At 39.7% G+C, this 72,089-nt stretch overlaps 2 protein-coding genes and 1 long non-coding RNA gene across 5 annotated transcripts in view; all 3 read left to right on the top strand.

Annotated features, from left to right (window-relative positions):
* Positions 1–16,359: 16,359 nt before the first annotated feature.
* Positions 16,360–24,970, top strand: LOC142108154 (uncharacterized). The gene is made up of 3 exons (XR_012680109.1): positions 16,360–16,473; positions 21,867–22,178; positions 24,171–24,970. It is a non-coding gene; the product is annotated as an uncharacterized LOC142108154 (long non-coding RNA).
* A 4,359-nt stretch (positions 24,971–29,329) lies between these two features.
* LOC142109357 (SLAM family member 9-like) lies at positions 29,330–53,195 on the top strand. 2 transcript variants are annotated; one of them, XM_075193510.1, is made up of 4 exons: positions 29,330–29,473; positions 36,829–37,143; positions 37,805–38,062; positions 52,851–53,195. In XM_075193510.1, the coding sequence occupies exons 1-4, from the start codon at positions 29,374–29,376 to the stop codon at positions 53,132–53,134; spliced, it is 957 nt and encodes a 318-aa protein (XP_075049611.1). In that variant the 5' UTR covers positions 29,330–29,373; the 3' UTR covers positions 53,135–53,195. The 2 variants fall into 2 exon arrangements, with proteins under 2 accessions (XP_075049611.1, XP_075049612.1); XM_075193511.1 differs by lacking the exon at positions 52,851–53,195 and adding an exon at positions 39,762–41,766.
* A 7,667-nt stretch (positions 53,196–60,862) lies between these two features.
* The window catches only part of LOC142109086 (DNA damage-regulated autophagy modulator protein 1-like), a 16,390-nt gene continuing 5,163 nt past the window's right edge, over positions 60,863–72,089 (top strand). The window contains exons 1-3 of one of the 2 annotated variants that reach the window (XM_075193119.1): positions 60,863–61,091; positions 67,169–67,236; positions 68,719–68,861. In XM_075193119.1, the coding sequence (XP_075049220.1) occupies positions 67,173–67,236; positions 68,719–68,861 (207 nt within the window). In that variant the 5' untranslated portion in view covers positions 60,863–61,091; positions 67,169–67,172. Of the gene's footprint in view, positions 61,092–63,902; positions 65,298–67,168; positions 67,237–68,718; positions 68,862–72,089 lie in introns of those variants that run through there. The other variant, XM_075193118.1, reaches the window with a different exon arrangement.

Genomic DNA, 72,089 nt, shown 5'->3' with positions numbered 1-72,089 from the left:
ATTTCAAAGTTATGGACACCCTAGACGTAATATTTGGTAGCACATTCTGTGGTCAAAATAACTACAATCACCTGCTTCCTATAGCCGCGGATGAGCTTCCTGGACCTCTCCACTTGTGCAGATTGCTCAATTTGAATGGTGCCATCTCCTAACTATTGTTTTCAGATCTCTCCCCTGGTTTTTCATGGGACTCATTGCTGACCACTTCACAACAGTCTGGCGTCTTGTTTTAAACCATTCCTGGATGTGTTTGGGGTCATTGCCCTGTTAGAGACCCAGGTTTCTGACACTAGGTTCAATATTGCGCTCCAAAATGGCTTGGTAATCTCCAGATATCATGATGCAGTGCACACGTCCAAGACAACCAGTGCAAGATTCAGCAACCCTAAAACATCGCTAAACTGCCTCCATGTCTGGCTGTAGGGAAGCTGTACTTTTCATTTTGCTTTCAATAAACATAGGGATGAGGAGCTTCACCAAAAAGCTCTAATTTGGTCTCTTCTGTCAACGAGACATTCTCCCAAAAGGAATTTGGCTTGTTCAGGTGTGTTTTGGCAAACTCTAGTTAGGGTTTCTTATGTCTTTCTCAGAAGTGGGGCCGTGTAGGGCCTCTTATCACACAACCCCCTTTCATTGAGTTGCCGTTGGATGGTCCATGTTGAATCTGTTGTACCTCATGTCTAAAGCCAGCTTGCATCTGTCTGGCAGTTGACTGAGCCGCTTTCTCCACCATTTAAACAATCCTGCTCTACAATCCTTGATCGAGTTCTTTTTCCAGGAAGTCTGGCTACAGTGCCATTAGCTTTAAACGCCCTACAACATTACGTACAGTGGAAACAGGACCATCAAGGCTTTAATCTTCTGTCCAACATCCTCAGACAATTCTCTGGCTGTTTCTCTTTTCTCCATGGTCATTGCAGTACACACAGTCACAGTACTGTAGAATGAGTTTTTTTCTCTATTCAAACTGGTTCAATAAGCAAATATTATATTGCTGGCACCTGCTACTAACCACAGGTGAGTTCAGTTTCAAAGTGAAGGAGAATCACCTGCTTCAAATCTAATCATTTCTAACTACGTCAAAAAGGTGCCAATAACTTTGTCCTACCCCATGATTTCTGTGTGGAATAAGCCGTGTCTTGGTATTTTTTCTGCTTTTTGTGTTTTATTCCACTAAAAACCATAGAAATACAGATGTGGACACCAAAATATATTTAATTTCAACAATTTTCTGGAATAAATATAGCATCATTAGAAGAGACTACAAGGGTGCCATTATTTTTTCCACCACTGTATGTTATTGGCTATTTACATGCCTGTATGAAGTCAGCCATCATCTGGTCAACTACCAATATATCAATCAGTATTACCAGCCCATGTACTGGCAGGAGCATGCTCAGTGTGCGCCCAGAGGGACCCTGTGACATCAACAAGCTGCCAGCTTTCAGGGTATTTGCTCTGAATGGTCACATGAGCTCAGTCTCACCAGGAGACTTTGCCCCACACCAACATATTATTTAAATAATTTAGAACAGTTTTATACACACATGTATATATGTGGACATGCTCATCCGCAGCAGGGACTATGTGGACATGCTCGTCTGTATGTATATTTGGAAGAGGGTGAGAGGGTGTGATATCTTGAGGTAATTCCATAGGTGAGGTGCTGCTTACGAAATTCTTGTAGAGATGAGTGTGAGGAGGTCACCAACAATAAAGAGCAGCCGAAGATATCTGCATGGATGCAGGAGATGTCTTGTCGAATATTTAGAAATAGGAGTAGCTATAAGGTTGGGCAGTGTTGGAAAGAGCTCTGTGACGTGATCTTAATCATGTTATGTTATTCTAGGAGTACAGGGAATAAGAGCAGAGAATTATACAGAAAAGAAACACAGGGAGATTGGCAGTGGAGGGAGGTAAGTCTGGAAGCAACCTCACAGAATGGGTGGAAAGCAGGTAAATGGGGAGACTTGAAAAGAAGAAGAATGTAGGAAATTACTAGCAGGTGATACAGGGTAAGAAAACTGATACTTAAAGCTGCATATAGCAACACAAATAGTGGAGGTAAGACACGGCAACTGTTGCAAAAGCAACCAATCTTGAAAACCAGACAGTGATTCTAGGAATCAGAAGAGGATAGGTCTTGAATTTTTGGGTTTCTGTTGCATTGATTGTTCCATTCAGGTCATTCAGTGTTTGAAAGATTAGAACATTTTACATAGACCTTTAATTTGTCTCTAGAACTTGTATAAATGTTGTGCAGAACTTCATCAAGTGTGACACCAAGGCAGCAGGCTTGGCAGACTGACGAAATTGTGCCGCTGTTGATGTTGAGGGAGCATTGAGGGGTGGTGATGACTCTGATAGGAAGATAGATGATAGGCTCCATTTTGGACATGCTGAGCTTTACGTAGCATTGGGGCATCTATGTGGAGGTAGCAAAGAGACAGTTGGTGACACAAGATGTTACAGAAGGGTAGAGGTCATGAGAGATATAGATGTAGGTGTCAACACCGGGTCGTACTGGATGCCACATGAATGAATTAGTTCTCCGAGAAGAGGTGAACAGTGAAACAGCAGAGGACCGAGAACAAAGCTTTGTGGGACCCCAACAGATGGAGGGGAGGATGAGTCAGAGGTAGGGACACTAATGGAGCCGTTTGATGCGTAGGAAGAGGACCAGTCACCAATTCTGTCATGAAGGTCCAAGAAGTCACGGGTGTGCAGGAGAAGATTGTGATTAACAGTGACAGAAGCAGCAGAGAGGTGCAGGAGGGTGAGTATGGAGACGTGACCCATAGACTCTGCTGTTAGTAGATCATTGATCAGTTTTCTGAATGCAGTCTTAGTGGAATGTTGGGTACGGGAGCCCAATTGCAGAGAGTCAAGAGAGTGAGAGGAGGAAGTGAGATAGGGGGTAGTACACAGGGGCAATAGTTGGAGAGGTTAGGTCGAAATATGATGTCTTTAGGATTGATGAAATAAGGGTGTGTATAAAGGAAGATGGAATGGGCCAGTGGAGCGAGACAGGTTGAAGAAGGCAGCTAGAGGTAGGCATGCAGTTGAGAGGAGTAGACAAGTTGGCAAGGAATAGCGTTGAGGGGGTGGGTTGGAGAGAGATGATGCAACAAATGCAGATACTTTGTGCTTGGTTACTGGAGTGAATCAACTGAGGGTATATTGAGGAAAGTTAGAGAAGGTAGGTGAGGTGTGTGGGATTTGGCATTGAGCAAATTGCTTGTCAAATGGTGTGCATTTTGTTTTGGTCTGGCTCAGGTATGTCTTCTATCCCCGGAATGTCTCTTTATTACCTTTTCTGAAGGATTCCTCCAGGCTACCTCTGCTGAATGCTGGATTCCGTGTAACACAGGAGTAGTTCTTTGGGTCATACACCTCAGTTATATTACTGCTGCTTGTGTTACCACAGGTGACATCTGATCCATTTATCCTACCGGACACACTGCAGGGATCCGCAATGGAGGCTTCAGTGACTGCATTATTATCTGGTAACTTGGCTGCAAATAATAAAGAACACAGCGTGCATTAATAAAAGGTCCACAGCAAATAATTTCACTTGCCAATTGGTTAAATGATAATGGTTAATTATTAAATGCTATTAATGTTATGTGGGGTCTGTGGGAATAATACTAGTAAAACCTTCCTACAGTCTGCAATATACAAAATATCTCTCTCTCTCCCTGTCATTATCTGTGCTCCTCAAAGACCCTCTCTCTGTGGTAAAGGACATGAGGGGGCGTCTGAGGAGCATATGTGGGAGGTCGGAGGGGCACGTGAGGAGGTCTGAGGGGCATGTTTGGGAGATCCGGGTGGCATGGCTCCATGCTACACCTCTATGCCCACTGCACATAGAGGTATAGTCTGGGGTTCCAGCTTTAGGTCTATGTTGAGAGCCCTCAGGGTGATTGTGCCGTCTGTAATTCTATACAGAAAAGCTGAGAGCTCATTTCTGCCATGAAAACCCACCAGGCCCAGAGGTAGCGGAATCGGCTGAATTGATCGGTCGAGTCAACCTACAACATTCTGAATAACTTATTGGGTATGTCTGTCATAGTGTTGCAGTGTATATAGTGATTCCTAATAAAATGGGTAATAATCTCTCTAAATATTTATTTGAAGTTTCAAAAATGTATATTGTAACTTTGGATTGCAAGTTATATATATATATATAAATGTTTTATGTGACATTAATATTCCCTCTCTAATATACACATCAAGACGACTGATTTGTGAGGGCTCCCACGCAATGAGATTATCCCCAAACACAGGCAGAGCCCTTGACGTTCATTTAAATATTTTCTCCGGGAAAAAAAAAATTTGCATTTTACATTCATTACCAGAATCTGACACATAATTCCAGGTATTCCACATTCTCTCTGGAAGCCACTCTCTGTCGATACTAAGAAGCAAACATTTTCCTTGATGCAATCAACATACTAATGTTAATCCGTTCACATGTCTGCCATGTCAGGTAAAGTCCGACTCCCATGTCGCTGCCTACTTGTATGACAAATAAATGTAACCAGACACTAACACAACCCATCCACTTAATAGGCAGACTAACTAGAAATAGATTTCTATCTAATATGGTTAGTGAAGCCAATCACTATGGTTATATTTCTGAAACAGACAGAACTTTCTTTTGCAAGTATTATTTTCCTTTGTTTCTTCTATTTTAAAAATAGTAAGATGGAGGGAGATGAGAAAAAGACAAGTACAAAAGTATTTCAAATAATTTGTGGAAAAATGACAAAATGAATTCAGCCGCTTCTCCTGTTTAATGTTATACCCAATGCAGCAGGCTTGGCAGACTGATGAAATTGTGCTGCTGTTGATGTTGAGGGAGCTTTGAGGGGTGGTGGTGACTGATAGGAAGATAGATGATAGGCTCCGTTTTGGACATCTTTAGCTTTAGGTAGCATTAGGACATTTATGTGGAGGTAGCAAAGAGACAGCTGGTTACACAAGATATTACAGAAGGGTAAAGGTAATGAGAGGAGATGTAGATTTGGGTGTCTACACCGGGTGGTACTGGATGCCACATGAGTGAATTAGTTCTCCAAGAGAAGAGGTGTACAGTGATAACAGCAGAGGAGTGAGAACAAAGCTTTGTGGAATCCCAAAAGATGCTGGGAGTGGACGGGAGGATGTGTCAGAGGTAGGGACACTAGCGGAGCAGTTTGATGCATAGGAAGTGAAGTCTTAGTGGAATGTTGGGGACAGGAGTCCAATTGCAGAGAGTCAAGAGAGTGAGAGGAGGAAGTGAGATAGGGGGTAGTACACAGGGGCACTAGTTGGAGAGGTGAGGTCGAAAAATGGTTTCTTTAGGATTGATGAAATAAGCCTGTATAAAGGAGGATGGGAATCGGCCAGTGGAGCGAGACAGGTTGAAAAAGGCAGCTAGAGGTCGACATGCAGTTGAGAGGAGTAGACAAGTTGGCAAGGAATAGCGTTGAGGGGGTGGGTTGGAGAGAGATGATGCAAGGAATGCAGATACTTTGTGCTCGGTTACTGGAGTGAATCAACTGAGGGTAGATTGAGGAAAGTTAGAGAAGGTAGGTGAGGTGTGTGGGATTTGGCATTGAGCTCAGTTATATCATGGCTGCTTGTGTTACCACAGGTGACATCTGATCCATTTATCCTACCGGACACACTGTAGGGATCCGCAATGGAGGCTTCAGTGACTGCATTATTATCTGGTAACTTGGCTGCAAATAATAAAGAACACAGCTTGCATTAATAAAAGGTCCACAGCAAATAATTTTACTTGCCAATTTGTTAAATGATAATAGTTAATTATTAAATGCTATTAATGTTATGTGGGGTCAGGTGGGACTAATACTAGTAAAACCTTCCTACAGTCTGCAATATACAAAATATCTCTTTCCCTGTCATTATCTGTGATCATCTCTCTGTGGTAAAGGTCAAGTGGGGGAGGGGGTCTGAGTGGCATGTGTGGGAGGTCGGAGGGGCATGTGTGGGAGGTCGGAGGGTCATGTGTGGGAGGTCGGAGGGGCATGTGTGGGAGGTCGGAGGGGCATGTGTGGGAGGCCGGAGGGGCATGTGTGGCAGGCCGGAGGGGCATGTGTGGCAGGCCGGAGGGGCATGTGCGGGAGGTCGGAGGGGCATGTGTGGGAGGTCGAAGGGGCACGGCTCCATGCTACATCTCTATGTCCACTGCACATAGAGGTGTAGTCTGGGGGGCCAGCTTTAGTTCTATGTTGAGAGCCCCAGGGGTGATTGTGCCCTCTAATTTTATACAGAAAAGCTGAGAGCTCATTTCTGTCATGAAAACCCACCAGGCCCAGAGGTAGCGGAATCGGATGAATTGATCGGTCGAGTCACTTGATGCTCAACCTACCACATTCTGAATGACTTATCGGGTATATTTATCATAGTGCCACAGTGTATATAGAGAGTCCTAACTATATAGGTAATAATCTCTGTCTACATCTGGCTGTCACTGTCTGGTAGCACCTGACATATTCTACTAACCACAAAATATAATGTACTGTAACACAAGGACATGTAAATGGAATAAACTTCTAAAACAATGACCTAAAGGACATGACAATAAAGATGATAATTCTGTGTTAGTTATAAACCTATAACAACTCCACAGTTACTTTTCTTATAAGAGTGTAACCCAGCAGATGGAAATGGAAATATATTAAATGTGTCATTAAGGTATTCAACGCAAGTTTTGGGCATATAAATCATCATATACAACTTGGGTTCCTATGTCAGACACTAAAATCTATTGGTATAACCCAGCGTTCCTCAGACCACGACACCTCACTGCTAAGTCTTAGTGTTAGCAGGAGAACGTTCTTGTGTCACCGAACACTGCAATATCACTACAGTCTCGAAAAAAACTGCAGGATCCTCTAAAGTATTATCTTTTTACATAACATAGTAAAATTCAGGGGTCCATTCGGAGGGGGATATGGAGGTTATACTTCCTTTGAAATTCTGCTGCCCCGCAACCTCTTAACTGTTTAATTTCTCTTTTCAGAAATATTTTGCACTATATATTCTAGTGGACATAAAGTAATGATTTATAGTGTTTTTAGGTATAACAACTCACCTGTAATGCTGAGATTATACATTTGATGATAGGGATCTCCATCTGATAGTAATATGTTCGCTGTGTAGAGTCCTTGGTCTTCCAATGATACATTAATTATGGTTAATCTATTATTAAACCAATGTAGTCTTTCCTTATAACGAGTTTCACAAATTTTCACATTTCCATCCGGTGTTATTTTAGCAATTTGGTCCATACTACTATTGAACCATGAAATATCCTTAAATTGTCTCTCTTCTTGCACGGGTAGTGTAAAATTTCCTCCCTCTTTGGCATATACGTCTATTATCTTTTCAGAGGTTGATCCAGATAGGACACCTATCAATGGAAACATTTTATTACCGAAACAAAACAGTCCGTATCTTGCACTCTACATTTGGTCACAACACAAACATATTACATACAATGTCACGAAACAGAAGGTAACTATGACTCTGCCTACATGAGCTTACAATCTAATAGGTGCGGGGAAAACGTGATACAAAAGGGAGCTATATAACAATTGTAGCTGCCGGCAGAGATATTGTGGCGCTATTGTAAGGCAGCAACAGGAACCAAAACATGCCCAGTCCATATTTGTTAAAAAAACATTTGGTTATAAATATTAAAGAATGAAAGCAGCTATTTCCATATCAGAGATCTGCACTCCTCAATTCCTCATAGGATTTTAAGGTAGCAGCATTATCAGCCGCCAATAATAAAGTAACCATTGGTGACTTACATCTCTGTGTCATACCGGTGAGGTGATATGGTTGGAATGAGGAGAGGTTGCGAGGTGGAGATATGAAACATGGACCAGTCATTGTAAACAGTCAGCTAATATTGTCGAAGTAATAGTTAACAAAAACCCTATATTACCAATTAGTCCAATAGAATAAACTAATGAACTTGTATGTTATGTGTATGTGCTTTAAGAGAAAGGACAAAAACCATATTTCTCAATATAGTCAAAAAAACATTTATATAACGCAGATAGGAACCAGATCTTTAGTAAACTTCCAGGAACTTTTGGATGAAATAATTCCAACAATAAGGGCCAAAATTAATGGCCAACAGCCTATCAATTTATGGCAGATAAATGTTATAAAGCATTGACATAAATCTGGGAAGTTGTGATTTTGGCAAGGATAATTAGTGTTTCTGGCAATGATGAGTAACATTTTCTATAAAAGAGTGAGTTAACTAAACATACATTGTCAATTGCCATCGAGACCCTAAGCATGCTGTTTCGCTTAGTATTTTGAGCTGTTTATATTGTAAGTCTGCTCATCCCAATTATTATTTAAGAGAAGATTAGAGAAAGCTTACTCAACAATCATTGCCCTTCACTATTTATCACAACTGAGACTCCTTCCTCTTCTGGTTCTAGAGAGAGAGTTGAAACTCGCTGATGTATGAAGCGGAGATTTCATGTAAAATCACCAGAGATGTGTTTGTCAAAATCGCTATTTCCAAAATCGATAGAGATCAAAGTCCTGACTGTTTGCCACTCTAGATATACAAGTCTGAAATGTATGAAGCTGCGATTAAACAAACTCTCCTGAATTTGCTTGAAAAATCGCCAAATACAACACGCTGCATCCTAGCAGCGTGTTCAGTAAAAACATCACTGTTGCACTGTTCTGTCGTACAGCCGGAGGTCCCGGCAGCTGTCAAAAGTTTAAAAATAGAAAGAAGTAAAAATAAATAAGCGTGGGGTCCTCCCGCCTGGCCACTATTAACCCTAGTGCTGCCAGACTACTGCTGGTTACGTGAAAAATCGAGGGAAAAATTTGTGTGGGGTCCCCCCGATTTGTTGGGAATTGTGTTTTGGAAGAAAAGTACATTTACAGTAACACAGGAAGGGCGACTGGCTCCTGCACTCAATAGGCAAGGCCAGAACAGAACAGATCAGGACCACGTAGACGGATTCCCATCCCGGGCACACTCCTTCACGCCAGTAAACAACTTGGGATTTGTAGTTCCACAACAAGCTTAGACATTCACCTGTCAGCAAACCCAGGAAAGTGGATCTTTAATAAATCTAGTTAAGTATCACCGCACTAGTCCATGACTGACTCTACAACCCGTACAAGGTTAGAGCCCGGGGATTTGGGATTTGAACTAAGTAACTCACGTTGACGTATAAGAAGACAAACTATGACGATCCTGCAGTAAAGACTGTTCATCTTCGTCCAACATCCGCATCAGCTGACTGAAAAATAACACAGAAAACAGGGACAGTTATACAGACAGGAGGGTGAAATGATTTGTGGAAAGTGGAAAGAAATGCCAGACACCAGATGGGAAATATCAATGAAAATGCATCATTCTTCCAACACTAACCTAGCTGAACGCAAACAACACTTATGACTGACTACGATTTCAAGGAAGGAACGGGGAGGGGACTGTGCTTATGCAGGTAGTCAATGTATAGTAAGGGTGTGTCAAGGTTCAGCACATGCACATGCGTCCGATTCAAGACCGGGCATCTCTCATTTTCAGCTGTGTCACTTGCTCCAGGTACAGGTCTGGTGTAAGTGCCGACTGATAGTTATGACTGACACATATGCATGCTATAACATGTGTTTGTAATGACTGCCAATATTCATGCTATAACATGTGTTTGCAAGTAAGAGCAACTATAACAATGCATTTTATGTACAGTAGACATTAATAACATCCTGATAAATGTAACTCATGGAAAAAAATTAGATTAAAAAAATACATTTTTAAATTTAGTTTTATTAATGATTCTAGTATTAAAAGTTGTTAATTTATTTACTTTTTTTTTTTTAAACTTAAAAAGGTTTTTATTAAGTTTTTAGTAAAATAATATGTAACAAACATGGCAGTTACAACAGAGTACAGTGCATAATGTAGATCCAATAAATCAGTCACAACTGCCCAAAAACAAACAATCAAAAAAGTAACAAAAAACAATAACAAAAGAAACATTCAAATACACATAAGACAAAGACTTCAAGGGGGAGGGAGACAGACAGGGGGGCAACAGTCGGAGACTGGCCGTATTAAACCCAATCAACCATAAAAATACATTTTGAAAACAGGACATCTACAGAGCGGTATACAGCATGGGAGATTTAGGTGGCAGACACAGGTCTATACTCTGAAAAAAATTCGTACCATGTGAACCATTTAACCAGCGGTGAGGAAGCCCTTGAGGTGTAGTTAAAGCCTATGGTTTCCATCGCATAGCTATGTTGACCTTTGCTGATAATTTTGGAAAGAGATGGAACCAAGGGGGTTTTCCAGCTTTGAGCTATTGCGGCTCTGGCTGATATGAGTATGTACCCAGCCACATAGTGGTTATGATGCTGAAGATGAGGAGGATATAGGTGTAAAAGCGCTATACCCAGGGATGGGGATAAATCATCCTTAGTGACCTGGGTAATTAGATGGAAAATTTCAACTTAAAGTGGTTGTAGCTTAGGGCAATTCCAAAAAACGTGTATAAGCGTACCAATTTCCCCACAATTTCTCCAACAGTATTTGGTTTCGAACGGCCAGATTTTATGCAGTTCGTCTGGCGTGAGATACACCCTGCGAACCATTTTAATAAGCATTTCTGAATGGTTAGTATACTTTGACATTTTGTATATATTCTGATAGATTTTCGCCAAGACCTCTGGTGAAATATCTAAATCTAGGTCTCTCTCCCAGATCCCCCGCACTGAGAGATATCAGCTGTCCACAGGAACCATCAAGAGTCGATACTAAACCGAGATGCCTCCCATATGAGAAGTGGGAGAGAGAGATGACACAGGCTGGTGGGAATGAGGGGTGAGAGTGCACCCAATGTCTAATTTGGAGGTACTTGTAAAAGTCCCGGACTGGGACATCATATCTCTCCTGAATTTGGGAAAAAGAGAGAAGTGAACCTCCCTCCATAAGGTCCTGCACCCGGCTGGCTCCCTGCCTATCCCAAAAGCCAAGGCGCAGATCTGGAATCAATTGAGACAGTGCAATTGTAGAAAGGATAGAGGAGGGGAGATGAAATTCTGGCAGAAGAGTCAACATCTTATCCCAGACAGAGAGAGTCTCTAATACTTCTCAGGGCTTGGGAAGGGCTTGGTCTACTTGGCTTATCTAACCATAGCAGGTCTAGTAGTGGGAATGGGGAGAAGCTAATTTGCTCAATGTTAACCCAAGGCTTCCTTAGCTGGGGAGTGGCATGCCAATTTATTTTCTATTTTAGGACTTAATATTGTACATATGCAGGTCCGTATCCTGCAGTGTTATGTCTGTGTGCATACTGCAAGTACAGTGGAAATCAGCACTAGCCTATAAACACTATAACAGGGAAACTGCAGGTCCCGCTAACTCCAACACCACCAGAATGGTCAGAGATGAGTACCAGGAAATCTCTACGGGGATTTACACACTAACAGCTTGTGAGCAACAATTGAGCCTCCCAGTCAATTGCAGACATCGTCAATTAGCAGCTTCAGGTGTTCCTAGAAATCAGTGTTATTTGCATATTATGGTTTTTATTTTTTGGTCTACTAGAGTATTAAGAAAGAAGTGATGTTGTGTGGAGGAGTTTCATGGAATCCTATAATTGAAAAAAGTTTAGTTTAAAACAATGTGTGCACGTTTTATTTACTCATTTATTATATATTAGTATAATATGGGAAGGGGTCTTGGGGACCCGTTCACAAAATACAGGGTGCAGCTTTTTTTGAGCTGGTTGTCTTTTGGAGGGGGATCTGCTCGTTTCCTGCGAGCTCCTCTGCCCTACGGAGGCTCCTGTTGGCCGTCATTGTGACAGGAGGACCCCACTCAAATCACAAACTAAATTGTGTGTGTAGGAATATCATATATAAACCGATCACTGGCATTCCTGTTATGGCGCGGTGGGTGGTGTAGTGGATGATGTAACAGAACGGGTGTATCTATTAACTCCTGCGCTATATCACAGATGAAAAATATCTAAATATTTGTACTGTAAAACTCGTACCGTTAGTAACCAGGAAAGAAATGTGAATATAAATATATTGTATATTTGATACTGTGCTATTAATGTAACAGGTACAACAAGATATGTAAATAACACTATTGGCATATAAATAGAATAAAAGCAAGTGACAATCACTAACAGCATCATATATATCATATAGATCATTGTTAATGAAAGCTATTAACTCAACTTTGATTGCATCATATTGCATGCTGATGTTTGTACAATAGGCAGGTTTTTAAGGCCTTCAAAAGAACAACAACATAATATAATGCACTGCAGGAATAGACACTGTTTGATATGGACTGTCATGACGTGGCAGATACACCCAATCTTCCTCGCACTTTGCCTTCAGCACAGACATAAGAATTATTATTACCCCAAGAATAACTAAAGGTAATTAATTGTATGTACGTCCCATTGTAGTGATAGAAATGCAGAGGTGGTCGGTCACCCCATGACGTGACCTCGGCTCCATACATATATAAGACATAGGAAGCAGAGCACCAGGAAATCACATACCTTGTAGGTGACAATAGCATAAAAACACTCTTACATGGGGTCACCTTCCAAAAGGCATCAGGGTGGTATAAGGTAAAAATAACTTTATCAATGCATCCTATTCAAAGCAATTATCTACCAACTTAAACCATCACCTTATATTAGACTGGCACAGGAGCGGTTGTCCGCAGATATCTGGCAGATAGGTGGGTGCAATTGGTGTCCTTAGAATAAGCTAGGTGGTTGTAGACAGGATCCAGGTGTGAAGAGCTGGGGGAGAGGGAGTGCAAGAGCCAGTAAGGTGAGATCACTTTTAAGGACAGAAATGACAGTGTATGAAAAGCAAAGCTTGTGATACAAGGCAGATAGAGGTAAAAGTGGAGTGAGCAGAATAAAGTGGTTGAATGAGTGGAGAGATGGAGGATGAGAGGGAGAGTGAAGGGGACAGGTAAGGATGTGGAATCCAAAATATTTGGATTTATAATAGCAGACTTTGGGACAGTACAAATATAGATACACAGTAGATAGTAAAGAAGTGAATAAAAGCTGATACAAAGTAAATAAAGGGTAAACCTTACTTAGCCATGCAGGTGTTGTCCGAGCCGTCTGTATGGGTTCCTTTGCCAAGAAAGGTGACGTGTCCGGATGTCAGCTGCCTTTAGCGAAGTGGCTGGTGGGCGGTGTCTGTGGATTTGATTGACGTTGTTGATGTGCACGCACCTTCTATGTCCAGGGCCCGATTAAGGGTTCCAGCCGCCCTAGGCTAGTACAGCCGTAGCGCCCCGCCCCCCTACTACCTCCAATATAGGCGTATATGAATACTCCTGAATATGAATACTCAGGTGTATTCTCCAGCATTCAAATTTAGACAGATTGTGCATTCTCTGAAACCTGTTTGTGCTCTTCTCTCTTACCTGTTCTTGCAGCTTTGTTGTTGCCCTTTAGCTGGCTTGTGGAAAGTTGAGATCCTGTTTTGAAAATTTGCAGCAATTGTATTATGTATATGTATTGTATAATGCTAAAAGTTAACAAACCCTGAATGATTAGGCTCTTTAGTCCAAAACATAATAGTCAATTATGGTCAGATAGAACAACCCCATAGCACAGGCATATGTAGGCAATAAGACATATGAAAATTGTTGTCAAAGAGCTATAATCAAATACATACCTCTGTTATTCCCCACCTGACTAATATTTAACACTCTAGTGACCCTAAAGACCACAGAGAGCATCCTTATAACCGCCACATAATGAAAAGATCATGCTCTCCCAAAGCTGCTGTTTATTTTTTAACTACCCCCCTCAGCCATTTCATCTACCCTCTTTAGGCATTTCAGCTGCCTCCTTCAGCCATCCTCCTCAGCAATTTCATCAGCCCCTTTCTTCTACTCCCTTTAGCATTTTCACCTACCCCTTTAACATTTTCACATGTCCCCTTAGCGTTTTCAGCTACACAGCTCCCCCCCCTTACTTACCTGTGGGTGTTCTGGCGCAGCACTCTTCTCTTCAGTGAACTACATGACAGGCAGTCTGGCAGCGATCGCGTGGTCACGTGAGATGTGGAAGTCCTGATCTCACGTGACCACAGTAAGAAGTGCCCGCACTGACAGGCAGCTAGTAGCGATCTCTGCCAGACTGCCTGTCATGTAGTAATGTCAGTCAGGACCGCTACTTTAGACCAGGGGTGGTCCTGATGACTTCAGCCCAGCATCTCGGCTATGCTGCACCCCCCAGCCTCCTGCGCCCCAGGCTGCAGCCTGGTCAGCCTAGTGGTTGATCAGGCACTGCCTATGTCCCTCTGTTAATGGAGATGCACGCGGTCTATTTCCCAGGGAGCCAGCAGATGCGATGTTAGCGCAACAAACGCACGTAAACTGGGTCGGAGCACCTGGTGAGTGTTTTGCGCACGGCAGTCACAGCGGATATGGGAATCTACTGTGACTAGGAGGGCTGGTGTGTGAGTTTTAACTTCTCTAATTGTTATCAACTTTTTATTCACTTGTTACTCCTTTACTTTTAAAGTGGATCCCTTTCTACTACTATCTCAACTTCTAATATTATAATTTAAAATATTTCACTGTATTATATAATTGTATTCAGTTCACCTAATTGTACAATTTACACAATATTCCAATTTCCTTTTACCCTTATCTTTTACAATTGGATTTACTGTCACTCATTTAATGCCATCCGATTTTAGTTGTGACCATTTCTGCAGGGATGTACTAAAAGGATGCCAATTGACTACTATGATAGCAAAATTGAAATGTCATGTATATTTTAAAAAATGTTATACTTCTGAATTATATCTTCCACACACTTGTTGCTAAGATGCTTTGTCATGTTTTGCATGTGAAATGACGGCAGATTACTATGGAATGACAGCTGTTTTATCATCATCACCATTTATTTATATAGCGCCACTAATTCTGCAGCGTTGTACAGAGAACTCACTCACATCAGTCCCTGCCCCATTGGGGCTTACAGTCTAAATTTTCTAACATACACACACACAGAGAGAGACTAAGGTCAATTTGATAGCAGCCAATTAACCTACCAGTATGTTTTTGGTGTGTGGGAGGAAGCCGGTGCACCGGAAAGCTATAATGAACATCCAAAAAATTATACTGTGACAGGATGGACCGCCTATGCCACCCTGTCTGTTTTGCTGGGAACCGGCTGGGCTTACTTTGCCACTGTCCCCTTTCATTATCCCAAATGTGCCCTCTAACCGCAGTAGGAGGGGCTTACAAATGCTGCCACCACTGGACTCCTTAACGGCATCCTGTACCGGGTTTCTTAAGGGTAACTGATGCTGCGAGTGTACCCCGTTACTGGTGTACCTGGGCTGCTACTCCTGACCTCTTCCTATGGATCAGGGTTACTGTGGATGGATCCCCCCTGGCCTATCACACTGACCAGGGCTGCATGGGTAGCAGGCAGAGTGGTGGCACCTGATGCTGCATCCAAATCTCTGAAACAGCCGGGAACGGATTAGATTTTGGGTCTAATCTGTAGGTCACAGGGATAGAGAAGTTTCCAAGCAGGTCTATGAATCAAGTGATGTTTATTTGCTCACCATTTAAACACTCCAGTTATTTTATGGGTACTTTTAGTAATATAAAGTAATGTAAACTACTTTACTTGCTCATTAATACGGTATATTATGTTTTTATTTTTTATTACATATACCGTTTAGAATGTGAAGTTGTACAGTGACCACTCCAAAATCAGCTCCACTTTCTGCTTTTTGGTAGATGTTTAATTTGCCTCTGATTATACAGGTTAGATGTATCAAACTCTCTAAACAGGAAAAGGGGAGGAGTTGCCCTTAGCAACCAATCAGATTCCAGCGATCATTTACTTTGCACATTCTAGAGAATGTACCACTATGTCTCTTTGTTTGATCATGATATTGAAACACCTAATCTGTAGCTTCTCCGTTTCAGACAAAACGAAACGTATATTTTTATATAGTATTAAAATAATGTCATCATACATTATGCAGTAGCAAAATATTTTCACAACTTGCAGTATACAACAAAATAAAAAGCATATTGGACCAGGAGCCTTTAGAAAAGGAGAAGATCCCAGATACAGGAATAATGGAAGATATAGTTGATAAATAAAGAATTAAAAACCTTAGTCTGGGAAACTTTAAAAGGTTATCATTACACCCATCCGGCAGCTTCTCTCCTCTGTAGGATGCTGGTCAGTGGTCTCTGTTCTCAGAAAAAGATTTATGTGGAGGGAATTAGTACAGCATCACTTCCTAGCTGGTATAATGCAGTATAGAGTGATGTTAGTATTATGTTTTAGCCACTCATGCAAGTAGACGCCTCAACTTACAGACAGAACATGGACAATCTCTTCCTGTATGGATTAGTATTGCTTTATCTTCAGAACGGTAAGTCATATGCTCCAGTAATTACTGTGCTGTAGAAGATAGACGAACAATTACATCTGGGATGGTTTGGAAATATGAAACATTTTTACTAAATACAACGATGGACAGTTAAAAACCAATATGATTCTGACATCCTTCCAGCACACTTTCCAAAAATGAAATCGACTAACTGATCTATGGGTTACCCCACAGTTTTCCAATTACCGCTGCTCCAGTTATCATCAATGTCCCTTGTATGTTCAAACATCTTTCTTCTATGCACCCATTACTCATAGTTATCAGAGTGCAAATGTTGGGGTTCATTCAATTCTCTGCGATGTGGTGCGGCGTGCCCCCCGGAACAGTAGCAGAGGGCGTTCCGCAAGTGATGCAACATTGCTGATTTTGCTTCACAACCCAAAGAGGGGGTATCCTAGTACCTGGAAATGCCTGCACCCAAGCCAGAGGCGGAAATTAGTGAGTGCAGAGAGGCGCGGTGGAGGAAACCGGGTCCCAGACCCTCTGCATCTGCCATGCAGTGGGCCCCGGTTTGAATTGAATTTCCACCAACTTTCTATTACAAGAAAGGAACATAATCAAGTTGTCTTATCTATCACTCCATAATTAATAATTGAGTTTAACCTTGAAAGGTAATAATAAGTATTATTTGTTGTTATTGTTCTGTGCTTCCCTAGTGATGTGCCGAAGTCTTTGCACTGTCAGATAGGGTAGGAGGGGGGGTCAACACCTAAAAAGAATGTAGTTGGTTATGTCTAATGAGCAGAAGGGTTTATCGCTGTGACTAGGTTTGTGTTGTGTGACAGTATAGATAAGTAGCAAAGCAATGGGTCTTACCTTATAACATAATAGAATAAAAGAATGAGTTCAAAGTGATATTCTTTCAACGGTTCTCGCAGAACCTGACGGCATAAAAACATGTTCTCGAAAACAATGTCATCACATCTAAAGTTAAAATAACTTCTTGAAAAATTAGTTTGATATTTAATATTGTCAGTTTACATAAATTAAACAACAACAATAGTGGAACAGTATATATATTTATATTATATGTTTATTTGTTTTCCACGTAAGTTGTATTTTAGTTTCTTAAACAATACCATATCCTGTATGTAGGACAAGAATGGCGAAGCACACTTTAGAGACTAAAGAGAAACTAATCACAATAAGATACATTTGTGTGTTAGACTCTTAAATTTGTTATTTCATATTTTAATACAAACATAAGGTTCTAGAATGTTCTAGATAAACGATAGCTAGATTCTGATTGGTTGCTATGGGCAACACCTCCACTTTGCCTTTTTACAAGGTTTGATAAATCTACCCCTAAGACACAAGTCTTAAAGATTGAAAGATCATGCATATTTATTAAAAAACTTCAACCGGAACAGCCGTCACAAGAAACTGTTCCTGCGAGGAGCTGTCCTCTAGGGTCACTATCGGAAAGTGACCACCTTTACCAAAGTGACCGGAGAGGAGAGCAGTAAGATGCGGTGAGGGATCCAGAGATCCCTCTACCGCAATGCTGCAAAGAATTTTACATTATGTATACAATTATGTAGTGTTTGTAGGATAACATGAACCCTAAATCTTTGTCCTTTTTCCATAAAAGTTCAGGATCAACATCTCTTATTTCTTCCCAAAAAATTCCACCTCCTCCTCTATAAGCTCCATTTTCATAATGAATATGTAATGAAAAATGGCACACAAAGCAATTATGCCACATACAACATTTGGTGCATACATCGGACTGCTCAAGGCACAAAAAATGGCCTGTAGGAGCCAAATGTTTGTTCCGCGGCTGATCTGGAGGATGCACATGCCGAATTATATGTCAGTTGCTGCTCTGTGTTTGGAATTTATAGAGGTTAGAGGAAGCTATGGAGAATTGAGGAGCACAGAAGACCAAACACATTTTTTGCTGAAGAGATAACATTATATAATTTGCATCTTTAATTGCAGACTAAGATGTATAAAAGTGAACTGCATTCTAACTAAAAATAACCCCAGATATTAAGAGCAGCAAGAAAAAGTAAAATATTACAGTACTACACTTTGCCTTTGCACATCTGGCAGAGCTAAATTGATACAAAATAAAATAATTTTTTTCTTCTGTGTGGTGTGACTACTGATGACCCTGGTTCAGTTTTTGTTGTTTTGTTTCTTAATGTCAAAACCACTCCGAATGCTGCACCATTCTGATAGCGGGGCACCTGGATCCCACACATGGAGCAGTAGCAATAATGGGGCTCTATGTACACTAATACAAACAGGAAATAATTAAAGCACAAAACATATAAAAACAAATAGGTACTCCCATGAAATCTGGCAACCAGGCTATGGATAAGGAGGCTTGCATCTTATATAGCCTGTACATTGATGGAATGGTAATGTTTTTAGTTACAAAAATTTGATTTATTTAATACTAGTGGTACAAGGATACGTATTTAGCATCCATGACCATTATGACATGCAGACAGTTTGCAATGTTCTAAAATTTTGTTAGCAAATGGGAGTAATCATCCAGTGTGAAATGTATACATTTTCTGATGCACGTAAAGAATTCCCCTATGACCTGCTTCAATATTTGACTACAAGTAGGCTGAGACATACCTGCCACCACAGCTACTGTGGTCTGGAATGGCACAGATGCACACAAATGTAACACTGACAACAATTTAGTCAGCAGTGGTATTGCTGTATGGATGGTTATCAAGGTCACTCTGCACAATCTTCAGAGTTTCTAAGATTACCTGAGGTGGGAGACTGAACTGGGTTCTTAGTTTTGAGTTAGTCATCCCAAAGAGGTTTACATGTGACCTGTAGATGCAATATCTGTGACTTCGCTGCTGCTGTCAACATTGTAGTTAGGTGGCAGTTGACAAAAAATGAGTCTATATTAATGAAAGAACACAACAGATAAATTATGTGTGAATTCTTCAAGACAATTCTTATAAAAATAAACAATGATGGAGAAAATTTACATTCAACACAAACTCTATACTTTGTTCAGATAACGTATATGTAAGCAAATGTAACAGTTAAGAAATATATTGTATGTATAACATCCCTGCAACATATGATAAATGTGATTGAAAAAAATGCCTTCTGTTTCCAGTAGAGTAACTCTATACAGGAGTGAAAAAATATAAAATGTAATTTATAAGTAAAAAAGCAAAAATCATCCGTCATTTACTTCTTTATAAATTAAATGGGAAACTTTTTTCCTGCAGAAGTCCATATAGAAATGTCAATTAAGTAATGCAAATAGATGGCGGCAATATCATATAATACAACCACTAATGTTTTTAGTGCTGTTAACTGGAGGGGTAAATCTCCAATCAACCAATCAGAAGCAGCTAGATTGTGCTGCTGACAGAAATCATCATCAATGTTTATATTTGCACCAACTGTCCAGCCCCCGCAAGACAGCCTGAAAGGCGTGTCTGAATATGTGTCCACGTGTAACTGAGTCGAAAATTACATGCACACATCATTGCTATACTTGACCTATGCTAGTCCACCCCACCCATTTCCTGTTCCATTTCCCCAGGTGTAAGTACTCGTACGTCACAGATATGCAGAAATCTGATACAGATGTAAGTTGACTAGGATACGGTGGTATGTCATGCTTCCACTTCTGCTCTGCTTTGATTTCAAAACTATTGATAGCGATATTTTTGGAGTGGTCAGTGATCAGATAAGGTTTATCAGATTAATCGGCCAGCCGTAGAGACAAGAAACATGCAGATCTGTTGTTTGCAAGAACTCTGCATTACTGAGGTCAAAGACATCAGTTTTGAAGTTCACATTACATAGACATATCACAACGGGCAAGCGTATTAGATATTTAAAACATAAGGCATTATGACAACCAATAGAAAAATACATATCTCAAGGCTTAAGCAGACTAGACAAAGAAAACACATTAGATGTGTGTATAATATTTCAATGTATTTCTAGAAATCTTTAATATACAGATGTGTAATCATTGTACCTCATTAGACCTTTAACAAGCAACAAAAGACCTGTGTGTATCCTACCAGAGAACTCACATCAGTCCCTGCCCCATTGGAGCTTACAGTCTAAATTCCCTAACATTCACTCACAGACTAGGGTCAATTTTTGATAGCAGCCAATTAACCTACTAGTTTGTTTTCTGTGGAAACCGGAGCACCCAGAGGAAACCCACAAAAACATGGAGAGAACATGCAGACTCCACACAGATAAGGCCATGGTCGGGAATCGAACTCATGACCCCAGTGCTGTGAGGCAGAAGTGCTAACCACTGAGCCACTGTGCTAATTCAAATGTTTGATTGTGATATGCTTATATTGCAAAATTCTGTTAGGGCTAATCTGAGATTATCCCGAACAATGGCTGTCTTAACCGCACAGTCTATAAATACATAAATATGTGCACACTTGACATGGACTCATCATCAGCAACATTTATTTATATAGCGCCAACATATTCTGTAGCGCTTGGAATGCAAGTGTGCAGGCTGTTATTGCAGCCAGATTCAAAGTTTAGTCATACATACTTCTAATAAATATGTACTAACTTATAGATAACTAGTGTAATTATCCTAATATAAATAAAGGTTAAAAGAATGGTACAAAATAATTCAAGAAAGTTGTTATGATATAGTAGTAATGTAGTACCATGGGTCAATTGTAAATTAATAGCTATCTGAGTCGTATTATAAGAAAGGATATATTGTTGTATAAATTGGTACTGTATCAATAAACAGATTCTTGGGAGGATTTAAGATTTTGGGGGTTTGTCCGTTTGAGGCAAGGTCCATAATTTATAAATCCATCTCGCCTTTCGGAGGATATATCACCTCCCCTCCATTGTTCATTCGCTTTCTTCAGAATAACATTTGAACCCTTGTCTGTTATAAGGTAAGACCTATTGCTTTCATACTTATCTACACTGACACACAACACAAACCTAGTCACAGTAAGAAACCGTTCTTAGATACAACCAACCACTAATAACTTGTAACCTGTTAGCTCACTTCTCTAGAGACCTGGAATCTCTGTTCCAATAAACATTGTACAAATACATATTAATATATATTGCATAATATCTCATCATTAAAATCCAGGAAAAACTCCCGAAACGGATTTATTTTGACCTTCAATTATTAGTTATTGATAGTAAATCTGTTTTAGGAAATAATTCAGTAATTGTACTCTGCATCCCTTCATTCTCTCTCCTTTCCATCATTGTTTCAGTAAATAGTTGCAGATCAGTTTATTAGAAATAATATGGTATTATTATTGAACACCCTGTAAAACAAAAACGTCTGTTGTCTCCAGAAACTGGTGTTAAAGGGAACCTCTGATTTTATTGTATATGTGATAAATTCATGTAAAATTCTATATCAGGTGTGTTAGGTGCATACTGTGGAGAGAGAAGAAATGTATCCGGTATAGAGGGAGGAGATGTGACTCTACCTGTGGACCAGACTGAGATCAGGGACATCTCCTGGGTGACTGACACAAGACACATTGCTACAACACAGCCGGGTAACCCCGTTGTGGTTCGAGATAAGCTGTATAAAGGACGACTGGATGTCACAGCTGATGGATCCTTAATTATAACTAATCTTTCAAGAGAAGATCAAGGAATCTATAAAGCAAATATACTGAGACAGACATCAGGACAATGTGCACAGTTATATACTATCAAAGTGTCCGGTAAGTCAAAACGTAGAACAACTATGAGAACCTGATTAGTTGGAGGGGCTTATGGTCGAAACAATAAAATAGTCACACAGCAAAAATACAATAAACATTACTTTATAGAGAATAAAATACTTGTACTACTGAAGAATTTAAATTTGTCCTCCAGCCATACCTAATAGGAAAGGTATATATGAAGCTTGAAGATCGTATACTGTATAGAACATTCAATGCATAAACTATTTGCATTGAACAGTCTTGTGCGCACTAAAATGGCTATTCATGAGATAAATGTACTCTGCTATATTTCTAAAGCTTAAAGTGCATTCTTGTGTACTGTATGTTCTCTAATATAATCTCTGCAAAGTCATGCAACGGAAATATATTTTGTTACTTTAACCATTCTCATTGCAATCATATTTTTTTTTATATATATATATATATATATCTGTTCTACAAACCCTCAACCTGCCTCTCCAGAGGTTCTGTCTGTTGTTCAGTCCTCCTATCCAGAGGTTCTGTCTGCTGTTCAGTCCTCCTCTCCAGAGGTTCTGTCTGCTGTTCAGTCCTCCTCTCCAAAGGTTCTGTCTGCTGTTCAGTCCTCCTCTCCAGAGGTTCTGTCTGCTGTTCAGTCCTCCTCTCCAGAGGTTCTGTCTGCTGCTCAGTCCTCCTCTCCAGAGGTTCTGTCTGCTGTTCAGTCCTCCTCTCCAGAGGTTCTGTCTGCTGCTCAGTCCTCCTCTCCAGAGGTTCTGTCTGCTGCTCAGTCCTCCTCTCCAAAGGTTCTGTCTGCTGCTCAGTCCTCCTCTTCAGAGGTTCTGTCTGCTGTTCAGTTCTCTCCAGAGGTTTTGTCTGCTGCTCAGTGCTCTCCAGAGGTTCTGTCTGCTGCTCAGTCCTCTCCAAAGGTTCTGTCTGTTGTTCTGTCCTCCTCTCCAGAGGTTCTGTCTGCTGTTCAATCCTCCTCTCCAGAGCTTTCTGGCTGCTGCTCAGTCCTCCTCTCCAGAGCTTCTGTCTGCTGCTCAGTCCTCCTCTCTAGAGCTTCTGTCTGCTGCTCAGTCCTACTCTTCAGAGGTTCTGTCTGCTGTTCAGTCCTCTCCAGAGGTTCTGTCTGCTGCTCAGTGCTCTCCAGAGGTTCTGTCTGCTGCTCAGTCCTCTCCAAAGGTTCTGTCTGTTGTTCTGTCCTCCTCTCCAGAGGTTCTGTCTGCTGTTCAATCCTCCTCTCCAGAGCTTCTGTCTGCTGTTCAATCCTCCTCTCCAGAGGTTCTGTCTGCTGCTCAGTCCTCCTCTCCAGAGATTCTGTCTGCTGCTCAGTCCTCCTCTCCAGATATTCTGTCTGCTCCTCAGTCCTACTCTTCAGAGGTTCTGTCTGCTGTTCAGTCCTCTCCAGAGGTTCTGTCTGCTGCTCAGTGCTCTCCAGAGGTTCTGTCTGCTGCTCAGTCCTCTCCAAAGGTTCTGTCTGTTGTTCTGTCCTCCTCTCTAGAGGTTCTGTCTGCTGTTCAATCCTCCTCTTCAGAGCTTTCTGGCTGCTGCTCAGTCCTCCTCTCCAGAGCTTCTGTCTGCTGCTCAGTCCTCCTCTCCAGAGCTTCTGTCTGCTGCTCAGTCCTACTCTTCAGAGGTTCTGTCTGCTGTTCAGTCCTCCTCTCCAGAGCTTCTGTCTGCTGCTCAGTCCTCCTCTTCAGAGCTTTCTGGCTGCTGCTCAGTCCTCCTCTCCAGAGCTTTCTGGCTGCTGATCAGTCCTCCTCTCCAGAGGTTCTGTCTACCATTCTTCCTACTTCATCAATTGATTTATCTGTCTACCTGCTGACCCAGTCAAAGTTTTTTGCCTTACTTTCCTTAATGAATCAGGCCCATTTTCTTTAGGACAAACGAAAAGCAGTTTGGATTTGTTTTATTTGTTAAGTGAAGTTTGCCTTCAATGCTAAATAGAAAGGTAGAAAATGTTATAATTTATGTATTGTTTTGTTAAATTTATTTATTAATTTTTTTGCATCTTTCATACTGTGATTTCAGGAAGGAAACAGAAGGCAGATTACATAACAATGAATAGAATACGTCTGACACTATCTGCCGGTGTGTTACTTATCACCTGCTGTCTGTTCACTCATCACATGAAGACTGAAGTGATGAAACCGTCCGGTGACGTCGACTGAAGATTCTACATCACTGGGCTGGATGGGATTATAGAGGATGAAATGATGTGTAAAATATTCTTCATTCAGGTGATCTCAGTGAGATTACACAGCTATACCGGAACCTGGATCAACAGAAATAGCAATCGGCCTCTAGTGGATGTAGACCTTGCTTTACTAAACTTGCTTTTTGGCTTTTGCTTTAGAGCCGGCTTTGACTTTTAATAAACTTTGTCCCTTTACTTGTATGTATATGTTTATTGATTTAGTGCCTCACAATGGAAGCAACACATCACTGTACATGTGTCTTGCCACCAAAGAGAGATCAACATAGTAGCATTATAAAGGACCTTTTTATGGATGACCTGTGCATTGCAATCCTCTCTATCAGCATATATATGGATTAGCCAACATATATTAGGAAGGCAATAGTTGATCTTATAGTTCCTAGAGGTTACAGAACGCACAAAACAAGAGCCAATTTCCATAAAATACTCCCTGTGTACCTAAACGTACCAGGGTGTAAACTTAGCCAAAAAGTCTGTGATGACAGATGAGTTGGTATTCTGTTAGGTGAAACAAGCTGGTCCCACATACTCTTGCCCCGCATAAAGCTCATGTAGCTTCGATGAAATGGTTCAGTAGAAAGAAAGTGCCAATGCTTCCATCCGTCTCTCCTACTTTGTGCTCCTTCAAACGTGCACTGAAAACTCACCTCTTCCACAAATCCTACCAACCATCTACTTAACCACCTCACCTCCTCCACTCGCTCTCCTTTCTCTCCGCTTGCCTCTTCTAGCTCCCCTTGTACCTGTTCTGTCTACCCTCCCTTAGGATGTAAGCTCACATAAGCAGGGCCCTCCTGTCTCCTCACCTGTTCTTCTGCTCCGTGTTTATTGCATTAGCCTGCCTGGAGTTTCTGAAGTATTGGTATTTTTGTTTATTGTTCTGTACTGTTTCACTCTGTATAGTGTACTGTTTGTATTGTGTACGGCGCTGCGGAAATCTTGTGGCGCCTAACAAATAAATAATAATAAGTATGGCTTTCTAAAATAACTTTTAGTGTATTTTATAGGTAGTAACAAAATTAAGTCGCTCCAGGTTTATCTCTCTTTGTGTATAATTTATTTGTCTTTTGAGATAGTTACAACCAAGTAGTTGACAACAGAAGTACTAACGGTTGATGACAAGTGAATAATTGTACTGTCTATGTGTTTTTTCTTATCAACAAAAGAGCACAACATGGATCCAGTCCAAATAAAAAACAGATTGCTTATGAAGTGTATGCAAAAGTAAATAAATCAAGAAAACTCAGGATTAGATCGTATATTTTCATTCTCGTATTGGTTCATATAGATGTTAGCATAAGTGGGTGCCCTGTTGGAACCCATTGCAGTTCCCTGTAGCCGTAAGACAAGAGAATCATTGACTAAAAAATAATTCTTGCACAGGATGACCTCATCGAGAAGGGCTACTTAGTGGACCCAGAGAACTCAAATAACCAGTGACCGAGTTCCTGAGAAACTCAATCCCTTCTGCGTGAATTATATTGCATATAGCCTCCCTACATCAAGAGTAACAAATGCAATCAATGGGTAGAAGGGTTTCAGATCTTAATTTGTTCAAAAAATCAGTACTGTCAGCAATGATAATATTGGAACCTTGTACCACTAATCGTAAATAAAAGTCCACAAATTGGGAAAGTGGTTGACACATAGAACCCCTTGCTGAGATGACAAGTCTACCCGGAGGGCTCATCAGGGATTTGTGGACCTTAAATATAGTATAAATAATCGGGGTCCTAAGATGATCTTGACATAGAAGGCTGGGCAGTTCCATGGTCAATACACCGACTTGACAGTCTCATATGAATGATTGAATCAATTTCCTTGAAGTGAGAAGTGAGGAAAACAAATTATAAAATATTTCACCCGAGAGCTGCCTAATAATCTCATCACGATAGTCAGTCTGAAGGTGTGTCAATTTGAAATGATGATGAATCGGTATCCTCATAAAGATTCATGGAGCTTCACTTTTGGCATGTCATGCAGTCGATACATATTCATCAATGATATCAGGAACCGGCACTTCATCCATAATAATATGGCACAAAAATATGCACAATAATTGTAGTTCTTAATTTTGTTTGTCCAGCGACAAATAACAATGTTGCAGTCAATGGAAGTATAGGTCACTTTGTTGCTGTCATTGCCAGTAGTAGGGTAGTTAATAATAGACAATAATAAAATCACTACTTACATTATAACAGACAAGGTTTATCCGAAGCTTTAAATCACCGTCCACTGTAAAATCCGTATGGGCTAAACAGCTACAGTTTCAAATTACGTCATTTACTATGGACACAGGGAAAACGGCGCTTTTAAAGCTGCAATACTCAGACCCCACACCTCTATTCCAGTATACATGGCGTGGGCCGGGTATTGCCGCTTTAAAAGCGTAATTTTCACTGTCTCCATAGTAAATGACAAAGTTAATAATTGTTTTTTGTTTTGCTCTCCTTAATGACCCAGGCCCATATTGTTAGCTGTGAAACAGAAGGGAAGGTTATCACATCTTCATGTCTTGGTAATCTTCAAGTTTAATTTTGCTTCACTAGTCTGCAAAATTCAGCACTGTATTTGTATATTTACATCTGAATTTATAATCTTTGACTAGAACTGGGACAATTACAGTCAATTCATTCTTCTGTGAGCTGCGCTTGGTGCACAAATTAGATTTTTTGGCATTGAAATGGGCCATTGTGGATCGTCTGCATGACTGCCTGTATGGAGCCACATTTGAAGTTCATATAGAAAATAACCCCTTAACATATATACAGGCCACGGCGAAACTTGATGTAACTGGACATAGGTGGTTGGCAGTCTGGGTTGGGTACTAATTAATGACACTGAAAATAACAAAACCAGTAGAACTACACGAGATTGCCTTCAAGTGCATTATCGCGACAGCTACATAGTAGGCGCGACGTAAAACAGACGCAAGATATGCCTCCACATAATATAACGGCATACTTAAAATTCCTACTAATTTTAAATAACGACAGCATAAATTACTACAATAAAGGTGAACGACAGTGCTAAATGTCTACCCAAGAAATGTCTACTGAGAAATATTACCTACAAATAAAAAAATCACTACAAAAAAATCTGACAATAAATATTACCTACACTACATAAATGCCTACAAAAAAAAAAATGACTCAAATAATAACAAAACCGAAATTACTACTAAATATATTCCTACATCCTATATTAACCAAAGTACATTAATGTCTACATCAAAAAGAACTACTGAGATATAAACCCTATACATTATTTTGGTAAACAAGCCCAAATTGATAATCTATTACTAAAAAATAAAAAGGTGTATGAAAATGGTCAGAGTGCAATCGATATCATTAATAGTTATGTAACTTCATATGTACCCAATTACTAGATTATATATTAGCTTTATCAAACATTACAGTCTCTGTATCTTTTTTAACATATTCAGTTTATTATTGTCAATGAAAGGTGTTAGGGCTATAATAGCTTATAATAGCTTAACATAACTTTGAACTTAGATGAACATATATACTTTTCAAGACCATGGGCCTGATTCATTAAGGATCTTAAATGCAGAGGATTCTTATTTCAGTCTCCTGGACAAAACCATGTTACATTGCAAGGGGTGCTACATGAAAAAACAGGCAGTATTTAACTTATGTGCAAAACAGAACACTCATTTGCACCCCTTGCAATGTAACATAGTTTTGTCCAGGAGACTGAAATAAGATACCTCTGCATTTAAGATCCTTAATGAATCAGGACCCATGATTGTTATTACTAGATGTTGTCATGTATTCTGTACACATGTTTACTACTAGCCTTTTTGTCATACTCACAAAGCATTACACCAGTTAGTATATTTTTAATACCAATAATAGGTCAGATGTTTTGTTGTGTTCATATTTGGTATTTAATTAGACCTTAATCTTGTGTTCCTGGAGGAATTGTGATTATTAACCAATATTTTATTTTATCTGCGGCCGTTTATGATGTGTAATTGTCTATGAATATATTCATTCATAGGTTAATTAAATCAAATAGATGTATACCTTGTAATGTATATATTTTAAAGAATAAAATAATTTTTTATTAGTATATTCTCAACCATTTTTATTAGTATTGTGCAATACTGTTATATACATGTAATTATAATTCTTTCTTATTTTATTTTATTTTTTATAACTGTCTTACATACAACCAATTAGTTATTATTTAAAACATAGTTAATTTTCTCATTTAAGTATTGCACAGACACATTTTTTATATATGTGGTAATTTATTAATAATTTATTAATATTGTCATTATTGAAAACAGTACATTTAATATTGTTAATGTACAATTCACAGATCACATCCATAGATTGGCCAGATAAATCTGTTCTTCTCAAATCAACTTACCAACTTGTATCTGCAACATTGCACAGTCTGAGTCTGTGATACATTTTGATACAATAACATTTATATTGATACGTATTAATACATTTACCAATGCTATTTCAGCCAATATATTACTGTGGAGGCACATTGCATATCATCTAGATATTCTAACCTAATTACCTCTCAGATTACCTGTTGACCTAGCTAATTAACGTGGGCTGCTAGCTAGCTATGTCAAGTCATGCAGACATTGTTCTGATTGCAAACTAGATCTAAGCCACACCTCATAACAATGGGCATGTGAGACAAATGGTAATTACATTAGCTAACACAATCAAAATGACTTCTGCTGCTCTGTTATTTTCACACAATATGGCAATATTCTTTCTATTTTTAATACATACAATATTGCAGGTAATAGCAAGGGCAAAATGTACCTAATACCATGAAATAATACAAATTCTATTGTGTTGAGTAATATTTTGTACGTTTTACTTCACTTCTCTGAAACCTAAGAAGAGGTGTTATAATCAGATGTAACGTCCTTTTTCTTATAACTATTCACACCTCACACACTGTTTCCGTTCAGAGGTGTTGTGCGATGCTGCATTCTGTGTACTCTGTGTGCCAGAACTCTGAATGTTCTATTCTGCATTTCTGCCAACAACTAAATTAAACAAAGGAAGGACAATGTTCCGTCTTTCCATATTGGTCCTCCTGACGCTTCACCTTCACACAGGTGAGTTTCTTTGGTTTGTTATCTATGGATATTTAGCAGTTGGTATTTTTGTAATATTTTGTTTCTTTCATCAGTTTATGTGTAATGACCTCTATGAAGACCAGTTAGTTTCTAGCTAAATGCATAGATTAAAATAAATAAAACTATTTACATCAAAAAAATCTTTAGTTTTATAATATAAATATAATATAAATAATATAAATAATAATATAAATAATAAATAAATAATATATATAAATAATAATAATATAAATGTATATAAAATTTGCCAGTCCTTCCCTGCTTAGACTCCATTAGAGACAGGACGCAGCATAGTGATACTATGACCCAACCAGAGAATAGCACATACAGATGGAGCAGGGTGTATTACAGCGGAGAGCACACAATGGCCCTGAATGTTTTAGCACTTAAAGAGATTTTCTTTTATAAAAATACTAATTACTGACCCCCTCCATTCCCAATATTAGTACTGTGATGAAGGAACCCCCCCTGGGACCACCACCATGTGCTGTATATAGCAGGTGCTGGCGCTCACATACAGCCGGACCCCTGACGAGCATCTTCTGCACCACTGAGGTCTCTCTGTAGCTGGAGAAATGTGACGCAGCTGCTGTAACTGAGGCCATAGAGCGTCTGTGTCTGATCCCTGTGACTGCGGAGAGAGACGGGCAGCACTGACGGTGATCAGTAGAGGTGACGGCTGTATGTGACTGTCACACCCTGATTACTAGTGTGAGTGTGGGGGCCAAAGAGTTATTATTGGGAGGGATGGGGTCAGTAATTATCATTTCTAAGGTGGAAACTCCCTTTATCTCAAATATCCCAAGTTATATCCAGATAAATAAATCAGGGATCTGACACAAGACTGCACAGATTGTACATGTAATATCCATGTTGAGGTGTTTGCTGCAACAAGCAGTCTATAGTACAAAATACAGGGACAATACAGTAACGTGGTGTGTACTATATGACAATAGTATATAACAGTGTATCGGTGTGTACTATATGACAATAGTATATAACAGTATATTGGTGTGTACTATATGACAATAGTATATAACAGTATATTGGTGTGTACTATATGACAATAGTATATAACAGTATATCAGTGTGTACTAAATGACAATAGTATATAACAGTATATAGGTGTGTACTATATGACAATAGTATATAACAGTATATTGGTGTGTACTATATGACAATAGTATATAACAGTATATAGGTGTGTACTATATGACAATAGTATATAACAGTATATTGGTGTGTACTATATGACAACAGTATATAACAGTGTATCGGTGTGTACTATATGACAATAGTATATAACAGTATATTGGTGTGTACTATATGACAATAGTATATAACAGTATATTGGTGTGTACTATATGACAATAGTATATAACAGTATATCAGTGTGTACTATATGACAATAGTATATAACAGTATATAGGTGTGTACTATATGACAATAGTATATAACAGTATATTGGTATGTACTATATGACAATAGTATATAACAGTGTATCGGTGTGTACTATATGACAATAGTATATAACAGTATATTGGTGTGTACTATATGACAATAGTATATAACAGTGTATCGGTGTGTACTATATGACAATAGTATATAACAGTGTATTGGTGTGTACTATATGACAATAGTATATAACAGTATATTGGTGTGTACTATATGACAATAGTATATAACAGTGTATTGGTGTGTACTATAAGACAATAGTATATAACAGTATATCAGTGTGTACTATATGACAATAGTATATAAGATTATATTGGTGTGTACTATATGACAATAGTATATAACAGTGTACTATATGACAATAGTATATAACAGTATATTAGTGTGTACTATATGACAATAGTATATAACAGTATATCAGTGTGTACTATGTGACAATAGTATATAACAGTATATCTGTGTGTACTATGTGACAATAGTATATAACAGTATATCGGTGTGTACTATATGACAATAGTATATAACAGTATATCGGTGTGTACTATATGACAATAGTATATAACAGTATATCAGTGTGTACTATATGACAATAGTATATAACAGTATATTAGTGTGTACTATATGACAATAGTATATAACAGTATATCAGTGTGTACTATATGACAATAGTATATAACAGTATATCTGTGTGTACTATGTGACAATAGTATATAACAGTATATCGGTGTGTACTATATGACAATAGTATATAACAGTATATCGGTGTGTACTATATGACAATAGTATATAACAGTATATCGGTGTGTACTATATGACAATAGTATATAACAGTGTATCGGTGTGTACTATATGACAATAGAATATAACAGTATATTGGTGTGTACTATATGACAATAGAATATAACAGTATATTGGTGTGTACTATATGACAATAGAATATAACAGTATATTGGTGTGTACTATGTGACAATAGTATATAACAGTGTATTGGTGTGTACTATGTGACAATAGTATATAACAGTATATTGGTGTGTACTATGTGACAATAGTATATAACAGTATATTGGTGTGTACTATGTGACAATAGTATATAACAGTATATTGGTGTGTACTATGTGACAATAGTATATAACAGTATATTGGTGTGTACTATGTGACAATAGTATATAACAGTATATTGGTGTGTACTATATGACAATAGTATATAACAGTATATAGGTGTGTACTATATGACAATAGTATATAACAGTATATTGGTGTGTACTATATGACATTAGTATATAACAGTATATTGGTGTGTACTATGTGACAATAGTATATAACAGTGTATTAGTGTGTACTATATGACAATAGTATATAACAGTATATCGGTGTGTACTATGTGACAATAGTATATAACAGTATATCGGTGTGTACTATGTGACAATAGTATATAACAGTTTATCGGTGTGTACTATATGACAATAGTATATAACAGTATATCTGTGTGTACTATGTGACAATAGTATATAACAGTATATCGGTGTGTACTATATGACAATAGTATATAACAGTATATCGGTGTGTACTATATGACAATAGTATATAACAGTATATAGGTGTGTACTATATGACAATAGTATATAACAGTGTATTGGTGTGTACTATATGACAATAGTATATAACAGTATATTGGTGTGTACTATATGACAATAGTATATAACAGTGTATTGGTGTGTACTATATGACAATAGTATATAACAGTGTATTGGTGTGTACTATATGACAATAGTATATAACAGTGTATTGGTGTGTACTATATGACAATAGTATACAACAGTGTATTGGTGTGTACTATATGACAATAGTATATAACAGTGTATTGGTGTGTACTATATGACAATAGTATATAACAGTATATTGGTGTGTACTATATGACAATAGTATATAACAGTATATCGGTGTGTACTATATGACAATAGTATATAACAGTATATCGGTGTGTACTATATGACAATAGTATATAACAGTATATCGGTGTGTACTATATGACAATAGTATATAACAGTATATCGGTGTGTACTATATGACAATAGTATATAACAGTGTATTGGTGTGTACTATATGACAATAGTATATAACAGTATATTGGTGTGTACTATATGACAATAGTATATAACAGTATATCGGTGTGTACTATATGACAATAGTATATAACAGTATATCAGTGTGTACTATATGACAATAGTATATAACAGTATATCGGTGTGTACTATATGACAATAGTATATAACAGTATATCGGTGTGTACTATATGACAATAGTATATAGCAGTATATCGGTGTGTACTATATGACAATAGTATATAAGATTATATTGGTGTGTACTATATGACAATAGTATATCGGTGTGTACTATATGACAATAGTATATAACAGTATATCGGTGTGTACTATATGACAATAGTATATAACAGTATATCAGTGTGTACTATATGACAATAGTATATAACAGTATATAGGTGTGTACTATATGACAATAGTATATAACAGTATATTGGTGTGTACTATATGACAATAGTATATAACAGTGTATCGGTGTGTACTATATGACAATAGTATATAACAGTATATTGGTGTGTACTATATGACAATAGTATATAACAGTATATCGGTGTGTACTATATGACAATAGTATATAACAGTGTATTGGTGTGTACTATATGACAATAGTATATAACAGTATATTGGTGTGTACTATATGACAATAGTATATAACAGTGTATTGGTGTGTACTATATGACAATAGTATATAACAGTATATCGGTGTGTACTATATGACAATAGTATATAAGATTATATTGGTGTGTACTATATGACAATAGTATATCGGTGTGTACTATATGACAATAGTATATAACAGTATATTAGTGTGTACTATATGACAATAGTATATAACAGTATATCAGTGTGTACTATATGACAATAGTATATAACAGTATATCTGTGTGTACTATGTGACAATAGTATATAACAGTATATCGGTGTGTACTATATGACAATAGTATATAACAGTATATCGGTGTGTACTATATGACAATAGTATATAACAGTGTATTGGTGTGTACTATATGACAATAGTATATAACAGTATATTGGTGTGTACTATGTGACAATAGAATATAACAGTATATTGGTGTGTACTATATGACAATAGTATATAACAGTATATTGGTGTGTACTATGTGACAATAGTATATAACAGTGTATTGGTGTGTACTATATGACAATAGTATATAACAGTATATTGGTGTGTACTATGTGACAATAGTATATAACAGTATATTGGTGTGTACTATGTGACAATAGTATATAACAGTATATTGGTGTGTACTATGTGACAATAGTATATAGCAGTATATTGGTGTGTACTATATGACAATAGTATATAACAGTATATAGGTGTGTACTATATGACAATAGTATATAACAGTATATTGGTGTGTACTATATGACATTAGTATATAACAGTATATTGGTGTGTACTATGTGACAATAGTATATAACAGTGTATTAGTGTGTACTATATGACAATAGTATATAACAGTATATCAGTGTGTACTATGTGACAATAGTATATAACAGTATATCGGTGTGTACTATGTGACAATAGTATATAACAGTATATCTGTGTGTACTATGTGACAATAGTATATAACAGTATATCGGTGTGTACTATATGACAATAGTATATAACAGTATATCGGTGTGTACTATATGACAATAGTATATAACAGTATATTGGTGTGTACTATATGACAATAGTATATAACAGTATATTGGTGTGTACTATATGACAATAGTATATAACAGTGTATTGGTGTGTACTATATGACAATAGTATATAACAGTATATTAGTGTGTACTATATGACAATAGTATATAACAGTGTATTGGTGTGTACTATATGACAATAGTATATAACAGTATATTGGTGTATACTATATGACAATAGTATATAACAGTGTATTGGTGTGTACTATATGACAATAGTATATAACAGTATATTGGTGTGTACTATATGACATTAGTATATAACAGTATATCGGTGTGTACTATATGACAATAGTATATAACAGTATATCAGTGTGTACTATATGACAATAGTATATAACAGTATATCGGTGTGTACTATATGACAATAGTATATAGCAGTATATCGGTGTGTACTATATGACAATAGTATATAAGATTATATTGGTGTGTACTATATGACAATAGTATATCAGTGTGTACTATATGACAATAGTATATAACAGTATATCAGTGTGTACTATATGACAATAGTATATAACAGTATATCGGTGTGTACTATATGACAATAGTATATAACAGTATATCTGTGTGTACTATGTGACAATAGTATATAACAGTATATCGGTGTGTACTTTATGACAATAGTATATAACAGTATATCGGTGTGTTCTATATGACAATAGTATATAGCAGTATATTGGTGTGTACTATATGACAATAGTATATAACAGTATATTGGTGTGTACTATATGACAATAGTATATAACAGTATATTGGTGTGTACTATATGACAATAGTATATAACAGTATATCAGTGTGTACTATATGACAATAGTATATAACAGTATATCGGTGTGTACTATATGACAATAGTATATAACAGTATATCGGTGTGTACTATATGACAATAGTATATAACAGTATATCGGTGTGTACTATATGACAATAGTATATAACAGTATATCGGTGTGTACTATATGACAATAGTATATAACAGTATATCGGTGTGTACAATATGACAATAGTATATAGCAGTATATCGGTGTGTACTATATGACAATAGTATATAGCAGTATATCGGTGTGTACTATATGACAATAGTATATAAGATTATATTGGTGTGTACTATATGACAATAGTATATCGGTGTGTACTATATGACAATAGTATATAACAGTATATCGGTGTGTACTATATGACAATAGTATATAACAGTATATCAGTGTGTACTATATGACAATAGTATATAACAGTATATCGGTGTGTACTATATGACAATAGTATATAGCAGTATATCTGTGTGTACTATGTGACAATAGTATATAACAGTATATCGGTGTGTACTATATGACAATAGTATATAACAGTATATCGGTGTGTACTATATGACAATAGTATATAGCAGTATATTGGTGTGTACTATATGACAATAGTATATAACAGTATATTGGTGTGTACTATATGACAATAGTATATAACAGTATATTGGTGTGTACTATATGACAATAGTATTTAACAGTATATTGGTGTGTACTATGTGACAATAGTATATAACAGTATATTGGTGTGTACTATATGACAATAGTATATAACAGTGTATCGGTGTGTACTATATGACAATAGTATATAACAGTATATCGGTGTGTACTATATGACAATAGTATATAACAGTGTATCGGTGTGTACTATATGACAATAGTATATAACAGTGTATCGGTGTGTACTATATGAGAATAGTATATAACAGTGTATCGGTGTGTACTATATGACAATAGTATATAACAGTATATAGGTGTGTACTATATGACAATAGTATATAACAGTGTATCGGTGTGTACTATATGACAATAGTATATAACAGTATATTGGTGTGTACTATATGACAATAGTATATAACAGTATATAGGTGTGTACTATATGACAATAGTATATAACAGTGTATGTAACAACCACCCTCATTCCTTAGTTTCATCACCAAGTCTTATGTGTTATACAGTATATACAGATATACATTTTGTGCTACAATGTTGCAAATAAGTTGTATCTGTCTTGTGCTTATTAATCCAGTTTATCTGTCTATACCAGGTGTGTTATGTGAGGATCCCTGTGCACAGAGAACTGCATCTGGTATACAGGGAGGAGACGTCACTCTGCAACTGGACCAAACCGGGATTAAATTACTTTACTGGCATATTCCCTTGAGCGGAAGACTTGTCGCTGTGACAAAACCTGATGGCTCTATTGATAATGTCACTATGCGTTATAGAGGAAGACTGAGCGGCACAGGAGATGGGTCCTTACACATCACTAATCTAACACTGAGCGATCAGAGGATCTTTTTTGTAGATATACTGAAAGACAACGGACGGGAATGTTTATACTTTATTCTCTCAGTATACAGTAAGTTATGGGTCACTCCTCTATACAGACTATATAGCAGCAGATCTGACATAGAGGTCTCAGGTAATTCTCTCACACTGTGAGGTGTATCTATAGCAGGTATGGGGTCCTAATGGGATCCGGGTATCTCCCTACACCATCATACACAGTACTCCTTCCAGGACAAGGATAAGAACTGATCTCACCTGGGACAGCAGGGGGCAGTGTGGAGCCTTCATATAAGCACTGATTACAGACCACTTAGGACCTCATAGTGACAGGTGTCCTTGTCAACCCCAGAAAATCCACTTTGTTCGAGACCAGTCACACAAAACATCCAGCAGACTGGAGTCTGCTCCACTAGTTCCAGGAGGGTACAATGTTAACCTCTTTCCCGGGTAGACTCATGGGGTAAGGGACTGTACAACGGAGGCTGCTACCAGGAATAATGTACTATGCTAGAGGACTACTACTGGGGATTACCCTTTATTCTCCTCCTCCTTATACTTTTATTATATAACTTGTGTTTATACCATCATTCTGGTCACTTCACTTCTTAGAATCATTTGTGTCTTCTTTCTTTTCTACAGATTTATTATATAACTGATATTTGTGGTAACTGCAATGCATGTCATTATGGAAATACTACATGTATAATGTTTTGTAAATGTGTTTCCTATAGGAAGATTATCAGCCGGTGACATCCAGATTAGTCCCAATGTCATCAGTAATGTCACCTGCTCTATGACCTTGATGTGTACAGTGACAGTACCAGATGTGACTATAACCTGGTGGAATATAAACAGCAGTAATATAAATGTGACCGGAGATGTCCTATATGTACCTCCCAGTGATGTAACCTCCATCTATACCTGCACTGCCAGTAATCCTGCCGGTAACGTCTCCAAGTCTGTGGTTCCCCAGCAATACTGCAACATAGGTAATTATACTGATATACCTGTGTAATGTACATACATGTAATCTCCTTACTGTGCATGTCAGGTGACAGGTGAGCACCTTCCCCCATAACACACATCTCACACATCTACAGCCCAATAGCAGAGCCGTACACATCTCTATTAGAGAATTACCTCCTGTAGTGAGGTACATATGTGGAACTAGTAAAGGAAATTATGCTTAAGATACACTGCTCTAAAGAGATATAAGTAGTGACTTTGTAGATAGTTCATTTTGAAATTGTAGTGAATGTTAGTGGGAAAGATAGATTTAAGAGATTGAAGTGATTGTTTGTATTAATTGTTGGTAAATGTTAGAAAACGGTTGGTTGGTTGGTTTGTAGACATACCCTCCCCCCCCCCCCCCCCTGTGAGACTCAATGAAGATTAGTGGACAATGTCTAAAGGCTGCTAAATAAATATATAGGGTTTGAGTCTTTAAGGAAAGGGAGTAAATGTTCTCCGGAACAAACCATGGTACAATGCAAGGGGTGCATATTAGTTTATTATTTGGCACATAAGTTAAATACTGGCTGTTTTTTCATCTAGCACACGAATACTTGATAGCTTTATTTGTACACTGAAATTTAAAGTTAATCTAGGCCATTCTCTACCCAAACTATAAATCTCTCCCCACATTTTAAATTTACCTCCCCCTTCAATGCTACATGGTTTTGCCCTGGTGCAAAATTACTCCATTTTTAATTTTTTGCTCTCCTGAATGACTCAGATAGCCCACAGACTGCATGGCTTTGTGTTAACAACTTGTGGGACTAAAGGGAAATCAGTGGACAATGTGTGATGACGGTTAGATAAAGAGATATTTGTGGTGGATTTGTAAGTATTGTATTGTAATGTCTTATTGGAGATTCAATAAGAATATTGCTAATACCGGTTGTATAGTTTAATAAGTTAAGAACTGGGGCTGTTGCTTTAGTTATAAAGTTTGCATTGTTTTATAGCCACGTATGTTGAGCGGTATAAAACAGACAATTATAAAAAATGGCCAACAGGGAGCCACATGCGGTTAGCATGTGCGCTCAACAAAGCTTGGCATGAGGTCGGCCATTTTAAGTAGTGACTTTGCACAGGGAAGTCTTATTAAGCCGTGAAGCTGTATTGGCAGGATTTGACTGTAAGATAAGTTGTATTGACTATCTGGCAAAATCTCTCTAACCACAATAACTATCACTAGCTTTAATGTGCGTATCAAAACACCGGGCCAGTACCTGTGAAAGAACCTTATCTGGGGGGCGAGCAAATCAAGTTATGTGACATTTCCATGGGGTGTTTTCTGTTTAGCTATTTGAGTAACTGATTTTGTCCTTTTCCTTGTGTCTGACTTTAATTGATCTCTGTTAGTCTTGATCTTTCCATGTGAGATTTATTTTCTTGTCTTTGCCTGAACTGTTACTCCTCTTGCCTTTGTTGATTTTGTCCAGCTATTTCTGATCTTCCTTTGTCTTCTGCCTCACTTTTTTGTCTGGCTCCAATCTGAGTTGCAAGGACTTTGTGCATTAAGACTTGGTGGCTACTAAGTACTAAAGATCTTTGTATCTTTGCTCAAAGAGAAGAAAGGTGGTTTTTATAGGTGAAGGTTCCAACCAAAAGTTGATCCCTCCTGTGCTTTGGTATTTACATGTATACGTGATTTGCTTACTATCATATTTTGATATTTCTCAGATTCTTCTTTCAGAAGGGAAGAGCAAGAACAACAAGCATCTCATACTACAGTGAATATAATACGTTTGGCGTTATCTTTGGTTATGTTTATTATCACATGTTGTGTGTTCATTCACCACATGAAGACCAAAGTGATAAAACCCACCGGTGACAATGTATGAAGGTTTTATACCACAAGTCTGTGTCTACAGTGGATGATATGGAATAAGACATTCTTAATCTCTTTTACTTACAAATACTTCTCCACTGTCCTGGATCTGGAGACAAGAATTAAATATATGCCAACTGACATCTTGTATTAACCTTGTTTTATATTTTTCTTATTATTTTATGTCCCATCCAACAAAAACAAAGAAAATCAAAATATTATACAAACTGTAAACTGAAAGTTAGCTTATATTTAAAGACGCTGTAATAAGTCCTTTAAATGTATGATTTGCACAAGCAAATTTGAAAGTAATGGTTGGTCCCAACCACACCAAGTATTCAACATCCTCTAGATTGATCAAAATGATTTTATCTACACAAGGTAACCACCTATTCTATACCCGGAGAGGTGCACCCAAGCCCATAGATATGTTCCAATTTAAGGAAGAAGAAAGACGTGTTACACTAAAGCACTCTAGGACGTTCTAAATAATACAGTATATAATCTTTATTAATGCTCATTAAAAAGCTAATAGATCCTCATTTATGAAAAGGTAGCGAAAATATAAAAAAGAGTGAAATAATGAAGTGACAGTACTTATAAGGTGAAAATAAGGTGAATTAAAATTACAAATATTGTCTGCTCCCTACTATGTGCCCCCTCCTCCCTGTTTCCTTTTTTCTGTACCCCTTACCACAAATAAGTTTAATAAAATAATAATAATAATATTTATATTAAAAATAATAATAGGAAATACCGTAATTTTTTTATGGGAATTAATAAAGATTATATAGTTTATTATTTAGAACATCTTAGAGTGCCCCAGTGTAACACATATTTCTTCTTCAATTAAAAGCAAATTTTAACTAGGAAAACCATACATGTTAAGTCTCTATACAGGTTCAGTACATACATTTAATCCACTCAAGTCAGATGTCTTTGTACAGTGCTGAGCAGCAATTACATGTACACGTCTCTACATATCGGTTCTGGTCCTAGTGTGATTGGTCATTTACCAGATTTAATTTAAACTTAGTACATTTAGGTAGTGGCGGAATGTACAGGTGACAACTGACCTCCTTATTTACAGACGGTATAAATTATACAAGTCTAATTTAAACCAGGTGAGATACAGACTGACGTCAGTCAGCTACATAACTCACGTATAGTATATGCCTGTCTCCCGACATTTCCAAATTAAAAATCAGGACAAAATTGACCTTGTCCTCATTCTGTTGAGCTATAAAACGGGAACTGTGCAGGAGATAAATGTTTTATTAATTAGAGAAAAAGTGTGGATGTGATAAAAGGTGACTATAGTCCTGTCACTCTGCATTCTGTATTACAGTACAACTATTGTGTTTAAAAACAGAAAAACAAATTCAATTATATTGATATTTATCTGGTTGGTATTTAACATATACAATTAAATGGCTTTTTGCCTAATGTATAATAAAATTAAAACAGGAAAAGACAGAGCTGAATTATCTGGTGTGTGAGTATAAAAATTTTCAAAACCAGCAATAGCCCTAAAAAGCATAAAAGCCAAAAAAAATTGATAAGCTAGACCGAGCAAATAGTATTTTATTCTTATAGTCTAGAAAGCAAAAAAAGTATATACAACATTCCCTGTAATGAAAGATGACCATATAATGTAATATAGTAATACCATTTCTATCACTATGTACTATAAATTCCGCCCAGCTATGTACCTTCTTTTTCCAGAATAACTTGGGACTTAACATCTACTGATTACTTGATGGATACCAAATAAGCTGTTTTTTAATTCTTTGGATGTACACGTATTTAGTACAATATTAAAATGTATCAGTACTATACTATATGGTCTATTTGGTTGTTGTTCGTTCCTCTTAAGAGACTCCACTCATACACTGAAGAGAGAAGAAACCATTAAGAGAGTTTTTCCAGATAAGTCTGTTTTTAATTCATACTTCGGTACGATTCTTTATAGCACTTTTCTATTTATATAGAATCCTATTTGAAATAACTATACCAAAGGGCGTCTGTTCTCCTTTATCATTACCTTGTAGCTTCTAAGGAGCAATTGGCAAAAATATTTGGACTCTGATATGATTTCTTTAGGTTATTTAGGAAATTATCCTTTATGGATGAGCCTCAACTTCTCTGAGAATGGAATCACACGCTGTAATGAAATTATTGATACAATGTAGAGAGACAAAAGATAAAGCCGTTGATTCTGGGATTGGGGTCCTCAAGTTAGAATTAGAACCCTGTAAAAATTTTAGTTTGCTTAAAGAAAAAAGAAGTTTGAATTAAAGCAAAATGGAGAAACGATTGATTACAACTAAAACTAGAAAATGTCATTGTAAGGGTTTGATGTTCCCATATAGAGATATTATGAAAACGAAAAATAAGATTGATAAATAAGATGAAAAACACAAATTTTGCCAAGAAGTGAAACGTGTTAGTTGAGGTTTAAGGTTTGTTTCTGGGAGCTAGGCCCAGAAGGAGAATGAGAGATGAAGACCAGAGTGTGTATTTTTTTGGAGGAGCGCTTCTCCCAGGGACTATTCCTAACCCCGAGAGACACCAAAACGTCCAAGAAACCATTTAGGGTGTAAAAGAGGATTAAAAAGGTCTTGAAAGCTGAATGCTCCTCAAATAAACAGTATCTTTAATTTGTGTAAGAACAGTTATCTCCCACCTAAATCTCATTATCGAACAAGGGCTTAAAACATGCTCCAGTTTCAGAGCCCAGCATGGATAATTTATTCCATGAGCTTAATAGGAATATAGGAAATTTATGTAGAAAAAAATATTTTTCCATTAAACAAAAGCATAAAATACAATAATCTTCTACTGAATAAATAGGATCAACGTGGTTCAAGAACTTCTGGTTCACTCTTTTATGATAACTAATCATAGATCATTTATCCAACCAGAATAAGAATTGGTTTTGAATGTTTTATTTGGTATATCTAAATGATTACAGGTCTCTTATTCCTTATACATCAATCTTATTTTCAGGCAAATAAGGTACAGGTCTAAAAACTTTTTGTGGAGCTGAGCTCTTTAATTTACACATGTGCACCAATATCTCCACCATGAACTTACGGACCAGGATGACTACATATAGGACAGGCAGAAGAATACACCGACCTATGGGAGAATTTGGGTTGGGTAAGGGCATTTTTTGCTAAGAACAGAATAGTGCACCTGGTTTTGTGGTGCAGAGCAAGATTGCAATTTGAATTGAAAACCATGCATTATGGGTGTTATACAGAAGGGTGCACAGCCATTTCCTCTTCCCAAATTGGCTTCATTTTTTGCCATAGCTCAGATGTGGTTAAGATCAATTCTAATTTTTTACACCAGAGGTACTCCTAATGCCATGCATCTTGCACCTTGCAGCTGTACGTCAGCAGAGAAGAGCATTTATCAACGTACTTTGCCCAATGTAAAACAAAGCTGTAAGCACACAACAGATCCACATGTAATAAGGACAGCCCTATGTCCCCTTCCTCTATTGATATGACATTTATTCTTTTGCACAACACAAATCTTCAATTTATTTTCCGCCTCTGCTCATCTGGGCGCACTTCTAGTTTTTGCATCATAAAGTGCATTGGGCAGACTATCTGGGCACCAAAACCAAGGTCCACATTTTGCTTCTGCAGATGGTACGGCCCTGTGATCCCGCAAAGCATGCAGCCAGACTTGGATTACCGACACCAGGGCCGGACTGGCCATCTGGCACTTCTGGCATTTGCCAGAAGGGCCGATGGCTGTGTGGGCCGGTCCGGTACCCTGCGCAGCGATCATGTGAGTATTTGTATACTCACATGATCGTGGCGCCGCAGCCCCCCGCCCTCAATCAAATTTTTTTTTTTTTTAAAGTCTTTTCTTTTTCTATTAGCAAAGGAGGGGGGCGGGCGGCTCCGACGCCGTGATCATGTGAGTATACAAATACTCACATGATCGCGGCGCCGGCATCCACCCCCTCCTTTGTTTGCAGTGAATGTAGGGCGTGACATCATCACGTCACACCCGTCATTCAGTGAGGAGCGGCGCCCGGCAGAAAGAAGAAAGGAGAGAAGACAGAAAAGAGAAGAAATACAGAGGTAAGTAAAAGAGAGTAGAAGCAAAGAGAGGCGCACTGGAAACAGGGAGAAAAGCCACAGGGGAATAAAGGGAGAAAAGCCACAGGGGAATAAAGGGAGAAAAGCCACAGGTGAATAAAGGGAGAAAAGCCACAGGGGAATAAAGGGAGAAAAGCCACAGGGGAATACAGGGAGAAAAGCCACAGGGGAATAAAGGGGAAAAGCCACAGGGGAATACAGGGAGAAAAGCCACAGGGGAATAAAGGGAGAAAAGCCACAGGGGAATACAGGGAGAAAAGCCACAGGGGAATAAAGGGAGAAAAGCCACAGGGGAATAAAGGGAGGAAAGCCACAGGGGAATAAAGGGAGAAAAGCCACAGGGGAATAAAGGGAGAAAAGCCACAGGGGAATACAGGGAGAAAAGCCACAGGGGAACAAAGGGATAAAAGCCACTGGGGAACACAGGGAGGAAAGCCACAGGGGAATAAAGGGAGAAAAGCCACAGGGGAATAAAGGGAGAAAAGCCACAGGGGAATACAGGGAGAAAAGCCACTGGGGAACACAGGGAGAAAAGCCACAGGTGAACACAGGGAGAAAAGCCACAGGGGAATAAAGGGAGAAAAGCCACAAGGGAATAAAGGGAGGAAAGCCACAAGGGAATAAAGGGAGAAAAGCCACAGGGGAATACAGGGAGAAAAGCCACAGGTGAATAAAGGGAGAAAAGCCACAGGGGAATTAAGGGAGAAAAGCCACAGGGGAATGAAGAAAGGGGAGAAGTGGGGTAAAAGGGACTGGGTGATGAAGAAAGGGGGGAGATAAAAGGCACAGGAGGATGAAGAGGGGCAAAAGCAGCATGGCAGAATGTGATGAAGGGGGTAAAAGTAGCATGGAGGGCGGAGTGCGATCATAAGGGGGCACAGTATGATGGTGATGAAGGGACTGTTTGCAGGGAGGGAAATATGTTTCTTTATTAAATGTGAATACTATTATTTTGATGTTGGGGCTGTAGTGAGGCCTAATTTTAAAACGTGGGTGCTATATTGATTTAACAGCGGTGCTGCTTGGAGTTTTCTAAATTTCATGTACCCATTTTTTTTCCAAATAGGGCCCCCAATATTCCAGGATCCAGACAAGCAGCAACTGATCTAAAGACACCAGCATCCACAAGTCAGGTAGGAGAGAGCAGGACAGCCTGCCAACTGTCCTGAATTTGGTGGGTGACTGTATCGCTTAGTCAGGATTTGGTCAGACTGCAAGGACAGTTGGGAGATATGTCCTGCTTCACATTGTACTGCTTGTGAAGGCAGAACTGTGTGCACCTAACAGTAGTGCTCACAGTATTGCGTGTGTATTTGTTGAAAATGTGTCTAGTAACCATATTACATATAGGAGCCCCCTCTGTCTTAAGTGCCTAGGACCCCCCCCTTTTCCCCTGAGCCTTAATCTAGCTCTGGTTAGCAGTAGGAATCTGATAGTTGCTCCCAGTCCCCGGACAGGACACAGCCTGCAGAGCAAACCGAGGATCTCTAACTCTCATGAGATTTATTAATCTTGTGAGACTCGGAGCTTCCCTGCTCACTCTACAGGAAGTTTCCATCCTGATGGATGTCAGAAGCGTAGATAAGTACAGTGGACTAGGGTGTTGTAATGTGTTTCTGGGGTGGGGGTGGCGTGATGTGGGTGGGGAGGGCCTGATAAATGTAATGTTTTATTATTATGTATATATCAATGCCCCATGTCCACCACGCCTCCAACATAATGTGGCCACGCCCTTTGCGCTGTCGCCGCTGCGCAGCATCACCAACAGAGGTGGGCCTGTATGCTTCAAATGCCAGGGCTGATTTTTAGTCCCAGTCCGGCCCTGACCGACACCCACTATATCTACAAAAAAATCAAATAACACTGTAATAACAACATAATTTAAAGGTAGACTTACCTTTATACTGATAGCGTACATTTCCGAAAACACTGCAATGCGACTGCTGCTAATCCCGAAGATAGTGGATGCTGGCAATCCAATTTGAGGTCGCGCAAGTGACCGACATCAATATTTAAGAGCAATTTTAATGTTAGGGTTAGGGTTAGCGTTCGGGTAAGCGTTAGGGTTAGCAGTAGGGTTAGGGTTAGAGTTAGCGATATGGTTAGGGTTAACGTTATTGTTAGCGGTACGGTTAGGGTTAGGATTAGCATTAGGGTTAGCAGTAGTGTTAGGGTTATGGTTAGAGTTAGGGTTAGCAGTAGGGTTAGCAATAGGGTTAGGGTTCGGCTTAGCAGTAGGGTTAGGGTTAGCAGTAGGGTTAGGGTTAGTAGTAGGGTTAGGGTTAGCAATAGGGTTAGGGTTAGCAGTAGGGTTAGGGTTAGCAGTAGGGTTAGGGTTAGCAGTAGGGTTAGGGTTCGCAGTAGGGTTAGGGTTAGCAGTAGGGTTAGGGTTAGCAGTAGGGTTAGGGTTAGCAATAGGGTTAGGGTTAGCAATAGGGTTAGGGTTCGCAGTAGGGTTAGGGTTAGCGGTAGGGTTAGCGGTAGGGTTAGGGTTTGCAGTAGGGTTAGGTTTAGCAGTAGGGTTAGCGGTAGGGTTAGGGTTTGCAGTAGGGTTAGGTTTAGCAGTAGGGTTAGGTTTAGCGGTAGGGTTAGGGTTCGCAGTAGGGTTAGGGTTAGCAGTAGGGTTAGCAGTAGGGTTAGGGTTAGCAATAGGGTTAGGGTTCGCAGTAGGGTTAGGGTTAGCAGTAGGGTTAGGGTTAGCAGTAGGGTTAGCAGTAGGGTTAGGGTTAGCAGTAGGGTTAGGGGCAAGTTTAGGGTTTGGGTTAGCGGTAGGGTTAGGATTAGCAATAGGGTTAGGGTTAGCGGTAGGGTTAGGGTTAGCGGTACAGAATTAGCAGCAGTTGCATTGCACTGTTTTTGGGAAATCTCGGCTATCGGTGTAAAGGTAAGTCTACATTTAGATTATGTCATTATTACAGTCTTCGTTGTATTTTTGTAGGTCTAGTGGGTGTATGTGCTCCAAGAGCTGTAATACTGTACCCAACCCCAGCCAGATAGAGCCACGATAACTCCACCACCAACATTCTTTCTCATTGATACCAGAACTGGAATAATCACTACGGGAGCAAATAATCATTGTATTGTGGTCAGTAAAGTTTAGTAGGCTTTTGCTCACTACACTGGCAGTAAAGAAGAGGTGTTATACAATCATCACTTCCTATTCTTATAACTACACAACACACATAGTGTTTCCTCTCTGAGTTTTAACACGGTGCTGTATTCTGTACATCTGTACTCTGTGTTTCTACTGTTTCTTCTGCCAAGTAAAGAACAAAAAAACACAAAAGAGTGAAGGACAATGCTCCGTCTTTCCATATTGGTCCTCCTGACGCTTCACCATCACACATGTGAGTTTATTTGGTTTGTTATCGATGGATATTTTGCAGTAGTCAGTATTGTTTTATATATTTTTTTTTTCTTCCACCAGTTTATGTGTAATGACCTCTATGAAGACCAGTTAGCTCCCAGCTGATTTATATACAGTATATACCTATGTCATAGATTGTAACCACCTATTAGCACCAGGATCAGATACCCTGGAGGTGTCAGCTGTATGTGACTGTCACACCCTGATTACTAGTGTGAGTGTGGGGGGCCAAAGAGCTATTATTGGAGGGAGGGGGGTCAGTAATTATCATTTGTAAGGTGGAAACTTCCTTTTCCCATCACAGATGAGCTGTGTGTTCTGACACTAATCACTCTGACCAGGTAAATGGAGATGTCACCCATACACCACAATGTAACAACCCCCCCTCATTCCTTAGAGTCATCACCAAGTCTTATGTATTATACAGTATAGTATTTATTATGTCACCAGAAATGGGAGCTATATATTATTGTGCTACATAGAATATTAGTTGTATCTGTCTTGTGCTTATTAATCCAGTTTCTCTGTCTATACCAGGTGTGTTATGTGAGGATCCCTGTGCACAGAGAGCTGTATCTGGTATACAGGGAGGAGACGTCACTCTGCAACTGGATCAGACCGGGATTGAATTAATTCAGTGGATTTTTGCTGCAGGATCTATCGCTACAACAGCACCTGGAGGATCTATTGATAATGTCAGTAAGCGTTATATAGGAAGAGTGAGCAGCACAGGAGATGGGTCCTTACACATCATTAATCTAACACTGAGTGATCAAAGGATCTATGCGGCAATTATACAGAAAGAAGAAGAACTGGGATGCTTACACTTTAATCTCACAGTGTACAGTAAGTTATGGCTCACTCCTCTATACAGGGTATATATATATATATATATATATATATATATATATATATATATATTGTCGAAGTCCACCCTTACTATCAAAGGGTGGAACTGTCGAAGTCGTATAATTGGACGAATGAAAGTATATTGGTTAATATTGTTTTATTGTGCGATTGCACTCAGTGTGCCACGCTACACGTGGCATGGTGTGATCACGCGGTAAAATACTAGGGACTGTACTGACAATGGACCTGAGTCATCAAGTCACGCACACTGAGCGCATCGTGCAGTTGTTCTCAGCGGCACATATATCGGCTCTGCGTACTCCCGGAGTCAGCAAGGAGCGGATCTCCAGATACTGTGTGGTGATGACTACGGGTGTAGGTTCACTCAGCTGTACTAGACCAGACACTGCAGGATGCATACAATATGTATGTGGAATATGAAATCTCAAAGGAACGCACAAGATAAAAATATATGAATCAATTAATGTTTCCCGTCAATAATATAGTCATTAATGATTAGAAATGGAAACTGTATATTAAAAAAAAATGTAATTAATTTTTTTTTTTCCGTTGAAAAACATTAGGGTTAGGCTGTACTTAATGTCTACTGTACATAAAATACATTCTTATAGTTGTCCCTGATTGCAGACACATGTTATAGCATGCATACGATACTGACCAAGGACTTAGACTAGACCCTTAGCTGGTGCAAGAGATACGGCAGAAATATAAGAAACTTTCCCCCACGCAGAGCTTCATTCCGACACGACTGCATTCGCTTGAGTTTGCCACGTACATTGTGCATTGAGTACGGGCACACGCCCCTTCCCCGCTCCGTTCACTTCCCGAAATCGTAGACCGTTGTAACTGTCATTTGCGTTGGCATAGGCAGTAGACTTGCTTTCGTTGACAGACAAGTGTCCTCATTCTGGGCATGCGCAGAAGGGAATTGCGTTTGATACGCACAAAAACCAGAGATATGTTCCTTAATGACTCTGGCCCTTTGTGTTCAAATACATATACTTTAATATGGAGCTGGTCCCCCTTTTGCAGTGATAACAGCTTCCACTCTTCTTGGAAGGCTTTCCACAGGATGTTGGAGTGTTTCTGAGCAAATTTGTGCCCATTGATCCTGATGAACTGGAATGGAGATTGCAAGCCAGGCCTTCTCATCCAACATCATATAGCTGCAGATCTTTTTGTCTGAGGTGTATCTATAATGGGAAATAAAAAGAACAGGTATTCCTACTGGGGGCACAAGTAGACGCCACCTGCTCCCTAGGAATTATGTGAGCAATAAAATCATGGATTGTGTGGGAACGAGTTTATTTATAATACATTTATTTTTTCACAGTCTTTTATGTGCTTTTTTTTTAATGTATTTTTCCAAGGTGCACTGCAAGTTCTAGCCCTGGGTTTGCTGGCACTTGTAGTGCAACAAGCACCAGCATACCCAAACACTTTAAGGCAGTCAGAGCCTGCTGGCATCAGTGGTGCACCACGTAAAAATGTTTCACTCTAACTTTTATTTTGCCAATTAACCTATATTCAGCCCTGTGCTGATCGCCAAGAATAGAGGCACCACAGATAAGAGGCACGCCTGTACCTCCATCCACCCCTACATACTACATAAGTAACACTCGTACTGTACTTGGGCTACATTAGCCGCTACTTCCCACCCCAATTCCTCCTCTCTAAATGTAGAGAGTCACAACGGACAGATACGTCTATATCTGTATCATTCTCAGATGTACCCCCTGTTACTGAGAACGCACAGTATGTAAAGGCGCAATTTGTGCTTATGTTATACGTCCAACACTACATCAGTCCTGAATGTTCTTGTGGTTGCCAAAAGGGCTTTGCTGGGGGTAACCCATACTTGCCTACTCTCCGTGAATTCCCGGGAGGCTCTCGAATTTCAGGGAGTCCTCACGGACTTCCGGAAGGGTAGGCGGAGCTCCCGCATTGGCCGAAAGGGCAGTGAATGGAGGGGGCGGGGCTTAATCATGTCATTAAGCTCCGCCCCCTACATTCAAGGCCGTGAATTTGGGCTTTTTACAGTGGGGGCGGGGCTATGGTGACGCGACAATGCCCCACCACTCCCTCCTCCAACCCCGTGTCACATGACACAGGGGAGAAATCTTAAAAGTTGGCATGTATGAGGTAACCAGATTTAAGTGAAAAGGTCTTCAATACTTTGCTTAGGGGGCCAGTATAGGCTGGATGCAAACACTCAGCGGAAAAAGCTATTCAATTGTTTTTTAGCGCCGTGGGTGAAACAGGCAAATCTGCTATTTCATCTCTCACCTCCTTGGTCTGCTCAAAGAAAAAAAAAAAAATTAAGTTAAGAAAAATATAAATTAAACTGAAAAAAATAGGTGTAAAAGTTCATTAAAATAACCTGAAAACTGAAAAGTACTATTTTTTAAAAAAAATAACACTGTAATAATTAATAATTTTTTCAAAGTCCCCCCTTTAAAAAAATCCATTAGTTGTGCATGTTTTTAAACTTTTTTTTTTTTTTTTTTAGGGGGGGGGGGGGGGGGTGGTTGTGCCTGACCTCAGTCAGCTCTCATCAAAATTGTGAAAAGTAGCATGTTATTTATTTATTTTTTAAAACCAAAAGCGTTTGCTCCCCACTCTATTTAGTCTTAACCCTAGTGCTGGCAGGCTATTGCTGTGTGTGTTAAAATCTTTGAAAAATTTTGCGTAGGGTTCCCCCTATTTTTATTGAACCAGCACTAGGCAAACCAGCCGGGGTGATAGGCACTATAGCAGGGGGGGGGGGGGGGGAACGCAGTTTGGGTCCCACGGCCATAATGACTAAACACCCACAGACTGTTCAGCGCTGGCCTGGATTCCCTAGGGAGTGTGGTCCGCTGAAAAATGTAAGCGGGCCACCCCCCCAGGGACACCCAGCCCAGTGCCGATAGCACTGGGGCTCTTCCTACTACCCCTGGGCTGTGGGTAGTAGGGTAATAAATGGGGATTTTGTATGAAAAAAAAACAAAAAAAACACAATTTTGATTTGTGGAACTACAATTCCCAGCCAGCCATGTTGGCCTAAATAGTGTGGGCATGCTGCTACTTGTCTAACTACAAGCACCAGCGTACCCATGGCACCCAGGGCATGTTGGCACTTGTAGAACCACAAGTGCCAACATGCTCTTACACCCACGGCTGGCTGTGATCTGTAGTTCCACAAAGCAAAATGTTAAATAAAAGCGCAACACCCTCATTCCAACCACAAATCTTTATTAAAAATAATAAAACCCCAAGAAATACAGTAAACACCCTCATGTACACCATAGATTTTTACTAAAAACGAAAAAACCCAAAATACTCACCATGGACGAAATCCTCAGTTTTCTGATGCTTTACTTACACACACTCATTTACGCAAAGTCCCAACAAATATTTGTACCTTCCAAATATCCGGCTTGCCCACTGTCCCACAAATATTTGTACCTTACAAATGTCCATGCTTGGCCAGTGTTCAAGAAATGTTTGAAAATGGAAAAAAAAATTCCTGCTTGTAAAATCTTTAAATCTGCTGTCCAGGTGGGGGGGCATTGTTGCTTGAAGTGCTGGGGCCCTTCTTGATTGCAGTGTATGGGCCCAATCTCCTTTGCAGTGCTGGGGCCCTTCTTGATTGGAGTGTGGGGGCCCATTCTCTTGTGCAGTGCTGGGGCCCTTCTTGATTGCAGTGTAGGGGCCCAATCTCCTTTGCAGTTCTGGGGCCCTTCTTGATTGCAGTGTAGGGGCCCAATCTCCTTTGCAGTGCCGGGGTCCTTCTTGATTGCAGTGTAGGGGCCCAATCTCCTTTGCAGTGCTGGGGCCCTTCTTGATTGCAGTGTAGGGGCCCAATCTCATTTGTAGTGCTGGGGGCCTTCTTGATTGCATTAATTTGCATTCATTTTTTATACTAAAATGACTGCCTTAACCACTCCTCATTTCAAACTCGCTAGGACCAATAATAGAGCATGAGGGGGTGAATGCAATGTTAACAATTGAATTGAGCGTTTGTTTTTTTTAAAAAAAAAAACGAGCGCTCGAACAGGAAAAAACGAGGTTGGGAATTTTTTTTTTTTTTCGAGCGCGGGATTTTCACCCGTCTCGCTAACAATTGAATATGCCCCAAGGTGTTTGTGGAAGTACAGGATGCTACACTTCCTCTTCCTATAAATAAAGAGATATAGTCACATCTTAGAACAGACAGACACAGCTATGCAGTAAATATGGGGGATAGTAATTACCCTATAGCTGAGTGGGGTAATGGGGCAGCTAGTACAGGAAAGGTTTGTAACCACTTGATATCTGGGGTAATTTATACCTTTGTGACTAGAGCACATTTCACTGTTTTGCTATTTGTCAGTTAAAGTGAGAATATTTTTTAAAAACTGTTTGTTCCCGAGTAAATTTACCTTTTTTTGTGGGGGAGGAGCACACATAGGGCGTTCCTTATCCTCCCACCTCCTCTCTTATGTTTTTTTATTTTATAACATGTGATTGCCCCAATCTTCATGTTACATCACTTCCTAGAATAGTTTGTGTCATTATGGAAATACTACATGTATAATGTTCCCTACATGTGTTTCCTATAGGAAGATTATCAGCCGGTGACATCCAGATTAGTCCCAATGTCATCAGTAATGTCACCTGCTCTATGACCTTGATGTGTACAGTGACAGCACCAGATGTGACTATAACCTGGAGGAATATAAACAGCAGTAATATAAATGTGACCGGAGACGTCCTATATGTACCTCCCAGTAATGTAACCTCCATCTATACCTGCACTGCCAGTAATCCTGCCATTACTGTCTCCAAGTCTGTGGTTCCCCAGCAATACTGCAACATAGGTAATTATACTGATATACCTGTGTAATGTACATACATGTAATCTCATTACTGTGCATGTCAGGTGACAGGTGAGCACCTTCCACCATAACACAATGATCTGCTCCTATTTTTTCACAATTATTATCCAATTGTAGAATTCTGTCCTTTAAAAAATAATTGTTGTTAAAAATGTTTATATAACCAGCTTTTTAGTTCAGTCCAGGGAATTGCAATTAGAAAATATGTTAGAAAAATACATCATTACACTGGGGGTAAACAGCAAGGATTCGAGTTGGTGAGAAAGTGATTAAAGGTGGACAACTCATCTGAACCTGTCTATTCCATGAAGCAGGATTATAGACACCTTTTGCAGAGTACTGTTTGGTTATTTGACTATATGGGTTTGCCCCCTTGGTTTTGCTTCCCTTTACCTTAGCTGATGTTACCTAGTCATTTCTGATCTTCCTTTGTATTCTGTCTCACACTGGTCTGGCCCAGGTTTGAGTTACAAGGGCTTTGTGCATTAAGACTTGGTGGCTATTAAGTACCAGATATCCTAGCTCAAAAATATAGTAATAGGTAGAGATGAGCGCACTCGGATTTTGTGAATCCGAGCCCACCCGAACCTTTCCGATCCAAATCGGATCCGAGACAGATCCGGGTATTGGCGCCAAATGAAAACTTGAAACCGAGGCTCTGAGTCATAATCTCGCTGTCGGATCTCGCGATACTCGGATCCTATAAATTCCCCGCTAGTCGCCGCCATCTTCACTCGGGCATTGATCAGGGTAGAGGGAGGGTGTGTTAGGTGGTCCTCTGTCCTGGTAGATCTCGTGCTGTGCTGTTTAGTTCTGTGCTGTGCTGTGCTGTCTTCTGCAGTATCAGTCCAGTGGTGCTGCGTGCTGTGCTCTGTCAATTTTGAGTTCAGTGGTGCTGCTGGGTCCTGTGCTGTGTCCTGTTCAGTCCAGTGGTGCTATGTCCTGTGCTCTGTGCTTTTAAGGGCATAGTTATTTCCCCATTATTCCCAAGTGTTTTAAAAAATAAAAAAAAGTTATAAAAAAAAATACCAAAAAAAAAAAATAAAAAAAAAATGAATTACAACAAAATTTGCAAAACCAATCCTGCAGTATAAGCCCATTGGTACTGCAATATTACCAAGTTCACACATTCAACAGTAAAAGTCCATTGGTGCTGTGTGCTGTGCTCTGTCAATTTTGAGTTCAGTGGTGCTGCTGGGTCCTGTGCTGTGTCCTGTTCAGTCCAGTGGTCCTGTGTCCTGTGCTTCTAAGGGCATAGTTATTTCCCCATTATTCCCAAGTGTTTAAAAAATTTAAAAAAGGTTATAAAAAAAAAATACAAAAAAATAATTTAAAAAAAAATTAATTACAACCAAATTTGCAAAACCAATCCTGCAGTATAAGCCCATTGGTACTGCAATATTACCAAGTTCACACATTCAACAGTAAAAGTCCAGTGGTGCTGTGTGCTGTGCTCTGTCTATTTTGAGTTCAGTGGTGCTGCTGGGTCCTGTGCTGTGTCCTGTTCAGTCCAGTGGTCCTGTGTCCTGTGCTTCTAAGGGCATAGTTATTTCCCCATTATTCCCAAGTGTTTAAAATTTTTTAAAAAAGTTATAAAAAAAAAATACAAAAAAATAATTTTAAAAAAAATTAATTACAACCAAATTTGCAAAACCAATCCTGCAGTATAAGCCCATTGGTACTGCAATATTACCAAGTTCACACATTCAACAGTAAAAGTCCATTGGTGCTGTGTGCTGTGCGCTGTCAATTTTGAGTTCAGTGGTGCTGCTGGGTCCTGTGCTGTGTCCTGTTCAGTCCAGTGGTCCAGTGGTCCTGTGTCCTGTGCTTCTAAGGGCATACGGTAGTTATTTCCTCATTATTCCCAAGTGTTTAAAAAATGTAAAAAAAAGTTATAAAAAAAAATACAAAAAAATAATTAAAAAAAAAATTAATTACAACCAAATTTGCAAAACCAATCCTGCAGTATAAGCCCATTGGTACTGCAATATTACCAAGTTCACACATTCAACAGTAAAAGTCCAGTGGTGCTGTGTGCTGTGCTCTGTCAATTTTGAGTTCAGTCGTGCTGCTGGGTCCTGTGCTGTGTCCTGTTCAGTCCAGTGGTCCTGTGTCCTGTGCTTCTAAGGGCATAGTTATTTCCCCATTATTCCCAAGTGTTTAAAAAATTAAATAAAAGTTATAAAAAAAAATACAAAAAAAAAATGTAAAAAAAAAATTAATTACAACCAAATTTGCAAAACCGATCCTGCAGTATAAGTCCATTGGTACTGTCTGCAATATTACCAGGTTCACACATTCTGCAGTATCTTGTGCTACATATAATGGAGACCAAAAATTTGGAGGATAAAGTAGGGAAAGATCCAGACCCACTTCCTCCTAATGCTGAAGCTGCTGCCACTAGTCATGACATAGACGATGAAATGCCATCAACATCGTCTTCCAAGCCCGATGCCCAATCTCCTAGTACAGGGCATGTAAAATCCAAAAAGTCCAAGTTCTCAAAAAAAAGCAAAAAGAGAAACTTAAAATCATCTGAGGAGAAACGTAAAGTTGCCAATATGCCATTTACGACACGCAGTGGCAAGGAACGGCTTAGGCCCTGGCCCGTAATCATGACTAGTGGTTCATCTTCACCCAAGGATCTTAGCCCTCCTCCTCCTCCCCCCCTACAAAAAATTGAAGAGAGTTATGCTGTCAGCAACAAAACAGCAAACAACTCTGCCTTCTAAAGAGAAATTATCACAAATCCCCAAGGCGAGTCCAAGGGTGTTGGTGGTTGTCAAGCCTGACCTTCCCATCACTGTACGGGAAGAGGTGGCTCGGGAGGAGGCTATTGATGATGTAGCTGGCGCTGTGGAGGAACTTGATGAGGATGGTGATGTGGTTATTGTAAATGAGGCACCAGGGGGGGAAACAGCTGATGTCCATGGGATGAAAAAGCCCATCGTCATGCCTGGTCAGAAGACCAAAAAATGCATCTCTTCGGTCTGAAGTTATTTTTATCCAAATCCAGACAACCAATGTATGGCCATATGTAGCTTATGTAAAGCTCAAATAAGCAGGGGTAAGGATCTTGCCCACCTAGGAACATCCTCCCTTATACGTCACCTGAATAACCTTCATAGTTCAGTGGTTAGTTCAGGAACTGGGGCTAGGACCCTCATCGGTACAGGGACACCTAAATCCCGTGGTCCAGTTGGATACACACCAGCAACACCCTCCTCGTCAACTTCCTCCACAATCTCCATCAGATTCAGTCCTGCAGCCCAAGTCAGCAGCCAGATTGAGTCCTCCTCAATACGGGATTCATCCGTGGAATCCTGCAGCGGTACGCCTACTACTGCCACTGCTGCTGTTGCTGCTGTTAGTCGGTCATCTTCCCAGAGGGGAAGTCGTAAGACCGCTAAGTCTTTCACAAAACAATTGACCGTCCAACAGTCGTTTGCCATGACCACAAAATACAATAGTAGTCACCCTATTGCAAAGCGTATAACTGCGGCTGTAACTGCAATGTTGGTGTTAGACGTGCGCCCGGTGTCCGCCATCAGTGGAGTGGGATTTAGAGGGTTGATGGAGGTATTGTGTCCCCGGTACCAAATCCCGTCGAGATTCCACTTCACTAGGCAGGCGATACCAAAAATGTACAGAGAAGTACGATCAAGTGTCCTCAGTGCTCTAAAAAATGCGGTTGTACCCACTGTCCACTTAACCACGGACATGTGGACAAGTGGTTCTGGGCAAACGAAGGACTATATGTCTGTGACAGCCCACTGGGTAGATGCATCTCCTTCCGCAGCAACTGCTGCATCAGTAGCAGCATCTACAAAATGGCTGCTCATGCAAAGGCAGGCAACATTGTGTATTACAGGCTTTAATAAGAGGCACAACACTGACAACATATTAGAGAAACTGAGGGAAATTATCTCCCAGTGGCTTACCCCACTTAGACTCTCATGGGGATTTGTGGTGTCAGACAATGCCAGTAACATTGTGCGGGCATTAAATATGGGCAATTTCCAGCACGTCCCATGTTTTGCCCACACCATTAATTTGGTGGTGCAGCATTACCTCAAGAGTGACAGGGGTGTGCAGGAGATGCTTGCGGTGGCGCGCAAAATTGCTGGACACTTTCGGCATTCAGCCAGTGCCTACCGCAGACTAGAGGCACATCAAAAAAGCATGAACCTGCCCTGCCATCACCTCAAACAAGAGGTTGTGACGCGCTGGAACTCCACCCTCTATATGCTGCAGAGGATGGAGGAGCAGCAAAAGGCCATTCAGGCCTACACAGCCACCTACGACATAGGCAAAGGAGTGGGGATGCGCCTCAGTCAAGCGCAGTGGAGACTGATTTCCGTGTTGTGCAAGGTTCTGCAGCCATTTGAACTTGCCACACGAGAAGTCAGTTCCGACACTGCCAGCTTGAGTCAGGTCATTCCCCTGATCAGGCTGTTGCAGAAGCAGCTGGAGAAAGTGAGGGAGGAGCTGGTAAGCCATTGCGATTACACCAAGCATGTAGCTCTTGTGGATGTAGCCCTTCGTACTCTTTGCCAGGATCCGAGGGTGGTCACTCTTTTAAAGTCAGAGGAATACATTCTGGCCACCGTGCTCGATCCTCGGTTTAAAGCGTATGTTGTGTCTCTATTTCCGGCGGACACAAGTCTACAGCGGTGCAAAGACCTGCTGGTCAGGAGATTGTCCTCTGAAGAGGACCGTGACATGCCAACAGCTCCACCTTCATTTTCTTCCACATCTATGGCTGCGAGGAAAAAGCTCAGTTTTCCTAAAAGAGACACTGGCGGGGATGCTGATAACATCTGGTCCGGACTGAAGGACCTGCCAACCATTGCAGACATGTCTACTCTCGCTGCATTGGATGCTGTCACAATAGAAAAAATTGTGGATGATTACTTTGCTGACACCATCCAATTAGACATGTCAGACAGTCCATATTGTTACTGGCAGGAAAAAAAGGCAGTTTGGAAGCCCCTGTACAAACTGGCTCTATTTTACCTGAGTTGTCCCCCCTCCAGTGTGTACTCGGAAAGAGTTTTTAGTGCAGCGGGGAACCTGGTCAGTGAGCGTGAAGGAGGTTGCTTCCTCACAACGTTGAAAAAATGATGTTTATAAAAATGAATAATCAATTCCTCAATGAAGTACAGCACTGCCCTCCAGATAGTACAGAGGGACCTGTGGTTGTGGAGTCCAGCGGGGACGAATTGATAATGTGTGATGAGGAGGAAGTACACACTGTAGGGGGAGAGGAATCAGAGGTTGAGGATGAGGATGACATCTTGCCTCAGTAGAGCCTGTTTAGTCTGTACAGGGAGAGATGAATAGCTTTTTTGGTGTGGGGGCCCAAACAAACCAATCATTTCAGCCAAAGTTGTTTGGTAGGCCCTGTCGCTGAAATGTTTGGTTTGTTAAAGTGTGCATGTCCTATTTCAACAACATAAGGGTGGGTGTGAGGGCCCAAGGACAATTCCATCTTGGAACTTTTTTTTTTTGCATTATATGACCAATCAACAGTCATTTGCCATGTTCAAAAAGTAAAACCAAATTTAAACAAATTCAAGAAATTAAACCAAAAGTAAAATGCCCTGTCATAATTTAAAACAAGAGGTATTGACGTGCTCTAAAACTACTGTATTGTTGTTTATATTTTATAAACACTACACTTGAAAGCTTAAGTCTTTCAATGAAAAAGTAACTCTCCATTGCACGAATATTTGCAATAGGGACAATTTTAGGGTTAAGAAAGTCAACTAATAACACTTAGACGCTGTCTGTCTTTATAAACACTACACTTGGAAGTTGGAGGAGGTATTGTGGCCCCGGCACCAAATTTACTACCGGGGCCACTCCACCGTGCAGTCCATATTTAGGTGTATCAGATATTAAACAACGGTGACAGTTGATGCCCAATTTTTTAATTATATTGTTGGCGCTGTAAAAAATTGTGTTCCGGGCACACCACACTACGCAGTCCATACCCTTTTTTGGTGGAATTCTGACCCGTGGAGGGTTTTTTAATTATATTGTGGCCTCGGTACCAAATTGTGTACCGGGGCCACCACACTACGCAGTCAAGAAAGATAGATGCGTATCATAGATAAAGTACATTCAGTGCTTTGGGGCAAATTGATAAATATTCAAAATGCACTGACATTATCAAAAACAAGAGGTTTTCACACGCTGAAACTCCAACATGTATATGATGGAGAGGATGGAGGAGCAGCCGTATGTGCAGTGTAATGCAGACCTGTTGAAGGTTTTTTATATATTTTATTGTGGTGCCCAGTGCCCACTACTCTACGCAGTCCAGATACTACTTTTGGGTGTAATTCAGACCTGTTGAAGGTTTTCTATATATTTTTTATTGTGGTGCCCAGTGCCCACTACTCTACGCAGTCCAGATACTATTTTTTGGTGTAATTCAGACCTGTTGAAGGTTTTCTATATATTTTTTATTGTGGTGCCCAGTGCCCACTACTCTACGCAGTCCAGATACTATTTTTGGGTGTAATTCAGACCTGTTGAAGGTTTTCTATATATTTTTTATTGTGGTGCCCAGTGCCCACTACTCTACGCAGTCCAGATACTATTTTTGGGTGTAATGCAGACCTGTTGAAGGTTTTCTATATATTATATTGTGGTGACCAGTGGCCAGTCCTCTACGCAGTCCAGATACTATTTTTGGGTGTAATTCAGACCTGTTGAAGGTTTTCTATATTTTTTTATTGTGGTGCCCAGTGCCCACTACTCTACGCAGTCCAGATACTATTTTTGGGTGTAATTCAGACCTGTTGAAGGTTTTCTATATATTAAGTTGTGGTGGCCAGTGGCCAGTCCTCTACGCAGTCCAGATACTATTTTTGGGTGTAATTCAGACCAGTTGATGGGTTTTTAATTATATTGTGGGGAACACTCCTCTACGCAGTCCAGAAAGATACCTCGTTGCAACGTTTTGTACTAAAAAAAATAAAATATTGTGAGGTGTTAGGTGTTCAGAATAGCCTTTAAATTAGTGGAAATTATTGTTATTGAATGTTATTGATGTTAATAATAGCGTAGGAGTGAAAATAAGCCCAAAAACTTGATTTTTACACTTTTTAGTTGTTGTTTTTTAAAAAAAATCCGAATCCAAAACCTTAAATCCGAACCAAAACCTTTCGGCAGGTGTTTTCCGAACCCAAAACGTCGAGAAAATCCGGATCCAAAACACAAAACACGAGACCTCCAAAGTCGCCGGTGCACATCCCTAATATATATATACATACCTATATATATATATATATATATATATATATATATATATATATATTTGGTTAGTTACATTTTTCTGGAGTAGAGTTCTTCAGTAGAACATGTGAGGTTAACTAGAGGGTTAATAGCCCAATCACTTTGCTGCAGCTGAAGGAGGAAAAGCAAAAATGATCTAGGGAGTATTTTGCAATAATACGTTGGCTTTGCATGCTGCTGTGTAAGTAAACTAAACTTACCCAGTTATACCTGTATATGGGCTGGCTTGTGGTGCGTTGCGATTGGCCCAGAAGATTTCGGGTTCCCGGAATGACTGGGGATTACTGTCCTAGTTAAGGATTAACCCGAAGGGTGCGCTCAGGTTATAGACAAGGCGGAGTACACCGCCACCATACCAGTGAACGGATATTTCAATAAAGATGACTTAATTGCAACAAGTTGGTGTGGTGGCCTTTATTACATAACTGAGTATTTAGGTTAAGACTAAAGATCTATGGTTATGTTATCAACCGTTAAACATTTTAAAAACAATTAATTCATCTTTTTTAACCTCAGCCTGACAGCGACCAGTGGACAGCTCCGGAATTTGTGAAGTTCGGAGGGAAAACAACCAGGGAAGTAAGAAAATATGGACTTAGCCGAATCCCTCCCTCCTGCGTCCCATAGGCTGCAGGATATCACCAGACTTAACCCTTAAAGGTAAGTGCCTGACTCTTGACAAACAGATGCGTTTACGTGCGTTCAGCTTAAGGCCTCACTTGTCATTCTGTGCAACTGTCTGTGATCTGTGTACCTGTCTCTGATCTGTGTACCTATCTGTGATCTGTGTACCTGTCTGTGTTCTGTGTACCTGTCTGTGATCTGTGTACCTGTCTGTGTTCTGTGTACCTGTCTGTGATCTGTGCACCTGTCTGTGATCTGTGCACCTGTCTGTGATCTGTGCACCTGTCTGTGATCTGTGTACCTGTCTATGATCTACCCGTCTGTGTTCTGTGTACCTGTCTGTGATCTGTGTACCTGTCTGTGATCTGTGTACCTGTCTGTGATCTGTGTACCTGTCTGTGTTCTATGTACCTGTCACTGTTCTGTGTACCTGTCACTGTTCTGTGTACCTGTCTGTGATCTCAGCACCTGTCTATGATCTGTGTACCTGTCTGTAATCTGTGTACCTGTCTGTGATCTGTGTACCCCTCTGTGATCTGTGTACCTGTCTGTGTTCTGTGTACCTGTCACTGTTTCATGATCTGTGTACCTGTCACTGTTCTGTGTTTTCGTCATTGTTCTGTGTACCTGTCAGTGTTCTGTGTACCTATCACTGTTTTGTGTTCTGTGTACCTGTCACTGTTTTGTGTTCTGTGTACCTGTCACTGTTCTGTGTTTTCGTCATTGTTCTGTGTTCTGTGTACCTGTCACTGTTCTGTGTTCTGTGTACCTGTCACTGTTCTGTGTTCTGTGTACCTGTCACTATTCTGTGTACCTGTCTGTGTTCTGTGTACCTGTCACTGTTCTGTGTACCTGTCACTGTTTTGTGTTCTGTGTACCTGCCACTGTTCTATGTACCTGTCACTGTTCTGTGTACCTGTCACTGTTCTGTGTTCTGTGTACCTGTCACTGTTCTGTGTACCTGTCACTGTTCTGTATTCTGTGTACCTGTCACTGTTCTGTGCTCTGTTTACCTGTCAGTGTTCTGTGTACCTGTCACTGTTCTGTGTACCTGTCACTGTTCTGTGTTCTGTGTACCTGTCACTATTCTGTGTACCTGTCTGTGTTCTGTGTACCTGTCACTATTCTGTGTACCTGTCTGTGTTCTGTGTACCTGTCACTGTTCTGTGCTCTGTGTACCTTTCTGTGTTCTGTGTACCTGTCACTATTCTGTGTACCTGTCAGTGTTCTGTGTACCTGTCACTATTCTGTGTACTTGTCACTGTTCTGTGTACCTGCCACTGTTCTGTGTACCTGTCACTGTTCTGTGTTCTGTGTACCTGTCACTGTTCTGTGTACCTGTCACTGTTCTGTATTCTGTGTACCTGTCACTGTTCTGTATTCTGTGTACCTGTCACTGTTCTGTGTTCTTTTTACCTGTCAGTGTTCTGTGTACCTGTCACTGTTCTGTGTACCTGTCACTCTTCTGTGCTCTGTGTACCTGTCTGTGTTCTGTGTACCTGTCTGTGTTCTGTGTACCTGTCACTGTTCTGTGCTCTGTGTACCTTTCTGTGTTCTGTGTACCTGTCACTATTCTGTGTACCTGTCACTGTTCTGTGTACCTGCCACTGTTCTGTGTACCTGTCACTGTTCTGTGTTCTGTGTACCTGTCACTGTTCTGTGTGCTGTGTACCTGTCTGTGTACCTGTCACTGTTTCGTGTTCTGTGTACCTGTCACTGTTCTGTGTACCTGTCATTGTTCTGTGTACATGTAACTGTTCTGTGTACCTGTCTGTGTTCTGTGTACCTGTCACTGTTTTGTGTTCTGTGTACCTGCCACTATTCTGTGTACCTGTCACTGTTCTGTGTACCTGTCACTGTTCTGTGTACCTGTCAGTGTTCTGTGTACCTGTCTGTGCTCTGTCTACCTGTCTGTGCTCTGTCTACCTGTCACTGTTCTGTGTACCTGTCACTGTTCTGTGCTCTGTGTAGCCTGTCTGTGTTCTGTGTACCTGACAGTGTTCTGTGTACCTGTCACTATTCTGTGCTCTGTGTACCTGTCACTGTTTTGTGTTCTGTGTACCTGTCAGTGTTCTGTGTACCTGTCACTGTTCTGTGTTCTGTGTACCTGTCACTGTTCTGTGTACCTGTCACTGTTCTGTGTTCTGTGTACCTGTCACTGTTCTGTGTACCTGTCACTGTTCTGTGTTCCTGTCACTGTTTTGTGTTCTGTGTACCTGTCACTGTTCTGTGTTCTGTGTACATGTCACTGTTCTGTGTTCTGTGTACCTGTCACTGTTCTGTGTACATGTCACTGTTCTGTGTTCTGTGTACCTGCCACTGTTTTGTGTTCTGTGTACCTGTCACTGTTCTGTGTACATGTCACTGTTCTGTGTTCTGTGTACCTGCCACTGTTTTGTGTTCTGTGTACCTGTCACTGTTCTGTGTACCTGTCACTGTTCTGTGTTCTGTGTACCTGTCACTGTTTTGTGTTCTGTGTACCTGTCACTGTTCTGTGTACCTGTCACTGTTCTGTGTTCTGTGTACCTGTCACTGTTCTGTGTTCCTGTCACTGTTTTGTGTTCTGTGTACCTGTCTGTGTTCTGTGTACCTGTCACTGTTCTGTGTACCTGTCACTGTTCTGTGTTCTGTGTACCTGTCACTGTTCTGTGTACCTGTCACTGTTCTGTGTTCTGTGTACCTGTCACTGTTCTGTGTTCTGTGTACCTGTCACTGTTCTGTGTTCCTGTCACTGTTTTGTGTTCTGTGTACCTGTCACTGTTTTGTGTTCTGTGTACCTGTCACTGTTCTGTGTTCTGTGTACCTGTCACTATTCTGTGTACCTGTCACTGTTCTGTGTACCTGTCACTGTTCTGTGTTCTGTGCACCTATCATTGTTCTGTGTAGAGACAGCTCACAAAACGACGGCCTCTCATGGATAGGGGATGGGTCCACTTTAAGATCAGGGTATGGACTCAACATGGAGAGATAAACAATATTAAGTAATAGTTCACCCTGCAGAATGTTATAACTGCCCGTTAGCAGCTGGAGTTGTCAGTTGGAGAAGAGACGTTAGTGAGAGGAGGAACTGGACAATACCAGGAGACATAACTATTACACAGAGGGACAACAGTACATTAACCCCATCCTGGCTAAGTATCCAAATAATCATTTCACAATGTTAATGGATAGAAAAACAGGAAATAAATACAGATTAAATAATTAACCGATCCATAAAGTGATTAGAAGCAGAAAGGAATTTTATTATGAATTTATTTATTTATTAAGAAACAGAACGACATCCCAATAACTGTTTAACTCTAATCCTGTCATATTTAATACTCTATTGTTAAGTCGAGCTTTAAAAATGTGATACCTTTTAATGTGCCAGAATCCACGCAGAACATTTATGTTGTATTTCAAGAATTGAGCTGGAAGTTTGTTAACTAAAAAGTGGTTTCTAACCTATAAGTCTACCAAGAATAATCTGCATTTTGCCTTTTAAAAACATTAAAAAAATAACGAATTCCATTGTTCATTGAAGAGTCTCAAAGTGGCGTTTTCAGTAGAGATAATTATATTCTCTGTTTGTGCTGACTACACTTTCACTTCTTTATAGACACAATAAGAAGATAACTTTTATCTATCTTGATCAGTGAAAGTTTTTGTTGATTAACCGCGCTGAAGTTTTTGAGGTCATATTACACCAGCATTGTATGTTCAGAAAAGATTCTATGTCGCAACAAGTGTGATTTTGTGAACATTCTGTTGCTTAATCTGAATTCCGAATCAAACCTATGGGGCAACAGTTGAAGCAGCCCATTTCATTAAGAGTATTATTATTAATTGTGACAGTGAGGAGGTAGCACCAGGTACAGGTATTAGATGGTCAGGGGAGTGTCATAGGTGCACCAGCTAATAAGTGGCTCTAATAATTCTAAATTACACTAATGTCTAGAGGGATTACTCAGTTGTAAGGCTAAAACTAAATCTAGTTGGCCCTTTAAAAGTCTGTGTCACTGGTGAGTAGACATCACTCTTTACACTACATGCTGCTAGTTATGTAATAATGGAGGCTTAGTCCCAAGGGCTTAAAGCTCTGATGCAACAGTTAGCAGTTGACCTGAACCTTGGAGTGATGGAGCTGGAAGGATTGGCTATTCTGCCTATTTTTTGGGTCTTTTGGACTTTGGTAGGTCTATTTTTGGCATACTTCTTGACTATAAACCAAGGACATGCTTCAACGCTTCTCGTCTACATTAGGTAAGAGCAACATGTGCCAATATTATATAATATATCTATGCAATAAGTGATATATCACACTAATCCTTTATACTACTCGGTAGTTAACACTGTGTTATTCGTATAATGTTTATCATTACCTTAGTTTCACAATTATTGAAATCCTAATCCCGTAAGAAGAAGGTGTTGATTACTATTGATTACAACACTATTAGTTAAAAGGAACTATAACAATATATGTTTTTTTTCTTTGTATACTATAAATATTAAAATATGAATGTATAGAATATTAAGTAAGACTTTTCCTAGTTTCTGTTTTGGTGTTAGCAAGGATGCTGGCAGAGCTCCCCATTCAGTAGAGATTCCATTGTTTATCTTCTTTTCCCCAGAATTCTTTCAGCTCTACTGTCAATCAATACAATAGCTTGCAGGAGTGACCTTATGGCTAAATATATGTTTACATCATCTGGGGGTGGGGTATGACATCATAGGGGGCGGGGGGGTGACCAGGGGCAAAAGGTACTGAGAATGTGACGAAGCAGGCAATGAGGTATTAGGCATGGCAACACCAGTTTGCTCGTAGCCTCTACAGGGTGATGATATAAAACTATATCTAGTGTAGACACCAGTATGTGCTATTTATCATTAGGCAAAATACCTGTTTTTGGTGTCGGTCCACAAAGCTTTCTATAGTTTATAATATACTGGAGAGCGATTTCATTTGAGGTATAGAGACACGATGCAAATATTACCGCACCGTGTGTGGATATTTATTTCAACAGTAAACTTTTAAACCAAATTTTACTTAAACAACCTAGATAACAATTTTCTGTTTAATAATAAAGTTACTGTTCTTTATAGCTGAGTATTTCTGGACTTAGTTTAGAAAACACAGGATGTTTTGCAAAACAGGTTATCAAGATGAAATATTTTTATTAACAGTGACTTAACAAGCTCCTACATATTACTAAGCACTTTACAATGTATGTTTAATCATTATTTAAGCCCCGCACCATACATAATCATACACCCCCGATCTTAGCCAAAAGGCGAGAAGCCAAAGACGAGGAGCTTACAATCTATATTACCTTAGCGCACAGATGGGTTCATTTTTTGACAAGCCATATGTCCCCAGCTCCACCTTCATGCCTACCGCTGAGCTTCAAAAACACAGGAAGGAGAGAGATGAACAAGATGGTTCTTTATTGAAAATTATTACAAATCTTGACTCCTTTTTGGTGGTGGGGACCCGGATTTTAAATTAAGGACAAGTTTGTTTTTGCCTACTGTGTATTAGCCTGTCGAGGGGGAGATACAAGTTTATTACCCTAGGGCGGTCTGAACCCTTAATAATGCTGTGAATACGTAGATGTGAATCTAAGCCTGTTGGATACTTGAGTCTTCTTAATTTTTCCAGACTGGTCAGAGGTGCTGGAAATCCAACTCCATCCCTACTTTAATAAAGGGACATATTTTGCACTATCCAGTATCATTTTACGTTCATGATTATAAGCAGTATTGTAGTCGATCAATGTTAACGTTTAACTTAAAGAAAGAAGAGGTTCTAAAGAGGGATTGGGTTGGTCTCTGATATGACATTCTTACTGTTCCCACCATGTGGGTTCCCCGGAGGACGTGGGCAGATGAGAGATGGCAGACAGAGACCGACTGGCACACTGTAGGAGACACAAGTCACAATCATAAAATGTGTGGAGCTAAAGGGAATAGTTATTAATGTTTTTGCTGGGCTGGACAATTGGGGATGGGAATTTGAGACATGTTACTGTGAACTGTCTGAAAATTTAAGGAAATACACTCAGGAAATGGTTTTAGATGAAGAAATGTTGCCAACGACATCATATTAAATCCCAATGATTTGTTTTGTCTTACAGCGAAATGGGAAACTTTTATCCGGAGGCGATTGTGTTTGCAGCGGTCCTCACCGTGTCTGCTATTCTTGGTAAGTAGATTGCCGATGTATAACAGCGAAAAATCAGTGTTCCCCCTTACTAAATGTAGCCCCCGGTTGATCTGATGGATGGTGTAGTTGTGTCCTCCCAACGATGTCTAACTTTGGAACACTCTTTGGCCACCCAACACTCTACCCTATTAGCCCCATCAACTGGAAGGTCATGAACGAATCACGAGGTCATGTGCATTATACAACATGAATATTTAAATTGATTTAATTAGCGCCAACACATTCTGCAGTGCTTTACGATTGAAAATATATTAAAACATTTATGCAAACACATACATTAAACATGAACATGGTGAGAACATTCTCAGAAACCTTTTACTCCAGCAAGGAAAACGTTTAGAGCAGGTCCCCAATTCGTGAGTCCTACGATGCTGCTTAGTCCAGAAATATTCCCCGTCTGTCGTGAGGAAGTGCACGGCTTTAAACGCTAAGACCCCAGCCACCAAGGTCTTGGTAAAGTTCCATTCACAGCAAGGTTCTAGAGCCTGGGCTCCAGAGTTCTCAACGATGAATTGGGTAAACTGCTAGCCTATTCCCGGGACAAGGAAACTGGTGGGTGATGGTGGGCTTCATAACTTAACATCTAAGAGAGGCAGATCTCCCGCAATGCTGGTAAATCAACAAGCAACTATTTGAATAAATGTCCCAATCTAATCATTAGGAGACAAACTCTCCAAAAGAACCGTGAAATTCTCTCAATAAACAACTTGAGTCTTTCATCATCATCATCATCATCATCATCATCATCATCATCTCACTCAATCTCTCTCCACTCTCTAAGGTTAATTTCTAACCAAACAAAAGTTCAAATCCAGAGTATAAATGTCCGCTAGTGACATCACACAACTAATTTCGCACAAATACATCCCGTTTTATGGGTAGACACATGGATTTGTTGACCAAGATGATGACACATGCAGGGACGCAAAATTTAACATCAACTGATGGGAGGAAATGGGTGGATTGGTTGCGTTCCTTGTTGAATACCGATTAGGCGCACGATTGAGAGCACTTAAAGGCCGCATTTAAGTGGATTTCCCTGTTTGCTTGAGGGCGCACGTACTTTCATTAAGCTACATTTCGTGTCTTCTAGTACCATGTCTTTGGAAAACAGCATTTCCAGGGGAACATCATCCAACATAATAAATATATTGAACCACACAAGAGTGCCATGTGTAATAAAACAGCCACGGTGTCCCCTGATTCTCATGATTAATTTAAGTAAAACCGGGCGCTAGTTTTGGGAAAAAAATGGAAACGTTTAAATTTGCGAAGTGGGGTGGTCTTAAGGCGTTAGTAAGTTGGACGTTGTAGTGACATTACATTGTATGTAATCATACCATGGGGAACCAGGAACAGGCATGATAAATGTATTTATTGGTTACTAGTTTATATCATTAAGCACTATGAATATAAACGACACATATGAAAGCTAAGGGCTGATAATTGTTTCTATTTCAGGAGCTGTTACAACATATATTCTGTACAGATTCATGACCATTCAGGCTGCTAACAAGGAAGTACACCATCCCCTATTGCAGAAAATACTGCTCGCCATTGGATGGATGTCGAGTATTGGAACATTAGTAGTCGCTGCATTTCCGGTTGGTTGATCGTGTAAAATATTCAATATGAAATATATTTGTGTATCAAAAATTACAGGCCGGTCCCTTAACCCGATTTTGCTTTGGGGCGTTGCCATGAAACCCTAAATGTTAAGGAAGTGAAGTTTAATAATGTGGTTGTTGAATAATGGAAACAATGGAAAAGACAGTGGCAGTAGTCAGGCTCTAGTTAGGATTAAATGACTGAGTGGCTTATCAGGTAACGCATATACTGAGAGGAGCACTGTAATGACACAAAGTGAAGGGTGATAATCGTTTGTAATTATTACCCTTGATTTATGATACATCAGCATGTTTGAGGAACACACAAGAAATAAGGAGAAATTAAGTATGGGAGCCACAAGAGGGAATAATCATTGCGTAGGAGTATCGGTAGATTGGTCTCCTAAAGATCAGGGTTCGGGGTGTCTCTGAAGAGGGTGGACAGTGGGCCTTTATAGATTATGAATGTCTGATTGGATAAGATATCTGGAATGACGATAATATATCTTTGGCTAGATACAAAACTGGCACTTTTGGATGCTTCCTAATTCTCTGAGCTTGCAGTCATCTTTAGCTTGACTTCCTGGTTAATTTAAACGGTGTACTCATGTGACCTCTCACATCATTTCCTGGTTTCAGTCATGTGATTCCTGTCATATGACAAACACACTTTAAGCTATTTAAACCCCACTTTGGGCAGTAATCACTGCCAGGTCTTACCTGTTCTAGCTTTCCCTGCTGTTTGCTGCAGTTTAATCATGTCTGTGAACTGACCTAGCTTGCCTCTCGATTGGAACCTGTGTCTGTGACCCCGACTTCGGCTTGTCTATCCCAAGCATGTTTAAATTGCTGTACTGTATTCGCCTCTACCACCTCTGATGGTGGTAGAGGCTAATATTCCACTTATCCACTACCGTTTCTGTGAAGTAATTTTTCCTCACATTTCCTCTGAACCTACTTCCCCCCAGTGTCAGTACATGTCCTCGTGTTCTAATACTTCTCTTCCCCCCAGTGTCAGTACATGTCCTCGTGTTCTAATACTTCTCTTCCCCCCAGTGTCAGTGCATGTCCTCGTGTTCTAATACTTCTCTTCCCCCCAGTGTCAGTGCATGTCCTCGTGTTCTAATACTTCTCTTCCCCCCAGTGTCAGTACATGTCCTTGTGTTCTAATACTTCTCTTCCCCCCCAGTGTCAGTACATGTCCTCGTGTTCTAATACTTCTCTTCCCCCCAGTGTCAGTGCATGTCCTCGTGTTCTAATACTTCTCTTCCCCCCAGTGTCAGTACATGTCCTTGTGTTCTAATACTTCTCTTCCCCCCCAGTGTCAGTACATGTCCTCGTGTTCTAATACTTCTCTTCCCCCCAGTGTCAGTGCATGTCCTCGTGTTCTAATACTTCTCTTCCCCCCAGTGTCAGTACATGTCCTCGTGTTCTAATACTTCTCTTCCCCCCAGTGTCAGTACATGTCCTCGTGTTCTAATACTTCTCTTCCCCCCAGTGTCAGTACATGTCCTCGTGTTCTAATACTTCTCTTCCTTTGTAGAATGTTTCCGTCCTGTACCTTGTTATAACCCTTGATATATTTGAAAGTTTCTATCATATCCCCCCATTCCCTTCTCTGCTTCAAACTATACATATATATATATATATATATATATATATATATATATATATATATATATATATATATATAAACTATACATATCTCTTAGTTGGGTAAGTTTTGTGCTGTAGACCATGCACAATTTTAGTTGCTATTCTTTGTACAGTCTCTTATGTATTTATATCCTTCTATTTCTTTAGTCAGCCAGTCAAAAAAGTCAATAAGATTTGTTTGACATGATCTCCCCCCAGTAGATCCATGCTGTTTGGGATCCTGTCAGTTACTGGATTTGAGATATTCTACAACTCTTTCTTTTAAGAGTGTTTCAATCAATTTCGCTACTACCGATGTAAGGATCACTGGTCTGTAGTTGCCTCTTCCTTGCTTCCACTTTTGTGCAGTGGGGCTACATTCGCTCTTTTCTAGTCCTGTAGCTAGTGACTGATTGAATAATTCTGTTAACGGTGTTACCAGCACCCCTTTAAACTCTTTCGGAATCCTTGAATGTAGCCCATCTGGCCCCATTGATTTATCCACTTTCAGTTTTGAGAGTTCTGTTAGGACCTTCTCCTCTGTAAATGTACTTCTATCAACCTCATTTTTATGAGTATACTTGAAACTTAACTGTGGCCCCCATCGTGTACATGGGTTTAATTTTGTTGATTGGTAATCGAATAGTCTACAAAACACTGCTAAGAGTATCATGTGGTTATTCATCATACTCCTGAGGAGGGGGGGGGGGGGAATACCCCCGAAATGTTGTGTTATACTCACTTGTGTGAAAATTAGATGTATTGAAGAATAATGGGCAAGAGGAAGCTGACGATTTAGGAGCACCCCTGCCTTACACGTAAGGATTGAGAACGTAAATCAGTATTTTCAATTAAAGATGGTGTTTATATATATATATCATAACATTTTATATTGAAAATGTGCCTTTAGCATTTATTAATTGTCAACACATTATTCTTGTGTATATAACATTTCATTACATAATTATTTAATAGTAAGTAGACACATTTGTACGCCTGATAAAAGTACTACATTTTTGAGCTGGGCACATTGTGAGAAATGTCTGACTCAGCAGACATTATTATTATTATCGTAGATTTGTAAGGCGCCACAGTGCTCCACAGCGCCGTACAGTAGGGAAGACAAGGACATACATAAAACAGGACATACGTAAATCAAGAACATACAAGGCAGACAAAATGAAAGGAGACATGAAAACAAAGGGTATGAAGGACCCTGCTCATTAGAGAGCTTACATTCTAAAGGGAAGAGGGCACAGCTGAAAGAAAAGGAGCGAGTGTGGCTCAGAGTGGAGATTGGGAAAGTTGTGAGGGTCCATTAGTGTGAACAGTGTTATAGAGGATAAGGTCACCTCTAAGAAGAAGTCTGATTGAGCGTGGTAGGGAATTCCATAAGTGGGGAGCAGCACAGGAGAAGTCTTGTAGGCAGGAGAGAGAGGTGGTTACCAGAGACGAGACAAGGCGCAGGTCAGAGATAGATCTAAGAGGACGGGAGGGAGAGTATTTTGATATGAGATTTGAGCTGTATGCAGGGGTGTTGTTGTTGAGGGCTTTGTAGGTAATGGTAAGTAATTTGAATTTGATTCTGGA

This window comes from Mixophyes fleayi, chromosome 12 (assembly GCF_038048845.1).
Source record: "Mixophyes fleayi isolate aMixFle1 chromosome 12, aMixFle1.hap1, whole genome shotgun sequence".
Classification (NCBI taxonomy): Eukaryota; Metazoa; Chordata; class Amphibia; order Anura; family Limnodynastidae; genus Mixophyes; species Mixophyes fleayi.
Note: the sequence above shows the minus strand (reverse complement) of the source record. Positions and strands in the feature narration are given on the sequence as shown.

Coding starts and splice junctions, on each gene's coding strand:
- LOC142109357 (XM_075193510.1), top strand. CDS start 29,374: ATGTTCTATTCTGCATTTCTGCCAACAACTAAATTAAACAAAGGAAGG. Junction 37,144..37,804: donor CTTTATTCTCTCAGTATACA/GTAAGTTATGGG, acceptor TGTTTCCTATAG/GAAGATTATCAGCCGGTGAC. Junction 38,063..52,850: donor CCAGCAATACTGCAACATAG/GTAATTATACTG, acceptor TGTTTCCTATAG/GAAGATTATCAGCCGGTGAC.